This window comes from Sceloporus occidentalis, unplaced genomic scaffold (genome assembly GCF_023333645.1).
Source record: "Sceloporus occidentalis isolate IW3139 unplaced genomic scaffold, rSceOcc1.0.p SCAF_79, whole genome shotgun sequence".
Taxonomy (NCBI): domain Eukaryota; kingdom Metazoa; phylum Chordata; class Lepidosauria; order Squamata; family Phrynosomatidae; genus Sceloporus; species Sceloporus occidentalis.
The window spans coordinates 2,907,375-2,979,463 of record NW_028317059.1 but is presented as its reverse complement, the minus strand read 5'-3'; the positions used below and the strand labels follow the sequence as shown (position 1 = coordinate 2,979,463).

The 72,089-nt window shown below is 38.4% G+C and overlaps 2 protein-coding genes and 1 pseudogene across 2 annotated transcripts; 2 read left to right on the top strand and 1 right to left on the bottom strand.

Annotated features, from left to right (window-relative positions):
* The first annotated feature begins 4,397 nt into the window (after positions 1 to 4,397).
* On the top strand, positions 4,398 to 10,484 carry LOC149285434 (WW domain-binding protein 11-like). The gene is made up of 11 exons (XM_089495430.1): positions 4,398 to 4,461; positions 4,792 to 4,823; positions 5,294 to 5,387; positions 5,722 to 5,918; positions 7,233 to 7,366; positions 7,558 to 7,757; positions 8,352 to 8,546; positions 8,656 to 8,763; positions 8,852 to 9,145; positions 9,620 to 9,793; positions 10,057 to 10,484. Exons 1-11 carry the CDS (start codon positions 4,398 to 4,400, stop codon positions 10,482 to 10,484), a joined length of 1,920 nt encoding a protein of 639 aa, XP_089351556.1.
* A 2,770-nt stretch (positions 10,485 to 13,254) lies between these two features.
* LOC149285433 (uncharacterized) lies at positions 13,255 to 38,305 on the bottom strand (annotated as a pseudogene).
* Positions 38,306 to 67,378: 29,073 nt separating this feature from the next.
* On the top strand, positions 67,379 to 68,323 carry LOC149285432 (olfactory receptor 5V1-like). The gene has a single exon (XM_089495366.1). The coding sequence runs from the start codon at positions 67,379 to 67,381 to the stop codon at positions 68,321 to 68,323; it is 945 nt and encodes a 314-aa protein (XP_089351492.1).
* Positions 68,324 to 72,089: the final 3,766 nt, after the last annotated feature.

Sequence of the window (72,089 nt, the reverse complement as noted above, 5' to 3'; positions counted from 1 at the left end):
TTATGCATGAATCTCTTTAAAAGGGCTCAGTTTCCAAATCTCTGAATATATATCCACTACAAGGCATATTTGAACCTTTGCTTAGACATTAAAAGAGGTCTCTATAGTTATGTTTAGGTGGATAGCTTAAATTATACCTAATGGGGCCATATTTATTTATTTTTTCAAGAAAAGGTTACATTTTTCACAAATGCATAGATTAAAATAAACTGTGCCTGACATTATATGATATAAATTATGTTTAAAAAACAAAATATTTCCCTGTATATGCCAAACAAAAAACAACAGGAAAGACAACACATTTTTTTTTTGAAAACCATAAACCCATTAATATATATATATTTATTTATTTTTTTCCAATGAATGTGGTTGCACATTCATGTAAGATTGCACACAAAGCCAATGTAGTACACAATACATTGCAAGACATGTATGTATAAGGGAGAATTAATTATACTAAATATATAATAGCTACATGATGTCCCCCCCCCCAAATCCTCCATATGCATTTAACTACTTCCCTGCACCATAGCCATGTGCTATGCTTCCCAAAACATTGGCTTAGTGAGTGTTCCAGAGACTAGGGGTATGGATAAAGTAAGTGTTGCGCTGCAGCTCTAGAGTTGCAACTACTTAAGTTGTCATTTTGTAAAGCGTTAATTTTAACACGCATTCTTTGTTTAGTAGGCTATTGTGTGCCTTTAAGAATAACGTACTTGTAAATTAAGGTAGAATGAATTAATTCATGAAAGAATTGAACGTAGTTGGTTCTTTTCCCACTAGATGGTACCCCAGAGTGAAGACCCCACTAGAATTGAAGAAGGAACAGTGTGAAAACTATTTACCCTGTGACCAACTGTCAGAATGGGTTGGCTTTTACCAAGCTTACCGCCTATACTTTGGACCTATTTAAGTGGCTACTATATTAAAGCTTCTTTACACGCGCAACCAAAGTGAAAAAATGCTTACGTGCTTAGCTTGTTATAAATTCAACTACTGTGCATGTGAATCATGATGCTTAATAAATGAGTGTGTGCTTAAAACACAATATTAACCATTATTTGCGGGGTCTGTCTTTATTCACTTATATGTTACAAGATATTCTTATACACTTCTGGTGGTATCGCAAATGCCTAACATATATCCCAACAGCCTTTAAAATCAAGCTTAACATGAAAATGACACCCTTATCTCTTCACTTCCTCTCAACAACTCTCAATGTAGAAGTGCATCAATGGCATGTGAAGGTGTATATCATAAAACCTACAAAGCCTAGATGAGACACAGATCCTATCCTGGGCCTCTTCAGCTCATTCCAAGTGGGGGGAGGGGTTAAACTATAATTAAAAACCCTTGGGGCATTTATATGGGTTAAAGTTCGAAAAACACCCATTCAAGTTGAACTGATCCCATCGTGTAGCTCTCCATTCCTGCCTGTGCTCCTGACCCTTCTAAGTTAGGATGACCAGACTGTGGTGGAGGAATACACGATGAACTTTGTCCCAATTTTGGTTCTCCCAAATCTGCAGGACCACAGTGTTTCCGGAAAAAAACGGTTTCGGCTAAAACCAGGTGCAAGGCCATTTTGGAAGCTACAGCAAGCATCTGTTGCCCATCCTCTCCTCCCTTGCATTTGATAAATATGGGCATACTGCTATTTTATGTGAAATGATTGGATTAGAATAGGGCGTTATTTCAGTTTTTTGTGATAAGCATATATATATATACAGGGCTCGACAAATCCCAGGCGCCAGGTCGCCATGACGACTCAGAATTTTGTCCTTGCGCCTAGGTGTTTGTCAGCTTCTTACATCCACAAACGCGGGGGCGCTGCTGCTGCTGTCTGCCCAGGAGTCTGGGGGAAAAACACAAAAGGGCATCAATGTCTAGGCGGTGCGGAAAATACTTTTTTTTGTTATTGTTGTACCTTAGCCCATCCGGATGTAGGTGTTTGGGTGGTGTTGTGGCAGAGCCGGCCCTGGTGTGTGTGTTGGTGTGGCAGGGTCTGTCCTGGTGTGTGTTTGGGTGTTGGTGTGGCAGAGACCATCCTGGTGTGTGTGTGTTTGGGTGTTGGTGTGGCAGAGCCTGTCCTGGTGCGTGTTTGGGTGTGGCTGAGCCTGTCCTGGTGTGTGTGTGTGTTTTGGTCATGTTTCCTGGCACTTTACAAATAAATAGAACAACTTAATTTTTGTTTATCCAGAGATAAAATGCCCTCTTTAATCTGTAGTCATTTCAGAGGACAAGATGTTCAGTGTGAGGAAAAGTAAAGGTTTTGTTATTTACTCTATTTCAATCTGCATATTTTATTAAAATAAAATAGATGTCACGTGTTTGGTGTACCGATGTCCTCCCTCTCCCATCACATAAGACTCTATCCTTTATTATCTGCCGAGCACTGTCATCTTTCTCCAGTACACATTGATGCAGAGGAGTTAAAATTTTATTTATTTCCATAAAAAGGCCACCAAAATCCCCAGCACCAGGCCTGACCCAAAAGATTCTTATAAGTGCTTTTTTTATCTTATGAACGGAATGTTATAAATAACGTATGTATTATACAATCACTTCATAAGCTCATACCAAATGCGCTGCATATATAGCTTGAAGAAAATATGCTTATAAAACAGTTTTTTACCATTTGCCAATTAGAAAAAATGTCATTGGATTTCATTATAAAAACCTGGTCACCTTATGCTAAGTACTCCAGGCAGGAAAGCCATGGGGGAACAATTCAAAGGGAATTGTATCATAATTATACAAAAAAACATGGCCGGGACATTCCTCTTATGATCTATTCATCAATATGCTTCAATGCGCCCTGGAACCGCCTACAGTAGCAAAGTGCACCACCGAACGACACCACCACACGAATCCTACTCCGTCTTCAAATCGTTAACAAACGGTAATAAGTGCGCATGTGCGAACTAAGATAGCCGCCCCTAGCTTCGAGAAATGGCATAGTAACGTGGCCGTCCCATAACTCCACCCTATTACAGGCGCAATCATTCTACGTAACCAAGCGACTTCGGAAGCGGAACTACGTCTCCATGTTTCTGGATACATGGTGTAGTGAGCGGGCAGCGAAGTGAATTAGTAACCGAAAAGGTGATTGTAAGAGGGGGAAGAGCTTTATTTGCAGACTGTATGCTTTGTTTTATTCTGTCTGTTGAGATGTGTTAGCTGATCGTATTTAGAACCGAAATGATTAGCGTTTTGGTTTGTATTTGTGTGTGGATGTAAGTATGGATGGCGTGGGTTCAGGGAGTAACTGGTTCTGTCTGTGTAAACGTGTGTCTGTGTAAACGTGTGTCTGTGTAAACGTGTGTCTGTGTAAACGTGTGTCTGTGTAAACGTGTGTCTGTGTAAACGTGTGTCTGTGCCCAAAATGCTGCAGTTCAGTCCCAATGACTTGTAATGGAGGTTTGGAGCTTATGTGACTTTGAGATGAAAATTGCTTTGGCTAAACACTATCTACTGGATCAACAGAGCGCTGTCAAAATGTCCAGTTTTTGTTTTTTTTGTTTCGTATTTTTGCTGCATAATTCCAGAAAAAAATAAATGTTTATTGTTATATTTAAACAAAGGCAGTCCTGCTGGCTGTATTCATGTGTTCTATTTACATTGCCTCGATCCATTTGGCTGGGGGGGGTGTGTGCAGTGCAATACCTTTAACTTACGGTCCCCCGCAGCCTTGATGTGTTTGATCCAGTAGCTCAGAAATACTTTTGGTTTGTGACCATAATAATAATGGAATCCCTATAGTGAAACATTATGCACAGTGCAACCTTTTGCCTGCAGTTGGTGTACGTTAGCCACCTGCTGCTAATCTCCCTATTAAATGCTGAAGCCTTTAATTTTACTTCTCTCTACATTTGGCATGATTTTTATGTTTCTCAAAATCTATATCGCCAAGTTACCTTTATTTTATACACATTTACTTTAGCATGGACTAACAATAACGCTTTAAACACTATTTGCTTGCTTATATTCTACTGCTTTTGAATTATTACTAATCAAGTAACATCTACTTTTTTTTGGCTAAAAGCTACATTTAGACTTCCTTTTAAAAAATAAAAAAAATAAAAAAAATGGCTCCATATGACATTTAGATAGTTTAAAATAAATGACATGCTTTTATGAACGGGCTGTCAAACAATACATTACTGTTACAGTTGGTTTGAATGCCCTTCCTGAGCCGAGTTACACTGTTGTCCATACGTCCTCAGATGCTTGGTCTTGTTTTCTCAAGACTCCGTGTTTGAGAATTAAAAGTATAAAGGCTATATGGGACCTTAATATTATAAAGTATATTAACACATGTTTTCCTTATGTTTATATTTTCTTTACAGGTTACATTTTATTTCTCATTGAAGTTGGTGGTGAGGATCCATTTCAAAATGGGGCGAAGATCCACTTCATCCACCAAGAGTGGGAAGTTCATGAACCCCACAGATCAAGCACGTAAGTGATTCATATGTTAACTTTCTTTCTGTTTTTCTATCGGTGAAGCTATAGGTAACCACTGTAGTCAGCTGTGTGATATTTTGTGTAACTTTCCACACAGTGAGCGGATTCCCTAATTCCTTTGTTTATCCTATACCTTCCCCACCTGTATAGACTTCGTCAGATGGTCCCTTTTTGTTGTTTGGTTGTAGTCCACCATTGAATGAATAGCTAATCTTGTGGCAGCTGACTTGCAGCATTTCCCCTCAATACTGATTTGTTTATTAAACCTATATCAAAAATGTCTAAGGAAAATTGTATTCTAAATTCACTGTCTCGCCTCTACAGGAAAGGAGGCAAGGAAGAGGGAACTGAAAAAGGTAAGCTGGTCGCATTCATTTTTGTATGCATATGTATGTATGTATATATGTGTGTATGTATGTATGTATATACACGTGTGTGTGTGTAGTAACACTTGGTTTATACTGGTGCTACCTAACACACAATCTTTATTGTGTAGAAATCTAATGTTCTTTGCCAGTAATAAGGTCTCTTGAAGATTCAACCGTATTTGAAAACATGCTTGGTTAGATCAGATATCACCATAAGGGAGTATTTAAGATGCTGTATAGCGTGAAAATAAAAATTAAGTGAACATGTTGAGCTTGAAACCTAAGTAATGAAAAAACAGAAAAGCCGTTAGCAAGGGTAAGGAGAAAGCTATAGGAAAGGATGAGACCACAGTGTCATAAAGTAAACACTAGAAAGGAATGTCAATAACTTTGAAGGCAAACATGAAGAAAAGGGACATTTTTTTTAGTGACCTGATTGTTTTTTCCTCTGCCTGTAGAACAAAAAACAAAGAATGATGGTGAGGGCTGCTGTGTTGAAAATGAAAGATCCAAAGCAGATAATCAGAGACATGGAGAAACTTGATGAGATGGGTAAGTACACGCTGGAGAGGACATAGGCTTTATTTAACCTTGTTAAAGGACAACCGTGTTGAGAAAAAATGTTTCTTTAAATTCCTTAAACTCTAACATTAACATTAATTGCAGTAAAACCTTAATGAAAGGATACAGGAAATACCATTTTTTCCAGCCCCCCCCCCATCCAAAGAAGAGAAGAGTCCTCCTGAACTTTATAAAAAGTGTCTTCACCATTGGGAATTTTAGTCTGACTGTGGAGATCTAAGGTTCTTTAATTGCAGACAGATTACTTTTCTTTTTTTTTGTTCACCATTTTAAGTATAATGGTTAATACATTTATTATTTCCAGAGTTTAACCCTGTACAGCAGCCTCAACTAAATGAAAAAGTTCTCAAGGACAAACGGAAGAAATTACGAGAGACGTTTGAACGTATTCTACGACTGTATGAGAAAGAAAATCCTGAAACCTACAAAGAGCTCCGGAAAATTGAGCTGGATTATGAACACAAGAGGTCACAGCTTAGCCAGTATTTTGATGCCGTGAAGGTAAGTATCTACTATAGATAAAATGTTTCACTTGGCATGAATACACAGTTTTGTATATTTTATCTTCCCAATGCTTAATTGTGTTCTTTAACATTAGATGGTATATAGTTCCCTAAAGAAAATGTATTGAAATAACCAGATTTAATATATCGGGCAATAACTAAAACTAAGAGACAAATTGTCAGCGTTATATGGGACACACCTGTCTTTTCCTACCACGATAAGGTGCACTGCATCTCATTGTTCAAACTTATTAGGCTAGGTTTCCACTTGGTTTTTTTTTAGATAAAAACGCCCATAAAAACGCCAATAGCGCCACCTGGCGTTTTTTTAGTGAAAAAACGCAGCAGCCAGATGATAGCTGTTCTTCAATAGGAAATCGCAGAATGCCATATCCACTTGGCGTTTTTCTGTCTGGCGTTTTTTCAGTCCTCTTTGGTGTTTTTCTGCTTTTTTGGGCTCTGTGGCAGTTTTTCAAAATCGCAGCATGTTGACACTCTGGCGTTTTTTGCAAGGGAATCTTGGCATTTTTCTCCAATAGAAGTCTATGGGAGAGAAAAAAACGCCATGAAAAAGCCATGTGGGTTTATTGCCTTGGCGTTTTTTATGGCATTTTTTCCACAGTTACAATGCAGAGGATGGACCCAGTATCTGTGTGTCCTACGAGAAATAGGCTGGAAACAAACAGTTTCACACAAAACAAAGTTCATATTGAATTCTACACCATTTGGAACAAACATGCCATTACAAACAAACATACGCGACGCATCAACTGGATCCTGCGTGCCAAAAGCAACAGCAAACAATTTGCACCATCATTTGGGGCCAATCTTCCTAGAGGAGCAGACATTCGGAATAAAGCAGGCCTTACAAACCACAGAAAAGTGACAAAAGGGTCCGCCGGGGCGTTTAAGTAGAACTCTACCAAGTAAATGACATCAGGGGGCAGATACTTGCCATTTATCCTAATCCCTTTTAGCTGGGTGAAACTTCTAACTTGTAAAGGCTGGAAAAACTGCCTAAGGTCAAAAAAAGCAATTTCCACAGAAAGGCTAAAACGCCAGAAAAAACTCCAGAAAAAAACGCCAAAACGCAGGAGAATGCAGTGGCCGTTTTTTTGGCGTTTTTCATCAAGAAAAAAACGCAGGACAAAAACCCAAGTGGAAACCTAGCCTTAATGTAACCTTTTTTTTTTGGGTGGGTAACTTTTAACATTTTACGTTTTGGAATGTTTTCCAATTGAAACCTTTTTGGTAAACATAATTTTTTAGTTTCCATAAAGTCATCTACTGATTTTTGTTTATCTTTGCACAGAATGCCCAGCATGTTGAGGTGGAGAGCATCCCGTTGCCAGACTTGCCACATGCTCCTTCCAATATACTGATCCAGGACATCCCGCTTCCAGGAGCTCAGCCTCCTTCCATCTTAAAGAAGACTTCTGCTTATGGGTAAATGAGAATGGGTTTGTTTTCATGAGATCGCCTATGGAAGGAACGAGGTCTTAGGTGAAAAACAGAAAACAATACAAAAGCATGCTGTATGTAATTTCACTGAGCTATAAACCAATTTCCAAGAACAACAACCCCTAAAAGATTAGTAGTCTACATTAACGTCCAGTAACTGTACTATCTATTCTCAGCCTACCCGGACGAGGTGTCTCCATGCCTTTTCCTCCAGGCCATGGTGTGCCACGCTTACCCCCGGGAAAGAAGCCCCCTGGACCACCACCTGGGCCTCCTCCACCCCAGGTACTCCAAATGTATGGCCGTAAAGTTGGCTTTGCTTTAGACAACATCACAAAACGTCGGGATGAGGAGATGAGGTACAGCCCTGAAGCAGGTGAGGCTTCCACTGAACATTACATTGCTTTTGAAGTTTGTAACTAGTACTCGGTAACCTGTTCTTGGAGTTAAAAAACAAACAAAAAAAAACGGTTCCTGTAAGGTATTGATGGTGCTAATTGTAGGGTGGCAGAATAATGCAAAACTGCAAGTGTCTCCAGAACTCTTAGAAGAAGTTCTGTACTATGTTGCCATTAAACCCGTCTCTGCTGTAAGGCTAATGTTTCTGTTAAAGGGATGAGCAGCCTCGGTTTCACCACAGGGTCACATGACATAACATGACCTCAGTACGCTTGTGTCTCCCCGTGCCGGTTCAAAATAGATTAGGTACCGTCCAGGTAGGAAGGGCTCTTTCTAAACAATTTTGAGTTGGTAAGAGGAGACAGGGACAAGGGGGTCACACCAGCCCCCAAGAGGCACAGGCTCCGTCACAGCTGCGACCTCTGTAGTTATGCTAGTGGCCCATATTGTTTGTTCTCTGGTTAGCCATCATACGTGGTTATTAAATAACAATGTGAATGATGGCTACATTTAAGGAACTGCGCTGTATTCCACATATTTAAATTAGGGGTAACTTACCTATCCCCAGGAGCGCAACGAGGACACCATGATGGTGCAAGCTCAAGTGAAGATGAAGGTTATCCACATGAGATGGAGCAGGACAAAGATGACGGTGGCAGCAGTTTAGATGACAGTGATAGCAATCAATCAGATGACAGGGACACTGATGGTGAAGACTACTCCCAACGTGATGAAGAGAAGAAAAGCAGTGGGGAAAGGAAAGGAAGTAAGTTAAATATTAATATTTCTGCATGACTATTCAAAGAGCTGAGCTCTGTTGGTCTATCGGTAAGTTACCTCCTGTCTTTTGTATAATGGATCTTCACTGTTTTCAGCTCATAGTGTGCGATTTGCTGATGCACCTGAAAAACCTCACAAGAAGAAGAAAAAGAAGAATGTGAAGGATTTGACTCCACTTCAAGCAATGATGTTGCGTATGGCAGGTAATTATTTATGTCTTTGTAGAAAGTAATGAGGTTTTAATTGTACTTCTTGAGTTCACATCCGTAACACAGCCTTATTATCTTTCAGGTCAAGAGCTGGCTGAGGAAGATGACGATCACGATGGTGAAGATTACTCATCTACATCATCTTCAGAGGATGGTTCTGATTCTGAAGACTCCCAGCATCCTGAGGAGTCTAAATCTGAAAGCACTGAAAGTTCTTCAGCACCAATCACAATACCACCACCAGTTACTGTCCCACCTCCACCACTACAGATGCCTCCTTCCATCATGACAGGACCACCACCTCTTGGACCTCCTCCAGGACCACCCCTTAGGCCACCTGGGCCACCAACAGGCATGCCCCCAGGACCACCACCAGGTACTAAAACTTTTTTAAATAAAAAAACTATTTCACGGTAGGATGGCCGTCCTTATTTTAAAGGGGCTCCAGAGCAGACTTGGTGAATGTCGCTCATAAGGGGGTATATTCAGTCCCATATGCACATTCAGAGAAAGAGCTCTCATTGACTGACTGACTGACCGGCTGCTTTAGAGAGCCAATTAGTGGCAAAAATGTGGGCAGCTACAGAGCTGCATTCTGTACCTCAAGTAAGTTCAGAGTACTTCAGTACACTTTCTTATTAAAGAGGGATGCCACGAAAAGTGAACATGGTTTTTTTTTTTTTTTCTTCTTCTAGTCCCTAATTTCCTCTAATTATTCTAGCGCTTCATAGAGGGCGTAGTCTTGGTAGTGAAAGACAATTGGGTTAGACAGCCATTTGAAAAATACAGTTGTGTATAAGTTGTATAAGTTGTGTTGTGGCACTTTTAATTGACCTTAATATTTCTTCAGGTGCTCCTCCATTCATGAGGCCTCCTGGCCTTCGTGGGCCACCTCCTCGCTTATTACCTCCAGGGCCACCACCTGGCCGCCCGCCAGGACCACCACCAGGGCCACCCCCTGGCTTACCTCCGGGTCCACCCCCTCGAGGACCCCCACCTCGTCTTCCACCCCCAACACCTCCAGGTAAGTACCTAGTAATGAGTGATGGGTACTAATTAGTACTGGCTATACTAATTAAGCTGATGATCTTCGACTACTTTTGGACCTTCATGTTATTTTAAGTAATATTAAAGTGTCTTGTTACAAGTCCACTTTAAAATGCCTTTACAGTTTTCAGTGACACTGACCCTGTGTCCATTTTTTTTCTATCTCTCTATGATGTGTGTTTTTTGGGGGTTTTTTGTAGACGTTTTTTATAAGACTTGTCTAATTTCAAATTGATACAGGTATGCCTCCTCCTCGCCCTATGATGCGTCCTCCTATGGTTCCTCCACCTGGCACTGCACCCCCAGGTATCTTCCCTCCAACACCTTTAGTGAATCCTGGTGTTTTAAGTGCGCCACCAAGCTTGATACAGCGTCCAAAGTTAGACGAAGGTGGAGCCACAATTGAGAAGAAGGCCACGGCAACCATCAGCGCTAAACCCCAGATTACAAATCCCAAAGCTGAGGTGACGCGTTTTGTACCAACTGCCCTCCGTGTACGCAGAGAAAACAAGGGATCCGCACCATTCACGGCTCAGAAGAAACCAGAAGAGGAGCTTGCAAGACCAGTTGCTAAACCAAGTCCCAAGGTTGTGGGGGCCCCAGTACCTGTGCAGACCAAGGACGATATGTATGAAGCTTTCATGAAAGAAATGGAAGGGCTTCTCTAAAACCCCGCAAACACATGCTTGCATTGTCCTTCCAGTTTATCTGACATCATCTTCAGAACTATGAAACCTACCTACAAACTGTTATATAGGTGTCGTCTCTATTGTGATCAGTATAAATTGTCTTCAGGCTGGTGTGTTTTATTAGTGTGAAATGTAGTTGGCCTCCTAAATTCTGAAATATTCCCAAAGCTGATGACTTTTCAAGATATTTCTAGTTTTTTCTTCTTTCTTCAGTGACAAAATGGCAAGATTTGTGCTACTGAAATCAGAGACTGAAGAGGGTCAGTAAAATTAATTTGGATTTACCATTTTGGTCTTTGTATTACCACTTATAAAGGAACATGGTCTACAACTGTTGGGTTTTTGATTCTGCACAGCCAAAGACATTGATTTTAGGTACATTTACATGGCCTGTAAGTGTTGTTGCTCTTATCACCTGATCTGTATTTCATGATGTCACTATTTAGCGAAAGGAAGTCCATTGCTCCTTAAAATTAGGGTCATATACTCTGTTTTGAAGATAGTAAACTTCTTTATAATTGTTTGCCATGGAAATCCACCCTGAAGCTACTGATTTAATAAACATACATACTTTTTAATTTGGCATTAAAATTATTTTTTTTCTTTGATCTGCTATGTTGTGGGTTTATAATGTAAAGCTTTCAGTGATACATGGCAGACAGAATACCCTAAGCTCCACTTATGTAATGAATGTTGGTGAAATCTACGTGAAGTATAGCTGTATACTTAAAAAAAAAAAAAAAATTACAGCAAATGTCTTGCTTCAAGTTGACTCATCTGCCAGCTTGCAGAAAGAGAAGAAACTTACCTATTCATAGAAATTCAGTCTAGTAGCAAAAAGTCTTCAGCACAATTTGTATGGAGTTGGTTTGAATCAGAAGTTTAGAAGGGTTGGCATGGCTAACTCTCCCAGCATCTTGACACAAACCTGCTGACAGGCGCTTTAGTTCACAAGGAAACAATACTTATGGAGGTCTGTACAACTGAGTTGGTTTCATGGGACCAGCTGGGGCATTGAGAGCTATAGTGCATTGGGGAGACTGGTTGGGCAAATGGTTAAGATGCCAGAGTATGGCCCTGACGCTCCTAATTCTTTCACCTGTTTCATCGAATGACAAATATACTGCGTTCTGTGATAAAAGATGGTTGTGGCTATTGCATGTGTACATGTTTATGAAGTACCTGTCAGCTACAAAGATGATGCGGTATATTACAGACACATTTAATTTGCAAACATCCCTTTACAGAGTTGCCTCTGAAGAAACGTTTGTGAAAACATACATGTAGAAATAGCGACGTGGTGGAATTGCGGACACTTATGTCCTATTTGAGAATGCTCCCTTGACCTTGCAGTAAATGTCCCCTAAGTAGATTTGTAGAGGGTAGACAGGTTTCCGTTAATGTAAATAGTTACTCTGGTGAGAGTCCATCTTTGGATAGTTAGCTAATCTATTTTCTCCTTAGCGATCAGTAATGGAGAAGTTTGTGTTCTGATAAAATGGTGATCTGGAGCATACTTCCCAAATTTCAACTGGCCAATACATTCTACATGATTTTGTGACCTGTTGATAGTAGTGCTATCTCTTCCTTCTTTAGAAGAATATTGTATTTTATCTACACAATACATTTCGATGCAAATCAATACTGTGATAAACTCACACAAGTAGAGTCAGAGGGATTTGAGTCCCATATCTTTCAAAGATGGACACTTGGGAGCTATAGTTTCCATTTAATTAAACTCACTGTTTAGTTAACTGTTTCCTAGTTTCTTTCATCCCTGTGGTGCTTCTAGGTCAGGAGATTTGGGGGGAATAAGGGACAGATGGCATTGCTTTTGACGAGTATGCTGCTCTGTGCACCACTTTTGGAATGGATGGTATAGCACCTGCTATAATATATCCACAGCAGAGAGCAATGCTAAGTGATGAGGGGGAAGCTGGGGTGCCGACCTGGGTCAGGCCTAGATCGGCTCTGACCAAAATACATAACTGAGCCCAAAAACTTTTTAGAAGAACAGAGACCATACTATTCTCATAATTGAGCCACATTGTCCATTACATAAAGTAGCATTGTTTATTACAGATAACTAGGTGAAAAATTTTACTACCTATATTATTAGTTCAATAACCATAATTGGGCAGTCCCCAGTTTTCCTGGAGACCTCCAGTTAAGTGCTCCTTCTCCAGACCAGTGCGTTAAATCTCTTGGGAGTGGTGTTAAGGCCGACTCCTTGCCCAATTCCCCTCCCACCCAAACAAGATATTTGGGGCTAGCTGTGCCCATATACGTGACTATCCTCGTAGACATACGTCATACGTCCTGCCTGCATACACCATAAATCCCACCCATGTAAATCCTGCAACTCATGAAGCCTCTCCCTCCGAAAAGGGAGGCCTCCAGGAAAACGGAAAATACATTCCCAGGTATGACAACAACAAATTGCCAAACTTTAAATAATCAGAGACACGTACATGGTTTATGGTTTATTAATGTGCATTTTTTTGTAAAAGTATGTTATTTACTTTTTTAATTAGATCACATTTTTATTGTTGTGGTAGCATATTATAAATTTAAGCTACCAGCATAACGTTTAGGTTTCTTATTTCATGCAAAGCATTTATAACTGTTTCAGTGTAGATTCTAAAAATAATCATGTCAACAATGTAACATGCCCCTGAAGCCTGTGTATGAATCATTCATTGCTTGACACTAATCAATGAATGCACAAAAACGTAATTTGATTATATTATTAGACAATTGTTACATTGCCTTTGATCATGTAATTTAGGGATCTCCAATCAAAAACAGTGCCTGCTTGAACTTGTTTATCTTTAAAAACAGACCGAAGGACTCTCAGTGATAGAACTTTGTTCCACATGTTTAGATCCTTGATTTTTCCCACATAACTCTGGGCTGCGTCAAAATTTCCACCCAATGAGTCTTGGTCTTGGCCAAGGAGGACGATTCCCCCTGGACGTATACTGTGGCTCCTGCGGTAAATCTTTGGACCTTTTCTCCTTCCGTTGAGCCAAAGCTCACAACGACCATAGTTGGACTCCCAGGTTAGGCAAAGGTGGGCCCATTCTTTTTTATGATTCAGCGGTGGGAACATAATACCCTCTCCACTCATATACAAACCGATGTTACCACTTGATTCAATCCAAAGATTTAACTCATCATAGTATGTTGTACGGTATGAAAACAGGATTGTTTCCCGATTGTCATTAATATTTGGAGATATCTTCATGCAAAGTGTTAACGCTTTCAGATCCATTGGTATTTTAGGAGACAAATACACATAGCTATTGTCATTTTCTTCTGGGAAGTAGAAATAGTTGCCACCAAGATCTAAAAAAACAGAGTAAACTAATGTAAATGTAAGATTAAACAGATATAATACATCAAATAATATAATTAAATATAGAACCATAAACAGAACGCATATATTATCTAGCTGGTGGTACAGGATTTAGAAGGGCAACAGAATCATCTCTTTCTCAGTGGATTCCCAAACATGGAACACAGAAACTGAATTCATCATTGGTGGTCCACTAAAAACAATATTGTTTCAGGCAGTGACCAAAGACAGACGTTTTCATTGTCATGACCTACAGCAAGAAAATGACTAACCCACAATAATTATTATGATTTGATGCTCCCATAGAGCTATCTTGTAATAGTGTTTTAATTAATTTAGAAATCTATTATCCTTGTATTGTTACTATAGCATGCAATGTGAAAATAGCATTCAATGTCAAAATAACTCCCGAAGAGACGTACTCCCGAAGAGAACCGAGGGACATGGGACAACTGGCATGGACATCACCCTTAGAAGAATGTGATTTGTAGCGGGGGACAGTCATACTGTGTTTTCATTCATTCGTGCAACATTGTCCCTAGAATGGAAATGCTCCTTCTTTTGGGAATTAGATATAATCTGTTTTTTTCATATCTTTACTACTAAACAAGTATGGCACTTGTACTCCCACCCAATGTTATTTGGAATGACCAGCTGAGTCTTCCAATTGGAAGTTACAGGCTAAATTGCTGTCTGATGAGGTCATTATTGTTATAAGCGTGTGAATTAAGAGAATATGGTCTGCTTACCATTGGTTATGTTTAGTTTCAGTGATGACTCTGATATTTCAACTGTAGGAAAGTATATAAAGCACAAGTGAATAATGTTCCCAAACATGAGATTTTCACATTTTGCAGTATTAGTTATTTACCCAGAAGCGGTAGCCTTTATTCAGATAGGGCAAGAGGAGATCTTGCTACTTGGGGTTAGTAAGTTTGGGCAACCAACGGGCTCTAGATGGTTGTCTTTCCCCTCATAGATTCTTAATGACACAGTATATTCTATGACGCTTTCACAAAGCTTATAAAACTTTACCCCATACCTAGACCACTTTGTGGGTATAAACTGTCTGAAGTGCTTTAAAACTTTGTTAAGAAGGGACTCATTGATGCAGACATCTGCTCGGAAGTATATTTCTCAGTGTACTTTGTTTATATAAACGGTCAAAATATGGGTCACCTCTAGGTAGCATTGGGCAATTCCCTTTACCCACCCACCAAACTACCCTAACACTACAAACCAAGGAAAAAAATTTACGTATATTTATTTTAATTTTTTTCCTCTCTAGAACAATAAACCAGATAAACCAACTACACTAACTCCTTTTCCCTCTAACCCCCTACCAAACTAAAACTAAACTAAAGCTATACTTTTTTGGGGTGAGGGGTGTAAGTGTTTAATGGGTTAAATGGGATATTTCAGGGTATAAAGGGTTTTATTGCAAGTTTTACAACACAATGCATGAAACAATCATGTGACTGCTGTGATTGGTCAACACAGCGATCATGTGACTCCTCCATAAACTGCTTGGTTCTGCCACGACTGGCTTGGTTGCGAGGCAGTACCTTGAAGCTAGGAACAACCGGCTGCCATGTGCATTGGAGAGGTACCTCCATAGGGTAGGGAATGGGTTAATACTTACCAGGCTCTGAGGATTTCTCTTCTGAAAATGAAATGGAACAAAAACCACATAATTTAAAATCAAATGTCTTTATTGAACATAAGGTGGCATTGATTATCAATCCCCATTACCTTAGTGCAGCTCATTACTTACATGTATATACTACCATATACATTGGTGCATGAACCTAACAGGGTAAAATTATAACTAAAATAGAATAAAAACAGAATAAATATGATGTTTCTCTAACATTAGCCAGCCGGAAATGCTTGACACTGCTGTAATTCCAGGTGACCAGACAGCAGATGCATTTGGCATTCTCGGTCTGATAAGCAACAGGTTGCGGTTAAAAAGAAACTGCAGCTTAAAGGCAAGAAGTAGGCAAAACTAACATGTCCCATATTAATGAACTAATTTTGTTAAATAACATCTAACACGTTACTGTGAATTATTGAGAAATGGCCTACGTGTCATCCGGAAAACCAGGTGGTTGGGCACCCTTCTATACTCTTTTTGATAATTTTTTTATCATATAAGAATGATTGCATTTATTATAATATTATTATAATGTATTATTATTATAATTTCACAGTGCTACCTTCCCATGAAATGCTTTATTCACGAATCCAACATACCTGCTGTCTCTGTGGGGTCTGCAAACACTTGAACTTCACACAGAGTTAGGAACTCTCTGTTGTCTGGTATAGTTATTGTAACATACTGGCCCTCCATCCCTTTACAGTTAAAGGATAACGTTTCTCCATAGTTCATCTTGTACACCACCCCACATCTGAAAAGCAGATCAAATTCCAAATTCTTAAAGACGGTTAAATCTCCAGCCATAAAACTTATTCTAGGATCTTCTAAGACCCAACAGGCATGATTCTTCTTTTCCAATATTACCTGGGATTCTTAATGCCACCGTCTGCTTCTGAATCCCCTATACGGACTTCCGCACCGTTAATCCTTTCTCGGCAACAGTCACCACGGTTCGTGATAGCAACGGAATGTACACGCATTTTAGATTTTAAGTCCAATCTCCACCATGGGTTAAATTGCTTTAGCGTGTGTGTGCATTCTCCTGCCATGTAATTACTGCTCAAAGACCCATCAATAGCTGTTATAACCTCTGACTTGCGTGAGAAATAGCTGGACTGTGAAGGAATACCTGCTGGAGCCACGTTCTTAGCTGGAAAACAGATCATAAGTTAGCTCCAAACCCAATATATTTTATGTACCTTTAGTTAATTAAAAGTACTATAGATTTTACCTCCATGGTGTTCTTTCTGTAATTCAAGATTTCCGGTCCACTCTGCACCTAGAATAATAAAACACTACAAATTATTTTAGTTTGTTGACGCAGAAAAAACATGAACTGGTTAATTGATGGTTGGTTATCCTACACTTAATTGAAAAATTAAGCTATTTTACATTTTTTTAGATCAAACTCTTACACTGATTTGCGGCACGTCCAATCATTTGTTAAAGATTAAAGGTAAATCTGTGTAACGTGTTAACCTTTCATAAGTCTATTTTTTTGTTTTAATTATTCTCGTTACAGTTAGAGCAGTTAATATTTGGAATTCACCCCATGGCGCATATAGAGTTATAACAATAATATTGAAAAAACATTATCTTATTTCATGATGAGCACCTAGCAATTATATCATGCCAATAAAATGGTACTTTTAAATATAAATCAGTCCAGAAGTAATTGCCCCAATTGTGCTGCCACTGACAATACTCATTGTTGATGTTCTCTATTAGATGTGTTAATATTTTTTTTAAAGTATACTAATAACGTGTTAATGCTATCGAATATTCTAGACTTTTTAGATTTCCCTAAACAAGTATAAACTCACTTATTGCATCTACAGGCACACCAAACACCTGGACTTCACAAAGGGTGAGGGACTTAGCCTTTTGTGGAATAACAATTGTAACGAACCGTCCTTCCATGCCATCACAGTTGAATGAAAAGGTTTCTCCAGGGCCAATAGAGGACACCGTTCCACAACTGTTTTTCGAAAAGAAATATCTTGTAAGCTTTCTTTGTATCTAGATTTCAAAGTTTTTAACACTAACACTCTTTCTAAGATCTATATTTACCATCATCTACCAAGAGTACATAGCTTTCTGTTTACCATCAATTGCCAAGATAGACACTATCTATCCATGTACCATTAACTATCCTTAGAAACGGAGCTTTCAATTGTCCTGGATACATCATGTATAATCTATAAATTGATTACAGATTAAAGCTGTCTCCTTCATTTCAATCTGTGTTTTTGGCCATTTCATATTTGTACATCTCTGTGTTCCTGTATCACACCACCATGACTTATTATTATCCCCATTATGGTTAACATCTGCGATGCATTGTCCCTGCGCTTTAGCTAGACAATGACATTAACTACATATGTTTCTATAAAATGAAAGAGAAAGTAGCACTTTCATGTTTTCACAGGGGTCCTTAGTATTTTCAGTGGGCCAAGATATTCAGGAAGCAATAACATCTGCCTTCAAGGTTATAAATCGGCCTCATTCTGCTGTCAATGTTGGCTTTTGTATATTAAAATCTTTGCTTCTTAGAAATGCCATAAGCTAAAACTACCCCATTTTCCAGACTAAGTGATAATATATGGGTTGTATTAAAATGTAATATATATATACACAGGGTTTTTCTTCCAGCCAGTAGCAGAATTTCCAACATGAATCTCTGCCCCATCAAGGTCATGTTCACAACAGTCTCCTCTGCTGGTCACTGCTATAGAAAACACTTTGTGGTCCGATTTCAAATCGACTGTCCACCATGGATCCACTTCTTCTTTAGTCCTAGCACACTGATCATCTGGAAGCAGGTTTTTTAAGGAACCATCTGCAGCTCTGCGTGAATCACATTCTCCATCAATGCTAGACTGGTATGTTACGCCCTGGAGAGCTACATTTGGCGCTGGAGAAAAAGGGATAGTTGTTACTATCAATGCAATCATACGAGTCCTTAGACTACCACCAACGCTGGTGCACAGTTTAGGTGTCCGTTTAAAATCCTAGCAATTCCAGTTGTTCCATAAATGACGGCCACATTGCTATAATTCCAGCATGCTGTTAAATTTAACTTTAACCCAAAATTATTGCTAAATGCTGAACAGTAAAGGTTAAAATAACTTGCAAATGCATTCTTACACCTACCTGCATTGGAATGCTTCAAGATATTTCTTAATTCAGTAGCCTCTGTGTAAAGAAATGTATACTTTAATCATTTATAAATGTATCATTCAATGATAACAATAAATGTATAGCAATAGCTTTCTAGCCAAACACTGGCATTAAATAACATTACACATGCTATTATTATACATTCAAAATTCTGTGTTATTCTACGTTCAATATGATTATAAAGGTAAAACTGCCAAGTGCCCCTGTTTTGGTGGGACAGTCTCTTTTTTGTTCCTCGTGCCCTGCCTAGAAAAATCTCACTCTAATGTGCATATACACTGTAGTAGATATAGCTGAACAAGATTTTCTTAATATTATATTTTGGTCTTGTTTTTATTTGTTTTACTGAATTACATAAGAAGTTATCAGTAGATAATGTAAAAAGGTCCTTCTGAACTACTACTCCAGCCTCACCTCCCTCCGTTGGCATTTAAAAACTGGATTTTATACTCCCATTTGGTAGACCATACCCATCATAGACATCAAGAAAGGATTGAGTTCCTGAAAGTTAATGAGCCTCTACATTGTACCCCACCAAAAATTGTCTTCTAAATAGAATTACTTATTACTTTCTTTATGTCTCATAATATCAATAAAAGTGAAGAAAACATAAACTGTTGTACAGACAAACCCACATTTTTTAACCACGTTCGCCAAATAGCATGTACTGATCATCTAATAATAAGAAAACATATAAAATATTTACCATGGTGCTCCTCACTGTCATAAGGAAAATGTGGGACTGAAAAAAAAAACCAAAAAAACTAATTTATGCTTTCATGGTTTCAGAATTACATTTAAAGATCGTTTTGGAAAGCAGGAATACAAACACATTTCACACGCATAGACTCATATTTATGACATTGCACCCAGAAGGTATATTTGAAGCTGTAAGTTCAATGGCCAGCCACAGGCACATACCATCGGTGGATAACGGTTCAGCGCCATGGAAGTTGTTCATCCCCATGGCAGCTGTAAACCTTCATGTTGCATACATCCTAAGTTGACCTTTTTTTGATAGACAGTCCTGCCTTCTACCCTAGTAAACCACTTTTCAAGCAGTTAGAAAAATGTTATCAATAATAGTCAGAAATAAACAGTGTGCCTCGATGTTTGGAGCATGGTTCAAAATGGCTGCTGCATGAATACAAGTGGACGGGGTTACTGTAAAGACACATCATTTTGCTTTTTGGGATCCCTTTAAAAAGTGCACTCTCCCATTCTCAGCTGGGTGCTCTATAAATCAATGGGGCCTTAAACAAGCCAGATGCAAGAAGGAAACACAGATCATTCCCTGGACATGTCAAACCAGATGCAAGAAGGAGACACAGATCATTCCCTGGACATGTCAAACCAGATGCAAGAAGGAGACACAGATCTTTCCCTGGACATGTCAAACCAGATGCAAGAAGGAGACACAGATCATTCCTTGGACACTTCAAACCAGATACGAGAAGGAGAAACAGATCTTTCCCTGGACATGTCAACCCAGATACCAGAAGCAAACTCAGATCTTTCTCTGGACTTGTGTGAGCTCACTTACTTGTATAGTTTTCTGATATTTCATCACCATAAATCTTCACCTCACAGAGGGTCAAATAGGCGGCTTTGTCTGGGATGGTGACCGTCACATACCTCCCCACCATCCCACAGATAAACTCTATTTCCTTTCCAAGACCCAAGGATTCAATTGTGGCACATCTGAAAGAAAAATATGTTACAAGTTTATTTGCACCAATAATTTTTGTTGACAACCTCTAGTTTTTTGTCTACGCAAACTGCACTAGAATAAGCAGAACCTTTAACCTAAGAGATAGAGGTGGTGTGATAAATTATTATTCATGGCTTCACAGTAAAACAAATATATCATTAGCATAGCTGCAAGAAGTCCTGATTTTGCCAATGTCCATGTTGCTGGCTGTTCCAGCCTATGCTCTAAAAATTAATTCATTTTTACACTTAACTGTAATTATAGTACAATGCATAGGCGCACCCAATAAGGCAGTTTACCAGGGATGGCTACCAGCGTCTTCGATGGAGATGGGGAAATCTCTTCGATGGAGATTTCCCTAAAGGTGCCATGACTACCACAAGAAACATCAAAGAAATGGGTATGCTTGTTAGGACACTTTGCCTACACATGCAGGTTTCCGAGAGGCAGTGCCATCTTCGATATGGACTGTTCTGAAGACTGCTGTTATAAGTCAATAATGTCTTACTTGGGATTCCTTGTTCCACCTTTCTCTTGAGATAATCCAATTCTTATCTCGGCACCTTTAATCCTCTCATTGCAGCAGTCACCTCTATTCATAATCTTCACTTTGGTAATATTGTACGTATTAGTAAGATCCACTCTCCACCAGGGCTCTATGTCTAAGTCTGTGTGGGAACAATGCCCTGACATATATTTATTGCCCGAGGAACCATCTATGGCGTTCGCAGCTGCGCCAAACTTATCATAGGTGCTGGATTGGGAACTCACTCCTCGGAAAGCAAGATTGATACCTACGAAAAAGACAATATTTAATTAAAGAAACCTAAAACAATTACCTTGCTTATTCTAGCAAGCAATGCCTATGGATATCTGTTTTCTTATTTTTCTTATTTTTAAGTATGCAGACCTGCCATGGCTTGGGTGATAGCAGTAGTATAAAACTGGTTAAAATAGCTTACGTAAGGGGTCCGTAAGTTTGTGTATCATACAGGACTACACAACAAGTGGAAACAAGGAAGTCCTGTTTATTGGGCAGGATACATAAACATAAGGGGTGAAAGCAGAGACAGGGTACCAATAAATCAAAATAGGCCTATGATTAATAACTTTGTATAGCTCAAAACGTGTGAGGCATTTGTTTTGTTGGTTCCAAGGGTGAGCCTACCCAGTTTTATGATATACTAAGCTACTATTGCAGTTACATATCTTCTAGAGTCCAGATGAGTGATTTGGGGTAACCTTAGTGATGGGGTAACCTTACCCAACAAACTGCTCTCCAGCTGTACTACATTTCCAATGACCCCCCCCCCCCCTCAAATCTATGTTGAGTGTCGGATTTAGCCCAGCCAGTAGAAAAAATGCAATGCCATACAGGGTACATCATGGGACCTGCAGGACCATTTTTTCATGACATACCATGTACATCATTGGTCGTTAATGTGTTAATAAGACAAACAGCAGAGTATGTGTGCAGATAACCTGTCCAGCAGTTTTAAAAAAAACTAATTCTAAATATTATGGCTCATACAATATTTAAGCAATAGTAGCTGTTTCAAGTTTACAAAATAGAATTTCAGACTAAGACTCAAAAGACAGAGGCAACCATGCCACATAATGAAAAACGAAGCCAGGGGGATGACAGACACAGATGATTTTACTGTAAGCAGACTGCATTTGTCCTTGTCTGTCCCCATTCCCAGCACTGTTGAAATCTGCGTTTGTTTGACCACTTCTTTCCAAGCATTGCAAAATATCTAAATGTTTGCACATTTTATTTGTGAAACATAACACAAAAATCATTAGACTTCTCTGAAATTACAGACATCTACGGCAAACAAAACAGTTAAAGTAAACATAAAAATGGTTTAAATGTGAGCTGTCCTCATCCATTTTCAAACACTTGATAGGGAAAAATATACAAAGACCCAAATTCAGGATGAAGGCCGTTCTAATCCTCATTCTGGGGCTGTTCTTAATACAAGGTAAGTCCTTTATTATTGTATAATACAAATCATTATTTTGATAAATATGCAGATTTGTGGATCAGTTCTTAAATTCATATTCCATCTAATTATTTCCTGGTTAATTGCATAATTTGTGAATAAAGCTCTCCTCTCTTTTATCGGATCTCGTACCTATTATTGATGTTTAAACAAACTATTATTACATATATTGTATGCCCTACTTTTCTGAATAAATGTTTCATCTATGTTGTGGAATTTAACCCATTTATAATTAAATGCCAAAAAGGAACATTATTCCTAATGATGGGTCCCTGAACCCATTCAAGAAATAATTATTTATATGGAAATTAGCATCTCAATCGTTTGTTCCATTTTTTATTTAATGCTTAAGATACAATCCCACTTGCACAGAACATTACTTTCACTTTTTTGTACGTTAAGATGTCCCGTTTTGTTGCTTCTACTAAAGCTTCTATCATGTAAAAGTAATTCGAAATCATATAAAACAACTCAATTGTATATGTTTTTTCTGTTTGTTTAGAAACAGCATGGTATTTCTTTCTTACATTTACAATAATAATGTAGTAATCATAGCAATATAGTATTAATAGTAATCATTCCTGGCCTCTGTAATACCAAATATTATGTGATATATATATATATATATAGGTTGAATATAATGTTTACGGCCGTCTTTAATGCAAGACAAAAGGGGCAGCTGCCCCAAATCCAGTCATTCATGGGTGGCCCAATTTGGTGGAAGCCACCACATTTTGTAGTGTCCTGCCAGCTGTCTACAGAGGGGGACTTGAGCAGTGCCAGTTGAGGAGATCATGAATCTCCCTCTACCTGGCCAAAAATGAATGTAGGGTGAGGTCTGTTCATACAGACTCGTCCCTCGTGAAACATGCTGGGTATTGATGCCGAGGACTGGGATATGATGTCATATTTCAGCGCTCAGAACTGAAGCAGCATGCAATAAAGCACTGAAACAGGTATGTAGGGACAGACCTCGTTCCCCCCACCAAAGGACTGAAGAAAGTTAAGAGAAGGGGAGACAGGTGAGACCTAGTAAGAAAATGGAGATATAAAAAGAAAGATGTAGGGGAGACATAATGAGAAGGGAAGAGAAAGGGGAGAGATAGAGAGAAGGGGAGATAATGAGAAAGAGGAAAAATAAGTATGCAGGGTAGAGCTAGTGAGAGGGATACGATGGGGAAAAGGGGAGGGATAACGAAAAAGGGAAGATATAATAAGGAAGGGGAGAAATAAGTAGAAAGGGGAGATGTGATGAAAATGAGGGGAGATGGGGACAAAGAGGAGAGATAAAAAGAAAGAAGAGAGAGAGAAACAGGAGAGATGAGATAAAGAGAAAGAAGAGAGAGAAACAGGAGAGAGCAGATAAAGAGAAAGGAGAGAGGTAATGAGAGGAGACAGGAGACAGAGGCGGAGAGATAATAAAAAGGGGGAAAGATAATGAGATGTTGGAGAGATACAGAGAAATTTGCATGACTTTGAGGCATACATATTTACTTTTATTTTTAAAATAGGGAGTAGGGGGGCAGCATTTCATCCTTGGACGGAAGGAGCACAAAGTCTTGGCAGCAGCTGCCCCTTGAGCCCGCAACACCAGAGAGTCTGTTTCAGGTTACTCGCCTGACCAGCTTCATTCATTTACCTTTGTATGGTGTTCATTCCCAGTCCTGCACATGTGGCGTAAGGATGTCATGCTAGGGTCAGAAGGACGGAAGACCTCACTGACTCTCACAATCTTCTCCTAATCTGCAGAGTCTGTGCGGAAAGTACACGTGACTCTTTCTTGAGTGCCTCCAGCCGCATTTATATACAGGGCCCCCCAGCAACATACTTGCCTCTAGAAGTGACATTGGCTGAGCAGTCACCCCCCCCATCAAGCAAACAAGCATGGTCCATCAATGCTTGCCTAGGGTCCCATAAATATTAAAGTCATAGTAATGTTATAACTTTTTTTTTTTAGCTGATGCCTTGAAATGCTGGCAAAGTGACTGCACTGAATTAGAAGACTGTAGCAGCAGCGAAGTCACTTGTGGCTCAGGGGAAGATTCATGTTTTGTAATAATGACAAGCTACCCTAGAGGTAAGTTTCTTCCTTTAAAATGTTGGTGATACTTAATAACAGAGCAATATCTGGGGAAGACAACATACACACAAATTGATCAAAAATTACACTGTATTTCCAATGTTTTGCATATTAAAGATGCATACTTTGCACGCATGATCCCAAAATGAGACTGTTGTCTGTACAGGACCAGGCGGATGGAAATACACAACCCATGTGGCTATACACTGAAATCTTATTGGAGATGGGGATTGATTAAAAAGTCCCCATCGCAGGCAAACAGAATGGACAAATCATCTTGGATCTATGTATCAGTATCTGCCAAATAGACTGTTATTATGTTAATATTTTTCAAGAAATAATAAGGGAAACTTTATTTTTTTTCACAGTTGAGATGAGACGTGGATGCATCCCACAGAAGATCTGTGATGGTGTTAAACGCTACTATCATTCAGCTTATTGCTGTACAACTGACCTCTGCAATAAGCCTTACCATCGTTACTAGACAAGACAATAAAACATACAAATGACAACTGCTTGATTGTCTTCTATAAACAAACTGGAAGTGTCAAATATTGCCAAAAACACCTACGAACATAAGGTGCTCTGTTTTAACAAGGAACCTTTCTACCCCTCTTCAAACGATGACAGCTAGGTAAATAAACCTTATATCTGCAAATTTAGGCAGTACATGAATGGAATTATTCGGAAACAAAAAATAGAATGTTTTACTTATTAAGTTTCTAATAAATGTATTATGGATTTTAGGTTACTTTAAAAAAAAAAAAATTAGAACATAAAACAGGTAATAAATGCCACCGAAACTAAAATGTAAAAAAGTGTAGTCCTAATAATAGAAAATAACCAGGAACTTGAAGTACCTGAGATAATGAAGCATTAATGAAGAACTGAAAAAAGACGCAAACACATTCCAATCAAATTATCAATTTAACAAAGTACCACAAAAGCAAACAGCCATCACCAAATGCCAGTGTAAACCTGTCACGGAGCTGGATAGTCCGACCAACTACCTCCTTTAGCCTGGGACGACTGACTTATACAACATATTAGTGCACCGTGGGGTGGGGGGGTCTGACATTAAACTAAAACAATGGCGGTCACTCCATGGTTGCATATCCTATCTGTCTGCCGGAGATAATCCCCTCAACAAGTAATGGGATGATATACTGCTGGGGGTAGATACAGAAGTCTTTACAAACCCAGGACCCATGGTCAATAGGGAGGAGGCTGGCTGTCAGGCCTCTCCAGTGGCCCTGGTGATGGAGGGTTTCGTCACAAAAACCATTTGTTTTTTCTCCACAGCACGGTTATATGTGTGTACTTTGTTACGTTTTTTGGAAAAAAAAATATTTACCCTGTTCTTCTTCTTCTTGTTGTTCATCTGGAATGTCTTCTTTACTGGCTAAAATATGGGGGAAAAAATGAGTCGATAAAATGGCGTGAATGAAGTACTTACAGAGGATTTGGTGCAAGATGTGTGTGTTTAGTAGAGGAATAGAATACAAATGAGTATTTTTGTTAGTAAAACGACAATAATACTTTCTTGCTCTATTTTATTTCTCCCTAATCTGCAAGTAGAGTAAAAGTTGCAACTGCTGTGCATAGCAAAATCTAATAGAGGATATAAGAACCAGGATATAAGGATATAAGGATTTAAGCATTTGACCTTTGCAGGCATTCTTGATAACTCTGATCATTATTATTTTTCCTTTTGGAATATGTACACATCATCTACCCCTCACAAACAGCTATTTGGTCATTTTCTTATCATCTGTCTCTGTTTCTTATCAGCTGATCTGCAGGGTACTAGTTTTTGCCATCACCATCATCTAGTATATTGACTTTATACAAAGCTTAGATAGTTCTATTGAGTTAGTTTACACATCAGTAAAGTTTCCACAACATTAGAGAAGTGGCTCAAATATAATTTGTTTATTACTTTTCTATATATTAATCACATGATAAATAGTGCAGGCAGTCTGGTAGTTGTCCCTCAAGAAGGAAGCCCCAAAAAATGTTTACTAGTTACTTTAGGAGGAGAATTCCGAACTGTACTGTAATTATTGTACTGATTTTTTTTCTGAATGGAGGTACATCGGAAGCCTTTGTGGTCTAAGGTGACATGTTTTCCTCACCAAGTAGTCCCTTCAAATATTTTAGACACTAGACTCTGATGACAATTCTCACCAATGTTCATCTGGAGTCTAGTTTACTCCTAGTGACCTTATAATGCTTAACAATCCGAAAATGCTTCACCATCCGTGGAATACTTACAATAGTCAAAGTAGTCATCCAAGCGGCCAAAAAAATCTGTAAATGATAAAAGAGCATAATGTCAGCTAGTGGAGAAGATAAAAGATGAAGTTAAAATACAGAGTCCACACCTCCATTGCACATCCTCGATGGGTTGAACTTTAAGAGGCTTTGCTTGGCCAGGATTCACTCTGTAAGATTCTTGCGTACCTATATGCTTTGAAATACTTGTTAACTACGACCAACTCCCATCTTATGCCACAATAAGCTCTTCAATCCTGGTGTGGAACCAAATGCTTTCCACAACTATATTCGAGTCAACCTCACTACAGTAGGGGATCTGTTTCAGAACAATAAATCGAGGACCTTCGATTATACATTTTCCCTGAAGACATCTGATTTATTTTGCTATATACAACTACGTGCCTTTGTGTCATCTTCTGAGATAGCAGCCTGCGGACCTTTAAAGATCGCTGTCTAGAGGCAAAGTTATCCCAAGATTTGCTCTCCTAAATATACCGTTCAGTTATATCTGGCAGTAGAATGGCCCTTCAATACATCAATAGAGGAGTCTCTGGAAGGCGAGAAGTGGATGTACATCTGGGAGACAGAGGTCTCAATTGGCACCTCTCAAAAGGAACAAGCCTACAAGATGATGATGTGGTGGTACATCACCCCGACTAAACTCTACTATATGGGGTTTTCTTCCTCCCCTGTCTGCTGGAAGGGCTGTGGCTTTCCCGGATCCTTCTACGATATCTGTGTTCTTGCCCAATAATTCATATTTTCTAGAATTAGATCAAAACTCTTATTACACAAGTTCTACTCAAGCCAATAATGTCTAAGCCACAAGACACCAGAAACCAGAAAATACCTCGTCTCTAGGATTGCACTCACAGCACAAAGAGCCTAAGGTGTGAAACCAACCTGACAACATCTCCCTGTAAATAGTTAGAAACCTGATCTCAGAGGTGGTTGATATGGATTGTCTAACAGACTCCTTAAAATAATTAAAATATCTGATGGCAATCTTGGAGAGTGCATAACTGGCATTCAATGTGTTCTCTTAATATATCTCACTACTCTGTCAAATTACCTGTAAAATCCAACAAATAAACTTATTTTTTTTAAAAAAAATATATATATATAGCAGAATGTAGTAGAAATTAGGACATTAATGTGTAAAAAAAAACAACTATATTTGTATTAACTACAATTATTTTTCTAAACGTAACACTACATCTAAGGTTTCTATATCACTGGGAGTTATTTATAAAGAGCTGGTGGAAAGGATTTAACCCCTTAATGACAAAGCCCGTACATGTATGGGCTCAAAATGCATTGTTTTCAATGGGTTTAGGGACCGCCCATTGTCCTTAAGGGTTTAAAATGTGGTCCTGCTGATTGGACCAACACATCCGTTGCTATGGTAATAAGAGCACTTTTAAAACAATACACCAGAATTCCATTTTATAGAGAACTTTTACTGTTCCTTTAACGAGAATTTAACGAGAATTTAACATATTCCAGACATATCCTCACACCACTGGTAAAATAAAACATACTGAGTACAGGAGGGTTTTACAACTTCATCAAATGAAGCTTAATTTGCTAGAAACCTCCTGACTACAGATTTTATTTTGATATGGATGTGATTTTAGGCCTAGAATAAACAAATCATTAAAATAATAATAAATAAATAATAATAAATAGTAACACAAGCAGCAGAAGTTTTTCTGCTCTAGATTCAATAATGGTTTTATTGTGGTTTAAAACATTTTCTCTTTGAAAGCTACCTTTATAATAAAAATTACTACAACATTAACTAAAAAATATATATATTTTTGTCAATTGCTAGAATAACCTACCTGATTTTTACCTCTTTTTATCAAAGGCTTTTAGAAATGGACAGGGAAACGCAGGGAAGATTCATACTGTGTTTGAGTAAAATTTAGAACAAAAAATAATATTATCTTACTTACCTAACCATGAGAAATCTATTCCGGCTGTTTAAAAAAAAACAGAAAAAAGTTCATGCAATACATGTCACAGAATATTATAAACCTCTTAGCGCCTTCTGTCACACCGCTCAACTCCTTTGCATTTTTTCTACTCTTTAACATTTTTTTGTCCACCTATTTTGCTGATTTCAAGACTTTTGTTGCCAAACATTCCGTAGTACTATTTAATGCCCAAAACCTTGCATGAGGAAAAAAACAACTGTATTCATGGAAAATGTTGTATGGTTCTTAATATTTGTCAGATACACTTAATTGCCATGTAACACAGAAGCATGTACTAATAGGTTGTTGCCATAGAAAGTGACATATATGTTGGATCTGAGAATGGTACAAACAACAAGAGAACAAGAGGAGAACAGGTTACATGCCATTTCACCTGGGTGCCCCTAGACCAATCAGGCTTTCTCTGGTTGGCTACCGAAAGATCAAACCCAGCTGGAGATAGGGTTCTTCCCTAAACTAGCCAGGGAAGACCTCTCTCTCCAGATGCTTTACAGGGAATATAGAAGCATATACCTCCTTCAGCCCACATACTATGTATCTCCATTCCCAGAAGGTGCCTTGTCTTATTGATGTAGAGTGCATGGATATGACATTATAGCCAGGCTCTGTTCATTAGCAGAAGTGTGACCCATGCATTGGTAGAGACTTTGGGTGAGTTATGACATTATCAACTGATGCTCACTGTGAGTCTCCCTATGCCGACTGAGCAGTGGAAGGAGAAGAGTTATCTGTGCTGCCTGGAATCAGCCATCGCTTCTGTCATGGGAACTGTACACAAATATACACCCTGCCAGTCTAGGAGTCCAAAACTATGATAAACACACATAGCTACACACTGTTGATTCATCTCTGAAATCAGAAGTGAAAAAACTAGCTGAACTAGACATGTTAGCTGTATGTGAAACCACATGGAGGACCAAGAGCCTGAAACCTTAAAATCAGAGGTCCCCCCACCTCCACCACTCCTATTCATCTAGCCAACCCTAGCCATCTCTCTATAGCCAACTGAAAAAATTATTAGAGCATACACAAGTTTACTGGCGGAAAAAAAAGCTATAGTACTTTACTGCGAAAATAAAGATTTTGTTAAAGCATGTATCATTTCATAACACTTCACTTACTATTTTTTGTAGAAGGCACTTGTTCCTCTGTTAAAAAAAAAGAGAACAGATAATTAAATAAATTAGAATTTAACTACATAGACTGTATCCACATGTTAGTCCCTCCACGTGAAATCAGCAGCTACTGTGATATTACCAGCCCTGGATTAATGAAAAGTGTGTTTTCAACCATTGCATTATGTTCAACTTTTTTTCCATTTTTGTAGCAAATATGTAGCATAGACTTTTTTTTAAGATCATTGCTGCTGAACTGCATACATTTTTTGTATGATGTAGAAGAGGACTGGCAAATAAGTCCTAGAAATGTAGCCTAGAAATGGCCTAGAAATGTAGCAATCTAAACACATTTCACGGCTCAAACACTTCCATGCCAAACACATATGCAAAAAAAAATGCAAAAAAACTCAATACAGTAAATGACAGCTTACATGGTAGGTATGATAACTAAATATCATACCAAATAAACAAAAATTATATTACACCCCGAATTCTACAAATTAGAGGTGCTTAGTGGACAATGGTCCCACCGTTCTATTTACCAACCCAGTTAATGGATCTATGTGGTCACCATAGTAGAACATATTGCTTGGATCATGAGAGTCCGAAGATTTCCTTACCAGTAACTTCAGTTGGTACACCAAATACTTGGACTTCACAAATGAAAAGAGATTGATTACTTGCAGGCAGATTGACAGTCACATACTGTCCCTCCATCCCTGCACATTCGAAGGCAAGGGTTTGCCCGTGATCCATCTTCTCGATAACACCACATCTACAACAAACAGGAGACACGTCTCAAAATCCTACACTTGGCAGCACACATGGCCCTGTGTTCTATGGTTTTCTACCAGTCTAAAAACGGTAGAGTATATTTAAAGGACCAGACTGGCCTTCAGATGATATGTGTGTAACACAATGAGAAGACCCCTCTACTCCTGCCAGTGCACAGATTAAAAAAACACTTCTCAGTGTAGCTAATAAGATGTTTGACTTCTACTGCTCATTAATGAGAGCTGTATAGAAATTAGACTTGTGCATTCGTCTTTAGGCGAACATGAAAACGAACACAAAGAGTGCGTTTTCGTGTTCGTTCCGAAGACATGAAGAAGAGAATATAGCGGAGGTAAAACGTAGATGTCTTCGTCTACTAATCTCCCCGGTCCCTTCCCCATCTAGCCTACCTAAAAGTTACTGCATTAGGATTTTAAAAGTCTGTACTAGCGACTCTAGCGACTTGGCCGGGAGAGACCACTTGTTTCCCTGCTGCAACAGTTAAAAGTCCGTACAAACCAATAAAGTCGCTTGTACGGACATTTAACTGATTTCTGCTGGTCAAGTTATGGCACCAGGATTTTAAAAGTCTGTACGAGCAACTCTATTGGTCAGCAGCAGGGGGCTCGTCTGCCATCAACCATTGGTTGATGGCAGACGAGCCCCCTGCTGGCGACCAATAGAGTTGCTCATACAGACATTTAAACTCCTGGTGCCAGAGCTGCTGCGTAGTCTGTACGGCATTAACCCTGTATTAACCCCTTCTACAAAACCGGAAAAAACAAAGAAAAAACGAACACGAAGAACGCCCACGAATATTCGCCCAAAGAGAAGACAGGAACGGGCGAATATTCACAGAATACGAGCACAAAGACGAACACGAAGACCTCCCTGGTGCCCAGGTCTAATAGAAATGTATAAATATAAATTTGAGGTTATTGTTTCCACAACCTACTGCAAAGATACACAGTTATTATACAGGCATTTACATTGTGTTGTCAGCGCCTCCATTTTCTGCTGAGTTTCCAATTCTTATCTGAGCCCCATTAATGTGGTCGGCACAACAGTCGCCTCGGTTGGTGACAGCTACAGTAGAAATCTTGTGTTGTACTTTAAGATCAACCATCCACCAAGGATTGTCTTGTTCTGCAGTGCCGGTGCATTCAATAAACAGGTAATTACTGGAGAGCGATCCGTCGATGGCATTCTTTGACACTCCATACATGTTATAGAGACTGGATTGTGAGGAGATACCATGAACAGCCACATTTGGTGCTGTAAGACATGTAATAGACATATGTCATACATGGATATCAGGATCCCATCTAAGGCATGTAACTTTGCTTCTCCTGTGAAACTGCTATGCTTGTCGGACACAAATCAGAAAAGTAAGAGGGCACTTTTACTTATCAAAGCACACTATAGAGGGTTTCTATATTTGAAAATTAAAATATCGCTCATTTAAAGAACAGAAATCCTGCTGCTTAACCCAATAAGGACAATGGGTGGTCCCTAAACCCATTGAAAACAATGCATTTTGAGCCCGTACATGTACGGACTTTGTCATTAAGGGGTTAATGCTTTTGCAATATGTAGGGAAAAGGAAACTGTTTAATGCAGAGAAAAAAATTAAAACTCCTATTTTTTGGGTACTTTTAAGTTTTCTGCTTCTGGGAATTAGCTCATTTGGTTATCTTATAAAAAACATATGTGAACTATCAAACCCTTCCTATTTTTTATACTTCTCACTGATATTTTTAATCAAATTTTTATCTAATTTTTATTATTGCAGTCTATTCCAGCACTGCTACTAATGGAGCTTGGTGTTAGGCACGATGGAATATAAAATGTATACATTTGTACATGTTATACTTATGTCTATAGCACACTAATCTAGTACCTCCATTAAGAGTTGTCTTGAGTTCTTCTTCACTCGGTTGAACGTCTGTAAATTTAAAATGTAAAAGAACATTTTAACAAATGTTTCACAGTAGATGCTTTAGGAGGACTGGCTAATGTCCTCACCAAAAAAGAATGCATATTAAAGTACTTTATGATAACTTAACATACATTCATTTTAAAAAAAGAATATATAAATTATTTTTTTCTTATCATGCTGCATGTTTGTTAAATAAAGTATTATTTGGAGACCCGTGAGTACAAATCTCCATTTCTGCATTTATATACATGCAGCTCCCCTCCTCCGGTGTGGTCCAACGATTCCCAATACTGGTTTGGTGCTCCCATTAAAGTCAATAGGTTAAACACATCTCCTGCATGGTGGGAGAGTGGCAAATGCATTTGCATGTGGGACCCCACAATAATTTAAAGAGACCTCTCAGCTAGTATATGCATGAAAGTGAAGTGAAACCGTAATTGCCATTTTCTGGTTTTGTACCTGAAGGCGTGGCAAGAACACCAAAAACTTGAACTTCACAAAGGACCAGGTGCTCTTCACGTCCAGGTATTGTAACTGTAACATATTTTCCAATCATTCCATGACATGAGAATGAAATTGTTTCTCCAGATTCAATAGTTGAGATGACACCACACCTATAACACATTTCACAGGGATTCGACCGATTACTTGCGTTCATACTGTTCTATTATCTAATGCAAGATCCATTAACCAGCTTCAATTTCTCTAAGAAACAAATATGAGTGAAATCACTTGGACCTACTTGGTGCTGAATAATATGTGGTCTACTGTAGCCAGGATTTATATTCCAGGCAGCTCTAAGCATGCAATTTACTGGTTCCCCTGGATCAGACCACTAGGTAGATGAGTTCCTATGGCTTTGCCTAGTCCATTTGCTCTTGGGCCTGGTATCAGATGCGTATTCATAAGTTATATAGTTTTACTATACTCATTTGAGGAGAAGACAGTTTTGGTAGAGGCTCAGTAGGCACATGCTTAAATGGGCTAAACATGGTCAAATGGACCTTAGCTGCTTTGTAACAATAGCTTTGATTTTTTTTAATTTTATTTTTTACAGATATTCGTTTCTAAAAGCAATTTGGTCTCTGAAGTAACAAATCCCATTGTTTTTACATTTAGGGCCAGACCTACAATATAGATATACATGAACATGGGTGTGTATGGCGCTAGGTGGATGGGAGGCATCACCATCAGATTGCCTCCCCTGTTAGTAAACAATTGTATGCTGATGAAGAAAACCACTTTCACCTAAATTACCTGGGATTTAATCTTCCTCCTTGCGTTGGGTCATTTCCAATTCGTATTTCAGCCCCATAAAGCCTTTCTTTGCAACATTCCAACACTCTATTGGTAATGGCAACCGAGAAGATTTTGTAACTTTTCCTAAGATCCACCATCCACCAAGGATCCAATTCTTTCTCAGTGTAAGAGCATTGAGACCTCAAGTAATTATTGGCTGTAGATCCATCATTGGCATTTCTAGGCCTCCCATAATAGGCTTGAGTGCTGGATTGTGTAGAAATTCCGTTAAGAGCTATGTTGGGGGCTGAAAGATAAGATTTATGCTCAGTAGTGTAGACTACAAAAACAGAACATTGTTTCATTAAAATAACCCAAACATGAAAGTGGAGAGTATTTTAGTCATCTTGGTCATTCCTTCCTTCTTACCGGAGCTATGCCAGGCCTCCTCCCCACGAAACTTCAGTTCTGCAGGCTGCTTATCCTGACAATCTACAATTCTGCTCAAAGTGCTGTAAATGTTATATTACATTTATTTGTGTTTTAGAATGTATCCTGTACTGTGTACACTTAGCTCAGGGATGGTGATTTTCATGAAGAAGATTAATACAAAAACTTTTACAGAAATAAAATTGATTTTGACGGAATATAGCATTAACACTTTATCTTCAAGTAAGTCTATATTAATTACTAGGTATTCTATGATACAGGGATCATAACAGGAAAGTTATGATTATGCGTGTGACCTGGGTTTACCCAAATGTGGTGTTTCCGGAGTAGCTTTTACAAAACTATAATTGACATTGACATGGTACCATTTTTTTATCCTCAAGCAAGACCATATTCATTAATAGGTGCTGTACGGTACTCTAACGAGCATGGAGACACTAAGGGCAGTGAATGTTAAATGAAGGCAAAAACTATTTTCTGAAATTTGACAGTTAAGGTAGTTCAATAAGCACCATAACTGCTCTGTGATCAAAGATATTATTAACTTCTATAGTTTTTAGAACATAGGTGGCCATTCATTGTGATTGGGGGCACAATTATAGAAAATCCTATGGGCATCCATGCTAAGAGCACATACTGCAAAAAGTTGGAATGCACACTCCCCATACTATTACTTAGGATACTTACTTGGTTGTGCCAAACTGAATTATTGGGGTTATTTAAACAATTCTAGAAAAATGTAATGTAATATGTAATACTGCTGAAAACAAATGCCCATATCATTTTAACCACCTTTCACCATTTGGTTATGTATTTTTAGCATTAATTCTTACCTGGAACAGCAGGTTTTCCAACTTCAGGAGAACTTGAAGCATCTGCAAGAAATGTCATTACAAAATGTTAGTATCACGAGCCACTGACACTGTTTTTTCTTACTGCACAAACATTCATATTTTTGTCAAATTGTATATTTTATAATGGACAAACATATTGGTATGTGTGCTCACCTGCTCTAAGGTGCACCTGAAAAATAATATTTAAAACCAAGAACAGACTGATCATTGAAAAACCCATTTCACAGATCTTTCTGTTCTACTGGAAACTAGATGACTGGTCAAGAGAGCCACTGAGCTTTATAGAAAATGTTTCATAATACGGTGAGGCGTGGATTTAACAAGGGCAAAGGTAACATCTTATCTGTTGAAATATTTAATGTGGCCTAAAAAGTCATGTTAAACATCCAAGTCAAATACAAAACCAAAATTGTGAACAAATTGTATCTGATTCCAATTTTGATTGCATCTGCTACCTTTCCTGCAAAAATGGGAGAAATTCGTCACATAAGTTCTGAGTCACATTAAAGGGTAATCTTGATTGACTTAACTAAACACCATGCAGTTGAATGCTAAAACATGACAAGCAACCCCTACTATGTTTGAATGGAGCTGAAAATTGCCCAATTAATATTAGGATTATGATTCTGTGGGGGCCATACCACCAACACAATTCTTTCATTCTTCTTTATGCTGAAGATAGTTCTTAATTACTTTGGCTGTATGTTTAGGGTCGTTGTTTGGGGTATTGCATGATGGATAAGTGTTAGTCTTTACTACTCGGCATTGAGGAGACTATTCATTCTGACCAAATCCCCAACTCCATTTGGCAAAAATGCAGACCAAGACTTGCAAGGAACCTCCACCATGCTTTACTGTTGATTGAAAAACACTCATTCTTGTACCGCTCTCCAGCCCTTTGGCAAACAAATTCCCTTCTGCTACGGCCAAATATTTCAAATTTGACTCATCAGTCAAGAGCATTTGCTGTTTCTGCACCCCAGCTCCTGTGTTTTTGTGAACAGTTGAGCCATGGTGCCACCTCCCTCCATTCCCTATACTTCCCCCACACTCACACATGGCCCTTGTCCTACATGCTCAGTTTTATTTAATTGTTTTGCATTGATGTCCTACACTGTTATTTACACCATCATCACGTGCTTTTACTCTACAACAAGCTGGGAACAAGTCTTCCCTGTTTGTGTATTCCAATCCCCAGCCAGTATCATTAACTGAGCTTGCTCTTAAGCATGTGCATAAATCTACTTTCAGAGCAACTGGATATAATGGGAAAGAGGTTCTATTGTGTTTGTATACAGCTGTCACCGCCTACGTTAAATCATCTGATATAATGTTGAAATATGCATGTTAGGTTAAGAGAGTATTACAAGATTGAGGTCCAAGTAGGTTGTTTGTTAAACACACATGCAAACATGTATTGGTAAGGCTTCAGCTTAATATTAACTTGGCCAAATCTGTTAATATATAACTGTAAAAAGTGCAAGGAGCCACTGTGTGTAGTTACCAACACTTTTCTAGAGCTGAAGTGCCTGTGCATGTGTATTGTTAGAATAGTAGGGGCAGGGCCGCCATTAGGGGAGTACAACTGATACTAGTGTACCAGGCCCAGTCGCACTGCTCTCTCACCTGAATGTCCAGCAGGGTCATGTAACATGCATTAGGTAAGCCTGCGGTAGCCAAGACCCTGGTGTAATGGAGGGCCCTCCATGGGACACTAACTCCACCAGCCCCCCCATTCTGACATACTTCTCGGCCAGGGCTGTGGGCTGCTCTTCCTCAGGCCCAACATGAGAGACAGAATATGACGTCATAACTCATGACATTGAGGGAGCAGAAGATGTGGCACTGCCCAACCCCCTCCTGAACCAACAAAGGTAGGTTGTGCATGTGTACGTGTAAATAAAAATGTTAATGTGTGCAAGTATGTTGCTGTTTGTGTGTATGATATGTGTGTGTACATAAAGATGGGGCCAATTCAGTAGCATGAAACGTAGGCTCATGGTGAGTGAAGCAGCTGCATCTGTAGTGCTGCAGTTTCTACCTTGGGTATGTATTTTTGTTCCCATTTTTTAAGAATGTACATTAAAGTTCTCATGGAGTATTTTTATTATGCATTCTCCTTAGGTGGGGATGTCAGGAAAAGTAAACTGTCCCTTTAATTGTATATGAACAGTTTCACAATATAGTCAGGCGTGGGTTGAATAGAGGCAAGGGCATGTTTGACCTGTTGAAATTTTAGATGAAGTCCAGCACAATGATCAGTGTTAACCCTAACAGTGTAAGGTTGATAAAGATATATAACATGATTTACACTGTCTACCTATATCTTCACTGCAAAACACAGAACTGTTTACATTTATATTTTTTTAAATACATTTTAAAATAGTAAAATGTTGCGTAATAGAGTGGAAAGCCCCCAAAGATAATAGTTGTGCACTATGGTGCTTTGTTATCACTTTTATATGCATTCTTAACAGGGCTGCCATCAGAAATTTTAGGGCCCCTTACAGAACAAATGGTCTGGGTCCCCTCCCCAAATGACCCCCTCCACACCAAGCAAGCTGTTTGAGGAGCTGACAAGCTTTTCGTTTGCAAAAGATGGACAATCTGGGGCACAGATGGGGACACAGACAAGCTGTTTGAGTACGAAGATGGCACTGACATGCTGTTTGGGGGCACTGACAAGCTGTTTGGGGGGTACTGACAAGCTCTTTGGAATCAAAGACAAGCTATTTGGGGGTAAAGTTTGCACAGACAAGCCTACTGTGTCAGAATGAATACTGGATAGTAGTGCCACAGGCTATGTAATATTTACCAATATTTAAATATATTGGTGTCAAGTGTCATGCCGGCAGTGGCCAAATGAGCACTCACCTATTACCTAGCATGGAGTTGAGCCCCAAGCTAGGAGGACAGGGACTTAGACAAAGTCAAAGGTGATAAGGCCACTTGTGTGGAAATAAAACTGCACTGATTTACTCACATTGCTGAGCACCTAGTGACTCTTTATTACATTTGAGGGTGCTCATGCAATGAAGGTGCTGTCTGACCGTCTCCTAAGTATTGAAGGCTCAGGTGTAGGCACATAATTTTTGGTACCGAGTGTAGCAGGCAAAGCATGCACTGATCCAGATACCTCTATAGTAGGGTGCATTGTCCCGGAATCAGTGGCCTCCCCAACTTAAAAGTCGTCTTTTTTTTTTGAGGAGGAGAAAGAGGGGTGCCAAGCGGTTGCTCATGAATACGTTTTCAGCAACCGCTCGGCGCCCCTCACTCTCCTCCGTGAGTCCTCTAGCTTGGTAGTGGTGCCAGCATTTGATGCAGAGTGTCGGAATATGACATCATATTCCAGCGCTCAGCCGTGAAGCAGCGTGCGCCATGGCAGAGCAGCTAGACAGAGGCCTCACGCTGCCACCGCAGGACCTCTGCCAGGTAAGTGAACTACAAAGGGGGGTACAGGCCGGGCTGTTTGGGGACAAACATGGCAAGTCCTATGTGTGTTATCTCGGTGCTGGTCAGGTTCTATGTGGGCAGTGTGGACGCCAGGGCTGGCTTTGGGGTGTGCAACCTGTGATCTATGCCTGTAATGTAGGGGTTTTATCTATACCATTAATGCTGAGTTTTTATGTAAATTCCAATTGATCTATACCTGCAAAGCTGAGTTTGTGTGTTATTCTGTTGTTCCATATCTGCAATGCTATGTTTCCATACATTATTGTATACCTGAAAATACAGGATTTGTATGTCTGATTCTGTTTATTTTCTATGCCTTCAGTGATCTATGCCTGTAATTTAGGGGTTTTATCTATACCATTAATGCTGAGTTTTTATGTAAATTCCAATTGATCTATATATGCGAAGCTGGGTTTGTGTGTTAATGTGTTGATCTATACCTGCTATGCTATGTTTCCATACATTATTTATGTATACCTGCAAATACAAGGTTTTTATGTCTTATTCAGTTGCATGTGCTGTTTCCATGTGTTCTTTATTTGATCTATAACTGAACTACAAGGAGTAAGTAAAAGAGAGATGTGGTTTAGTGAATGAGGAGACAAAGGGACCCTGGGGATGATTATGGGGAGAGGATCTCTCAATGTCACGGTAGGGTCAGAAGGAGGGAAGACTGACTCTCACAGTCTTCCCCTAATCTGCAGTCAGTGTGGCAAATATATTTTTTGGTGTGGGAGCGGAGGGAGTGATTGCATGCTAGGGAGTGTGGAGCGGGGCCCAAGGAAATGCTTACACAGGTCGGGCAATACAGGAACAGAATCACAAGACCCAGCGGCCCCATTAACACTCCGAGGTCCCACGACACTTGCAGTGGCTCCCACTTTAACTTCTGGCAGTTTTGTGTATTTAAGGCAGGAGCAGACACTGTTCCAGTGCATTTGGCTGTGTCCTGTGTATTGTGACTACAAATCCGTTAGCTTCTTGACCTTCCTCTCTGTCTCCTGTTTGTGACTCAGCTAGTTTATTGGTTATTGTCACGGTAACCCTCTGAGGCTGAGGACACATGGGGTAAGTTAGAGTTTTGGAGGGGGGACTGGTGGATTCCTTACATGCCTGCCCTGTCCCCTCTTATGTCTTAAGTCACCCTTTGCTCATTGGGGAGCACAAGGTGAACGTGAAACCCCATCTGGCCTACCCTTACCACACTTATACAGAGGCATTCATGCTCACACACTTATACAGAGGCATTCATGATTAAATGCAAATTAATGCTCACATACATTCAAACATACATGCACTCTAACATACAAACTCCCTCTCGTACCCTCCGCACTTCCTTACCGCTCCTGCAGCTTTAGGTCTGGGATTCAACACGGGATCACGTGACGTAACATGACCCCAAAATGTTCCTGTCGCCCCGTTCCGATAACGGGCCCTTCCAACCTGGGCTGACCCACTCTAGGCCGGAAAGGCTGTTTTTGAACAATTTCAAACGGACACGTGGAGGCAGTAACACTGCTGTTTGGGCTGGTTAGGGGGAGATCTGTCTGTGCCCGAGTGCCCAATGGGTCAGTCCGCCCCTGGTAATGTTGGAACAAGAGGCCATAGTATAAACCTAGTCTAATGATCCTGGGTCACACACCGAGAGTAACCCTTCAAAGATTGTCCAGGAAATGGCTTTGTAAAACGTAGCAACCAACATGAATCCTTAAATCCCTGTAGCATACTAGCCTCTTCCAATAACATTACATAATACACAGCAAAAGTGTTAATTTTCTTTATTTTAATGAATGCCAAAAATAGGGAAAAAGGTACATCAGCAATTATTCATATCCCTTAGAAATACATCCACTGGCACTGGAAATAGAAAAAAATGCAATTCGGTTATGGTATGCTGAAAATTTTCCGAGGACAGACACATCCAATGACGAATGTGTAAACAGGAAATGTTCTGATACAAGGATAGTTGCTGCTTTGTGTAAAACTCTCTATTCTTCCTCCAAGAGGGATCAACGCTCCCTATAATTCCACAGCTAGAAGAATGAGTCCATCTATGAAATGGGAAGACTTTTTTTTGTCTAATTTTGATATTATTGGAAACCTTATCCTGGTTTTACTACTCATTGGTTTAGATGCTTTCTTTCATATGATATATCAGTGCCCCAGATATTATAAAGAGGGAGTGGTATACAGCAGTATGTTTTTGATTCTGCCAGTTGTGGTGCTTTTCATCCTGAGCTTAATGTTCAAAAGAAGATGTTCACGTCGTACCACCAGGTCCTCTAAATATTTTTGCTTCGAAGTTTTGGAAGCTGGAAAAGCCCCTCTACTCTGGATCTTAATACTAATAATTGACGGAAAGCCTTTTACCTGCTTAATGCAAGCAGCATTCCCGGATGCTTATTATTATGGTAATTTGGAGAACTTCAAACCGTACAGTCAGGTAAGATGTTCTTCTGTCCCATTGTATGTTTTTCTAGGTTTTGCTTGCAAAAGAAGAGGTGATGTAAATTGTATCACATACTTTTCTAAGGACCTTGAAAAATCTTGGGGATTTTCTTTTATTCTACAAAGCTGATTCTCTGGATCATTTTAAGCTACCCAGCCGCTAATTTTCTTATATGTATTGATAATAAAAAGAAAATGTTTGCTCATAAAACTTAACCTTTAATATTGGTGTCTTAAAAGTAACCATTTAAAGTAATAAAAACCCTCACTGGTTTCCTTAAAACTAAAATAAATCAAAGGTGTTGCTGAATACACATAATGCTCAACCACTACAAGTGTCCTCCGGTTGTCGACAGGCAGAGGACAATCTCAAACACTGTAGCTTGAGCGCCCAAATCTACTATCATTCTAGACTTTCCCTAAACGAAAGGATATAATTCTATGCTGACCCTCCTAAAGAAACAGCATTCCCAAGCATGTCTAATATGGACTGTCCCAGTTAAAATGTCGGATGGAATACAAATTGACCCTTTCATGACCAGTTTGAATGTGTTTTTGCAGTGTCTTTTTTGAACTGTGATTGCCCATGAACTCATTTAGTGCACCCCCACAATATATATATTTATTTATTTTCAGGACAACTAGGGCTTTCTTTTGAGATAATAATTATACATATAAACCATCATCTAGTATGAAAAATATCAAAGAAATTGGGAAAATTAGGGAAAAAAGTCAGTTTTCACAATGTAAACTGGCAATTGGGGGAAGAGCTTCTGTGATTGCTCCTGTAGGAGTGATCAAAGGGCTGGTGGGGGCTCTTTTTTTGCTGTCGCTGGTCTGCCTGGGCTTTCACGATCGTGGCATTGAAGGGGTTAACACTGCACTGTCACTCTCATGGAGCGATCGGGCAAAAGGGGAATGTTGTGGCTGGTCCCCATACTTGTGTGGGGATCCAAGCAACAAACAGCCCCCTTCCCTGAAGCTGCCCATGGCAGCTGGGAACGCGATCGCCGGTTTACCTGCATGTTGACCCTGTAAAATCGCTCCTGTAGGCTCAGGGCAGAGCAGACAGCAACAGAAGCGCCCCCACGATCACCACAATTGTCGCAACATGGGGGCATTTTTTTTTATTCACCAAGAATAATTTAAAAATGGGGTGTGTAGTCTGTGGCCAGGATCTGAAGACAACATCCTACACAGAAGATAAGCAGGAAATGATGAGCTTTAAGGAAAAGCACAACTTTGTGTAACATTCTCAGTTCTCACATAGTTTCACAACGGAAGCATCAGCTCTGCAGCAACAGGGAAAAAATGAACACAATCCGAAAATGCGAAGAATTTATCTATTCTAATTTCACTATCATGCAAAAATTACTTCTGATTACATTGCTTTTCTTGCTAGAATCATTTCTGGACGCCATATTTGATTGCCCTGGCAATTATGATGTGGGAAGGGTTTACAGTCATGTTTTTATAATTCTCCCAATTGTGATATTTACCCTTCTGAGTCTGACATTCAGGAAAAGGTCAATAAGTAAAAGACGCCTCTTCTTTAATCACTATATGCTAGCGACGCTGGAATGCGGCGAAGTCCCTCTGCTTTGGATTTTTGTCTTACTAATTGATGGGCAGTATTTTGACTGCTATGTGAGAATGACATTCAGTGGATCTACCCTTTACTATTTCAGAAGCTATAGTCAGGTAAGAGGTCATATGTTTACATACAAGTACTGCTTTACTAAGTTTTAACCATCTAAAGAAGTATTTTGTATAGAGTAAATATGGCTAAACAGATATTGCATATAATATTGATCTGATTTGATATTAGATATTAAAATTAATGGTATAGATATATAAAAATTGGATGTTTAGAGAGTGATGAATAAAATATTGGAAAGAAGAGAAAAATAGGCATTTGATCATTGTAATTTGCTGATCTAGTGGTTGATTGGAATTTAAGTTTTGTAAATGAAAGAAAAAAATTATTCATATATTTTAGTATAGTGTTAATAATTTAATGCGGTATTTTCCAATTTATTGCGACAATTCACAAATAAAGCAGATATTCAAAACTTTTAAAACATTAGGAAATATGTAATATTATTGCAAATCTAGCACATAGAAACATATTTTAAATTTGGTCCATTTAGCATTTTTCTGGATGTTCAGACTCAGACCTTAACTAGTCCTTGGTGTTTTAGTAGATTCAGTATATATTTATATCTATCCCAGTTCTGATGGGAGGCTGTTTCATGAATTCACCACACTGTAAAATAAAATGTATTTTTGTTAATTCATTGATTGAAAATACACATTGGAGAGATTACGTTTAAAAGAGGCAGCCTGTGAAAACTGGCAGATATGCTTTGAATTAGCAGTAAAGCAATTTTATTGGGTTTGCAATAATGTCTGGTTTGGTAAATAACAGTGAAAAAAATGCTTTTAATCTTATTTGCAGAAGTTGTACAAAGAGATTTAGAAAGGTGTAAATTCTTCCTGTGCAATAATTGCTGCAGAAATATATGTTCCTGTAACAGTTGACAGATGAGGAATAAGAGGTCACAGGCAGAATATGTTATAACGCATTTCGCAAGTCAGCAACACTTAACTGCTTCAGCACATTTCGAGGAACCTACAAGAATCTGTTGAGTTACGCAATTTCACGGTAAATCATGGTAAATATATAAGCTCTTCTGTTTACATTCATGACTAAATTTCTTTCTTTTTTTTGAATGCAGGTTGCAGGGCTTTTTGGCTTTACTCTATACTTCCTTGTCATTTATTTCATGACACAACACAGTTGCAAGAGTTCATTTTTATCGTTTTGGTATCGCAAGAGACACGAGGAGCACCTGCTAATGGATATTGAGCAAATCCTTCACAACAAGTTAGTGGAAAAAAGGAAGAACTTAGTTGAAGAATTGGTGAGCAAAGATTTTGATAAAGTAAACCCTAAAGAAGGAGGCTCGCTGGAGAAACTGGCAGAGATGATAAGGAGCTACAAAGATGATATTGAGAAACTGCTTACAGAGGCATCTGATGAGAAGGACATTGAGTTAGTTGTACAGGATTCATGATTTGAGTACGAGAAAACTAACCAATAACTAGCTCATGGATGAAATTTCAAAATGAAAAAATATAGCATCTATTTTTACTTTTTTCTATTTGAAGAGGAAACAGTAAAGTGGCTATTTTTGTAATGTAGGGTGCATATACCTCCCAACAGGCCTGATTTTTAAGAACTGCATACGTATCCCACCTTCATGATTTTGAAGGTGCCTCTGGCACACCCTACAACAAGGTTGTCCCCGTTTGGACACCTGAATATGGTATTACCGTATTTGCTCGATTATAAGACGAGGTTTTTTTCAGAGCAAATGCTCTGAAAAATACCCCTCGTCTTCTAATCGGGGTCGTCTTCTAATCAGACCTCAAATAGAGTCTGATTAGGAGACTAAGATCCAGATCCCCCGCACCGCTGCAGGGGACCTGGATCCTCCTGTCTCACCCCCCCCCCCATCATACACACTTACCGGTGCTTCCTGCTGTATTGCCGGGGCAGCGGGTTGACGTCTACGCGATCCGCGTAGACAACGTCCGCTGCAGCCGGAAGGAGGTGTGGCTAGCAGCGGGGGTTGTCTGCGTCCGTCGCGTAGACCTTCCCCGACTGTCAGAGATCTCTGATCTCTGACAGCCGGGGAAAGTATACGCGACGGACGCATACAAACCCCCGCTGCCAACTCCACCTCCTTCCGGCTGCAGCAGAAGGCGACGTCAACCCGCTGCCCCGGCTGGAAGCACCGGTAAGAGAGGGCTGAGAGGGGAGAGAGGAGAGAGGAGGGGGGGGGGAGAGAGTGTGTGTGTGTGTGTTAGTTAAATGGGGGCATAGGGCATTTCTGGAGTGGCGTTAAGGGGGCATTTAATAGAGCACTCTGCCTCCTGAAATGCCTTATACCTCCCTATATGCCACTCTGCCCCATAATATGCCTTTTAACCCCCTAAATGCCAGAGTGGCATATAGGGGTATAAGGCATTTCTGGAGGCAGAGTGCTCTATACAATGCCTTTTAACTCCCTTAATGCCACTCTGCCTCCTGAAATGCCTTATACCTCCCTATATGCCACTCTGCCCCATAATATGCATTTTAACCCCCTAAATGCCAGAATGGGATATAGGGGTATAAGGCATTTCTGGAGGCAGAGTGGCATATAGGGGGTCAAAAGGCATACCATGGGGCACAGTGGCATATAGAGGGTTAAAAGGCATATCATGGGCCACAGTGCCATATTGGTGTGGCAAGCCTGGGGGCAGATGTGCGTAACGGGGACAGGCTGGAAAATACAAGAAATAAAAACAAAAAAAATATTTTTCTCAATCATAGCTTTTATTAAAAAAAATAGTTTACATGAATTAACATTTACTGGTAAAACTTTTTTCCTTTAGGGTCGTCTTATATTCAGGCTTTTTCTTTTTTCCTAAGTTAATATTCAGATTTTGGGGGGTCGTCTTATAATCAGGGTCGTCTTATAATCGAGCAAATACGGTATGTGCTAGTGACAACAAGTTCTCCATAATTAAGGCAGCAGAAGCTTAGATGAAGTTTTATCTTCTATACATTAGCTTTAAAACGATCAGACAAAAAGTGAATGTAAAATTGTGTGGCCAATTATTTAAATGGGAGAAATAGACATCTCATTAATGTTATCGTCTACTGTTTACTCTTTTATAGTCAACTAACTTCTATATAAATTATCAAATCTTTTGCTTTATTCCTATCATTTTACGCAGCTGAATTGCCTTCTGGGCAATATAAAAAAGTATTTAGAATAGAAAACGTATTGTATTAAAGTTGTTTTGCATGGCTTCAATTAAAGATATATAAAACATTCTCTTAGATGTTGATCTCTTATTTCAGTTAATTGTTAATGTTAATTATATTTACAAATTCCCTGGGATGAAAAAATGTACTCTGTGTTCTGGGTTACCCAGTATGGAGCTATTTTTTCATATAAAGCTGTAGTGGTTGTTAAACTTATCAAAAATGCTACTTTAATAGGCATGTTATAGTAGAAACAACTACTTGACTACAGTTAAGCAAATATTTATGCACAAGGACTAGTAAACAAGGCGTACAAATAATACATTAGTTTCATAGAGAATATCCAAGTTTACTCAGCCACCAAGATCGGCTGTACTTGGTAGTACTTAGGAAAACAAGGTCCCAAGTCCTGATGTCCCAGATTATCAAAAAGCACACATGTAAATATTGAGCACATCTGATACTCTAGAACAATAGTACACATGGAAGGGTCTATGTTGAAAAAAGAACAATTACACAATGTGAATAGTGAAATCAGAAGGGAACAGTTTCTTAACTGTAGGCTGTTAACTTAAGCTAGAGGCAGAGAGGCCATCAGCTAAGCCATCTCAAGGAGCCAGTCAAGATGACTCACATTTGATAGATCGATTGGCTGAGGTCTTAAGGTAACACTGGCCAAGGCAGTCATGGTTATTATTCCTTACTAAGTTGTATAGGTAGCTTTCATAAAGTCACATTAAAAATCCTAGACCCTCTGGCTATCTCAGTTGGGTGGTGCAAATAATTACCAGGTCTCTTGAGAATGTGATCTCCATTTTGGTACCTCCACACAAGGTTGCAACTATTGATGACTAGCACCATACTTAAGGAGCGGAATGGGGGATCTCCTCCAAGAGAGCAGACATTTGAGATCCCTGGCTGTGTGTGTGTGCAATGCATTGCTTTGACCTTTTAATACATATACTGTATTTATCTTAAGAGAAGATAGGAACTAACATATGCCAAATATGCCTACCACAGAAAATCAGCAAATTTAGGTATGCAGTGTGGATTTTCCCCAGATGTCTTCAGTTGACAAGTGTGTCGCCCTTTGGTTTTATCAATGTATGTGATTTGCATTGCCAGGATCTCTGCAGGGTGGACCCCGGAGTCTCTGGATGAAGTTGTGCATTCATGGGTTTCTGGGTAACTATACTTTTTCTTCAGGTAGGGGAGTGGAGTTCAACCATGCCTAGACCCCATCCTCTTCCCCTACTACTGAAGACTGTCTTGGACTAGCCACTCACATTACTGGTTAGCTGGGCTTACACAGTCAGCTTTCCCCACCCCTCATGAAGCCACTCCCACAGAAGAGGGAGAACTCTGGGTAGCCTAGCTTGAGAAATCCCCAGGTATGGAGACTGGCAAAGCCAAATTTCAAAGAAAAAAAAGGAAAGTGCTTGGCGTGCAGGAACAGATGAGATTTGAAGACCATAGATACAAATTAGTTGAATAAGGACTTGAGTGAACAGTGCTATAATCTGAAGTAAACTGTTGGTTCAACAAAAGATGGCCCTTGTTTATCACGAGGTAGAAATTAAGGTGAGTTGTGCAGACATACTGCCTTATTGCCTTATTTTGATCTTTATTATGTAGCTCTTAGCAGATTCAACAGTTACATGCACTTCACAGAACAAATTTAGGACTAGCATTCATCTTGGCCCTTGGAAACTATTTATGTCTCTTCCTCCGGTGAAAACAGGGGGCCTTTGGCTGGCACAGGTAATATCAGCATCCCACCAATTCTCAAAAAGTGTTTTCTCCTTTCTTCTGTTTCATCCTTTTCCTTCTCAGTTTTCTCTTGTTGAGACTCTTCAGATTCCTGTTTTAGCACATCTGAACAAAACATCTTAAAGGGAGATAATCATGTGAATGTCAGAAAAAGTATAGGTTTCTGCATGACCTAAACTTTTTTAATGATACTTTGTATCAACTATTTCTGGTTTTTTCCCTTTTCTTTATGCCTGCATACAAGTATGGAAAAATCTGGTATAATTAGTCTAGAACTGTACCATGTTAAAGCATTAACAGAATAACTAGTTAGATTATTATTGCAGTTATTATTGTTGAAGGTTGTTTTCTGTATTTCCAACACCCATACACGTGATATTCATGACTTACCTGCTTATCAATCAGTGGAAGTAGCTTCTCAGGTTTGTATTTCTTATTTGGCATTGATGGTTTCTTAAACCTCATATTAGGTTTAATGAGTGATGCTGGAGGTATAGGACCAAAAATCATATCTAGAACTAAAACAAAAAGAATTATAATTTTTAATGATGCTCAATGCAAGCAAGCACCTCTCCTCGTTTTGAACAATTTGGGCAATTTGATTTTTAAAAATTTCTTTCAAATATTGACATTCATCGCATATAAAATGTACGCTGGGCGTATCAAAATCATATTTCATTTTAATAGTATTTTCCAGTAACTAGATCTCTTTCGTACTTTGTCCATTGGGTTTGTTTGCTACCCTCCAAAGTGAGTATGTTTTGGACAGGAGTACTAGACATGGTAATTGTATCTTTGTTGTAGTCTTAATGCTAAACTTGTTGCGCCAATACTGTGGCATCTGGTCGTGTTTACCCCTATGCTTAAACTTACAATAATTCCCTAGGATCATATATCATAATAAAGGTAATATAAAGTGTTTTATGTAATTTTGAATTGACATTTATTTTCAGTTCCCCCTATTGTAGCAACCTTACGAAATCTGCTGTAGCTATATAAATAAATGTAATGTAATAAATGTAAAAACTGGTAATTTGCACTATTGCACTGATATATATAGATATATATATATATATATTCTATAATTTCCCCTTCCCTTGCAAGCTTCTTATACATGCATCTCACCAATGTCAGGGATGGTATTTAAGGATGCTAGACAAGGATATATATTTTGGCCCCTTCTTTAACAAAAAATAGTTACCTAGTTTAAACTAATGAACATCGTACCTATATTAAAATTATGAAAAATCAATGTACATGTAATACAATGATATAGCCATATGAAGAATTAGAGCCCAATTCGTTTATTTGGCCTACAAAAGCAGCTGTTTTTTTTCATGCCATTTTAACCAGTATAATTTATCGATTTAATGGTAAGAAGGTTAGTAGCATACGTTTTGTTTCTGTCATCTCCTCTTTACCAGGGTAAAGTACATCCAGATCATCACGCATATCCAAAAAGTCTTCTTCCTCTATGGTATTGTGCTTTAAATATGTCTTCAGTTTAGAGGCAGACATCGTGTTGATCAGTTAAGTTTCGTTGTTTGAAACTGGAAAACTGAATTTACATCAACTCAGTGGTCATCACAAATGGGTGTATTAAAGAGGTTTTGTTCAGTAAACCCCGGGCATTAGGCAAGCTAAGATATGTCATCTTACTTATTTTACTATTCATAAGAGAGGGCCATATTTAAACATAATGTGGTCCAGGGCAAGCTTACCTCAGTCTAATCATACCTTAGCATGAGGAAGGTCTGTACAGCAACTGACACAGACTTCTGCCCTAGTCCTTCCTCCCCGTTCTGCATGTCACCTGCTGCTGGGGGGTAGGATATGACATCATATGCTAGCGCCCTCCAATAGCAGATAGTGTGAAGTGTTCATAGGGAGGTACCTGCCAATGGCTGCACAGACCTCCACTTCCCATCTGTGGTAGCTGGGGAGGGACCCAATAAACAACAGTTGTTGGCCTCTGCTTTACGCATAGGCCAAGATCAGCTGATACCTTTTGTATGGGTTAAAATGATTATGAGGGACTAATCTCAGCAAGTTTCTGTTGCAGGAAAGGCAGAGATGGGCGCCCGTAAAGCATAATTAAATCTAAGAGACAGATTTAATTATGCTGTCCATATATAGAAATGTGTATGATGGTGTAATATGGATTTCTTTCTATACATGGTCTGTTTCTGTCACGCAATGAGGTGCAGTATGTTGACCTCTATGTATAAAAACCTTTTACCTGAAGCAAAGGCGAAGACTTTGGTTTAAAATTATCATGTTTAACAGAGATGAATTGCTTTCAAATGTCATTTGATTGTTCTCATGGCTAACTGCTGATGTAAGAAAATAATGGTGATGCCATTTAACAAGAGAATCACATAAGAATCGTGACATAATTCTCCTCTGAAAAAGATGGAAAGCTGAATATGCATTTTCATGCTGAATGTACCTAGTTAGGACTAGGTACAAGGACTTGGAAAATTCCCATCACGTTCATTAAATGTAGTCAGGTGTTTTGTTGACAGCATGTGACTTCATATTTAAGCGGAGACACACACTTGTGTTCTTGTGATCTGTATTGCCCACCACAACTAAAATCCCTTGACTGAGGAATCGTCGATTTCGTGGCCCCCGGATACCCAATACCCTAACCCCCAATTATCAACACAATCAAGTCATTGTCAGAATTAACACCACAAGTAATACACCATATTGTATTGGTACCACAATTTGTCTATAATAGTGTTGTATATCAACAGTTAAAAATATATGAAAAAACATTGTTTTGATCAATCTTCTGCTTAGTTTATTTGTGTACAATATCCTTTCAGTCTGTTTTGTGACCGTTGATGTAAATTCTTTGATTGATTTTGAGATTAATGCCAATTTATGGAGAAAGAATTTAAATAGGATTTTCTCTGATCTGCCGGGGCTACCATGGCTCCTATGATACCCAAATAAGATGGACTCATGGAAATAAACTCAAAGATGTTGCTGAGCCTACCCAGTATAGTTGTCAGGTATCCATATTGGATGGTTCATTGTTTGGGCTGTGTGTCCAAAATAAAATTATATATACATTTAAATCGGTATCTGTAGTATGTGGGCAATCTTGCTTTTTATAATTAGTATGTTGGCATCCTTTCGTCATGGGCCCAAGAAAGCCTACCACCAACGTGCAATGGGTTTGACCATTTTTTATTGGGAAGAATTGTATGGCTATAAAGGTATAAGGTAGACCATCGTCTTGTACGTCATGTACGTTTATCCGCCCCATATTTGTTTGTTTGTTATCGGTTTGAACAACAAAAATGCAACATTCGTGTTCAGTTTCATGTTCTCCCCAATCACCCATGCCCTAGTCCCCCTCTGCATGTTATGGACACTTTGTACCAGTGCAATTATTTTACTTTCACCAGTAATCATTCTGCTTATGGCCTATGCTCTGTAAATGCAGTTCTGAAAAGCTCTGTAATTGCATATACTTGCACCTATCGTATTCCATAACTTCAGGGAAAATGAGTTTTAGGTGAATTTCTCTAGTTTTAAATGGAGTTTAGCATAGGTTCATAAAAGATCTTCTACATTGCTATGCTAATCCTGATCACAAAACTTTTTGGCCAAACTATCACGCAACACGTAATAGACTGAATTTCTTTGTTCAGGTTTTCTTTTAATGACTTTAGGGACTGAGTTACCATTATTCCCAAATGACAGTGGCTTTAAGTATTCACTTTGAGCCCTATTGTTTATGTTCAGAATTTTTATATGTCAGTAGGGATCATGTGTTTTCAAATGTTGGCATCCATTGCTATAACTCCATAGGGGCAAAATTAACTACAGTATCTTTTCTCTTGATAGAACAATTGTACAACATTTTGTATCTTCATATTAACCCCATATCTACTTTTGTGCAGTATTATAAATAATAAACATTATATATAGTATAAACGTAAAATAATAGCATGTTGATTTGTTTTGAATTATAAGGATTTGGGAAACTAAATAATGTATATATGTATATAAATAAAGTATATATCATGCTATCAGAATTTAAAAGTAAATATATCCAGAATAGGTGAATAGAGTGGTTTTAAAAAGATAAGCTATTTCTAATTCAGCTAAAAACCATAAATAAAAAATGTTTATGCACTGGGAATATAGAGGAAATTTTTATGTGAAACAATTTTTTTTTTAAATGTTCTTAAAATGTTCTATGAAACAATTACAGTATAGTGTTGTTTAAAACTTGCATGGAAGGACTATTGCATTTTTCTTTCTTTTTTTCCTCCAATCTACTTTTGGAGAATTAAAATGTAATGAAAATTGAATTTTAACTGTTCTATTTTTGGCAAGGTAATGTATGATGCGAGTCCCAGGCCCCCCTTTACCTTTTCACAATTGGCATTTTAGCAGCTTAGTTAAATCCACCTGCGCTGAATGGAAGTGTATTTAGTGTGTCCAGATGACTCCTTAAATCATGGATATATAATAAATTTATCATGTAGGGTGCTCAACTCTGTCTTTATAGAGAACACTTTCAATTTAAACAATTATATACATTTACTCTTTGTTTGCATTCATTTAATATGTTCAATAGCCAGACTGTGTTTTATTTTGGATTATTAGTAAACTAAAAAGGATAAAAAGTGCTAGTCCCAACACTATTGGCCAATACCATAAAAAATATGTATATTTTAAAATTGTAAAACCCATTCTGAACTGGAATTATGGATACCTCCCACCAACTCGTTGCCTTTAGGTCGAACAGAAGTCGTACTTGTCCGCATATACATGCAAGTTAGAATACCGGAAGAATCTGCCTCAACCATGAAAATTGTGAATGCCAAAAATACTTTAATAACTCAAAGTCTCACAGCAGGTAATATTATGTATACAGATGTTAAACTACACAGGAGAAAATGAACAGAGAAAAGATGACACAATCCACTGTTATATTAACAAACACATTCTGTGTGGAAATTTCCAATGGAGAAACCCAGCATTAGTGACCTTTGTGTTTACAAGTAAGGGTTCAGGAGGTTGAAGCTAAATCCGGGGGTGGGAGCCAAGCAGGTCCAGTTGAGATGAGTGACCTCCATGTGGCACCCAGCCACTGGCATGTCCTCCAGTGAAAGGGGGTGCCTGTAATGCAGCTCTGGATCTGTTCCATTACTGTGATCTATGGCTGGCCCATCAATACTTTTCATAATTGAATTCGATAGGACCATAGAAAATAACCATTTAGGCCATTAAGTCCGATGTTTTGTATTCACCCTTTTGTCTTATCACATTTTTAGGATAGTTTTATGCACATCCCAAGCTTTTGTGAATTCATTAGTACTGGACTTGGAGCAGTAAAGTATTGCAACAAAAAAGTACCTGTAGCTGTAGAGGGGATCCTCAGTGTAGTTATTTGAAAGATGGTATGAGACTTTAGAAACAATGTTATATAATACAAAGTTCACAGCGGCAGTAAGGATCCAGATATGAAAATGCAAATACTGATGAGGATAATGTTAAATTAGCATAGTCTATCTACAAGATGATAATGAGATAATGACTTTGTGCATCTGAGAAATAGAAGATATTACTCAATAAGAGAAGGGGGCTAAAACGGTATAATAGTACTTTAATGTTGCATACTAAACTAAATGACATGGTCTTGAAAGACTGTATTTCTTGTGGGTGACATAAGACTGGCTGGTGGGGAGAATTGGGTAGATGTGGCTTTAGTAACATTGGCATTCAACCTGCAATGCTGGTTGAACAAAATCCAAAAAAGAATAGTAAAGCAACTGTGATCATGGCAACTGGACTGGACAAATATCAGTATAAACAGTAATCCTACTTAAACTTCAAACCCTACTGGCACCACCCTCGAAAGGGAGAGGGATAAGGGGAAGAAGAATCTGCTTCAAACAGAAGTGGGAGAGATGAGACCATCCAGAAAATAGGACCAAACAGGTTTTTAGATTGTATAGATAGGAAGATGTTCTTATACTATAAGAATTTTTCTTTTACAGCACATATATCTTTATGCTTTAACTGGTGGGTTCCCTTACTGTCTCTTGTATGCTCCTTCTTTGTGCAGATACAACACTTCAAACTAGGCACAAGTTTTAGCCTTCAAGCCAAACCAGTAATATCACAGGGTATCAAAAGAGGAACAAGGTTTAAGGTACATATCAATGGCTTGTAGGGTCCTTGTCAATAGAATGCTAGAAAATATATGGGTATGGAAATGTATTTCCCTATTTTCCCTATCTTTTATCTACGCTCTCGGAAGCCTTTAAAACGTTAAATATCTAATATTTTCTTTAATTAACTTAAGTTACCTTTCAGACAAGTATCTTAATCTAAATCTCTAAATATTTTGATAGTATAGGGACAATGTTAGAATAATAGAATTCAGGCAAATCCTCACTTAAATCTATTTGTTTTTCATTCCCACTATTCTCATCAAAGCATGTTTTACCTCTTTATTCCTTAGACTATATATAAGGGGGTTTAACATGGGTGCCACAGCAGCGTACAGCACTGAGAACACCTGGTCCAGTTCGTCAGAGTACTGTGAAGTCGGTCTCATGTACATGAACAAAATGGTTCCATAGAAAATGATAAGAACCATGAGGTGAGACGTGCAGGTTGAGAAGGCTTTTCTTCTTCCATTGGTAGTCTTAATAGATAGGATAATTTTAATTATTTTTGTATAGGAGGCGAAGCTAATTAATAGTGGAAAAAGCCCAAGTATCAATATTTCTACGTAGATCATCACATCAAATCCTACGTTGGCACAAGCTATTTGTGCCAGTGCTTTAACATTACAAAAGAAGTGCTGAATTTTATTGGAATGACACAAAGATAATTTTGAAGCAAAGAACGTGACGATGCAAGAATTAAAACATCCTGGTATCCAGATACCAATCAAAATGAGTGCACATTTTTTTTTGTTCATAATAAGATAATATTGTAAGGGGTTACAGATCGCAACGTAACGATCATACGCCATGGATGACAACAGAACAACTTCAATGCTACCTACAAAAATGAAGAAGAACATCTGTGTAAAACATTGGACAAAAGATATGAGATTATTTCCTGTTAATAAAATGTCCATGAGTTTAGGAATAGTCACTGTGGTGTAACATATGTCTATGAATGACAGATTGCAAAGGAAGAAGTACATGGGGGTATGTAGCCGAGTATCCTTACATGTCACTGTAATTATAATTAAATTCCCTAGAAGGCCAATTAAGTATATCGATAAAAAGACCACAAAGAGATACAGCTGAATATCTTCGTTACAGGAAAAGGCTACTATGTGGAAGTCCTTTGTGGTGCTTTGGTTTTCCATGGTAGCATTCTGCAAAAAATAAAATAAAATTAAATATGGATTAAATTAAGGCACTTTTGAGAACAGCACCCATAGAATCAACTTCCATATAGAACCATTTTTGATCTGTTTTGATCCCAAACCCAACTTTTTCCATGTCTATACTTTAAATACATTTATGGGATTAGGTTTAAGATTTAAAATAAGAAATATCTATTTTATTCACTAAGTGGAGAGTCATCGGGAGAGTTTACAGGAGTGCCAACACTAGCAATATTCTTCGGCATGAAGGGCTGAGTTGGTCCCGAATAATCCATAATTCATTGGGAGAGGACACTAGAGAAATCTTGCTAATTTAACTATGCATTATACAACCAAGCTTTTTTTGCAGCAGAAGCTCACTGGAGTTGAACCATTATAGTGAATATTGAAGACCACTCTCTTTTAAACACTCCTGTCAACTGTTTCTTTAGTGGAAAAAAACCCCCAAATGTATAAATGATGAATAAAAATATATTTTTTTGTTGTTAGAATGTAAAGTTACTGACTGTTATTGATTGGCTCAGATAGCTTTTCTAAGGTTGTTTGGGAGGAAAGGAAAGGATATTGAGGCAGTTAATTGGTTAACGCAGGCACTGCCACTACTGACAATCTCCGCTTCTATCAGGTTAACTTTAAATTAACAACCTCCAAAGCTATTACACTGATAGAGAAACAAAGAGTGTTAGGGCTATACCAACTAAATAACTCAATGAATAGATTTAAGTAATCTATTACTGAAGAAATCTCTCCATTTTCAAATGCTTCATGGATATATTCTGGGTCTAAACAGCTGTTTCGTTTAGAAATATGCTAGCATTATCTACTATATACATTAAGAACATTTCAAAATATTTCCACGATAGAAATATAGAGCCATTATTTTCGTAAATTCCATTCTTGAATCCCCCAATTTTATTGCTTCAATGCATTTATTAATATAATGAGCAGAATATGTTTTAACATTAAATAATTATTCATGTAATAATAATAACTTGTGTTATATTATAATTATATTATAATTATATTATAATTAATAATAACTTGTGCAAATGTTCACCTTGTTTCTATATCGTCCATTTCACACTCGCTTATACCTTACCTTTGTAGCAATACGCAGTTCATTTACTAGAGCATCACTCACTTCAGGATCATCAGAGACAAAATCAGGCGCAGGTTTTATACTTTTCGCCACCTCGTCTTGTGCTGATTAAAAAAGGTGCTGTCTACAGGGACAAATTAATTGTTAATGAACCGGACCAATTATATTTTTCCATCCTGGAACTTCCAAATACCAGCAAATGTCTCGTGACGATGCAATGCACCTGTCTGTGTTTATGGTAAACTGGAAGCTATCAGGAAATTGCTGAGATTATATGTTTAATATCTTATAATGTATCACAGATAATATTTTAGGTTGACCTTGGTTAATTATTAGGTGCATACCTGGGAACTCTCCGCGTTTGACTTGGAGATGGCCTGGTGAAGCATCACTTCTCTGGTTCTCCGGGTCAAGACCTGAATCCTCTGGGTCGCGGGAGCGGGGCCTTGACACGCCCGGCTACCCGCCCATTTTCCCTTTAAATGGGGGTGTTTCCCTGCTGCTGTCAGCGGGAACGCCTCTGACGTCAGCGGGAACTCCCATTAAATGGGCAGTCCTGGCCATGTCCTGGCTGCGTCCCACTCCTGGTAGTCGGAGCCCAGAAGTTCCAAGGTATGATTAGGTGATAATAAGCAAATCATTATTTTACTTCTAGTGAGTTGTTTAAAGTGCTCTCCCCAGGATTTTAAATGTCGAGCAACTGTACTGGTTGATGCCAGATGAGCCCCCTGCTGGCGACCAATAGAGTCGGTCGTACAGATTTTTTAAATCCTGGTGCAGCAACTTGGCCGGCAGAGACCACTGGTCTTCCTGCTCCAACAGTTAAAGGTCCGTGCAAGCGACTTTATTGGTCGTTCTTCTCACTTCTCACCACAGTGGCCAAATTTTTGGTCGTGCTCACTGCACATATGTCATGTTGCCCATTTCACCACAATACCTCCAAAAATTAGCCCCAACTCAGGAAATGTTTTGGATAGACACTGTGGGGTAAGATACCATTTTTTTAGTAATAGTGTTTTTTATTGTGCCATTTACTTCAAAAAATGTTTAACATTCAACAAAGTAGTAGTATTATAGTATTGAACTCGACGTTTAGTTTAGTCTAGAAGGAACCAATGTATGCATATACAGTATACGTTCTCACCTGGATCTCCAGGTCACTCATCTTGTTCTCCAGGACAGGAGCTACATTTGGCAATTTTCCACCCAATTCTCTTCCCACTCCTGATTTTACTGGGTCTTGGAGATAGCCCTATCCTTGTCTTTAGCTAGCCCTTCCCCTCCTACTGCTAGCCAGGCCCTTCAAATGACTAGCCAAATGTGTGGCTAGCTCCAGCCACTCATGAAACCACTCCCTCAGAACAGAGAGCGGTCCAGGTAGCATACACTATGAAGTTTCCGGGTATGCTCATACTGTTTCTAATGAGCCACTGGGTGTAATCCTTTGCAAAAGGTCCTAATGAACCTTATGTACCTAGTATTACTTATGTGTAAAAGAAGTACTTCTTTATATGTGGTTATATTATGAAACAAACATTTGTGCCGGGATATGGCGTCATCTCCCGGTGCTCCTGTGGTACCAGGTGGAAGTAAGCTATGGAAGCTCCGCCGCATTGTCCTCCATAGTGTTAATGAGATCCGTGATTTCCTGCACATTGCAAAATGGGGCCACAGGGAGCCTGGTTGCCAAAAAGGCCAGAATATGCAACTGCTGATAAAACAAAGTAGTTCTGCCCTAGATTTTGACAAATTACCAAAACTCATTTTCACCATTCCCTACCAACAGTGCCTGTTATACCCATTCTATTTTTGGTTCATGGGACATTTGAAGCCTGGTGCAAAAAAAAACCAACGATTCAGCTCTAGAAGGAATTCTGAACCAACAAATTCTCCAGGGATAATTCCTCAGTAGAATCTTAACTTAAAAGACTTAAAATAGGGAAGCAACTGATTTAGTGTGTCCCTGAATGGCAGAAATAAAATGTGGTCACCCCAACACCAGCAGAGTGCTTGATTTTAGCTTTTTTTAATTAATACATTGCTCTGTGTATAAAGGCTCAGATCACATTTCATAGTCATCTGATAAAAAAATAAGCAAAAAAATCAGCATTGTTTAAGGGCCAGGGAAATTATTTTCAAAATCATAATCAATTAAATCAAGGCATCTTTAATTGCACATCTATTTTTTCTATTGTATAGTCTATTTATCAACTCATGTAAAATCCACTGTCTCAATATAGTTACTATATTTGATTTATAAATATGTTTTATGAATCCCTACTGTGTTCTAAATTGTAGATTATAATCCAGACAACCATTTTCAACACTATATGATTTACATTTATCAAGTGTTGTTGAAACAGAGCAGCCAGAAAATCCTACATTGCCTTACTGATGTTTATCATTGACTTGGTAGAATTTGCTTTGTAGCTATAAATTATTAATAAAGAGATTTTTATAGAATATCCCATTCAATTAATGGTGGGCTAAAGGATAGCAGGATCAACATTTCTTTAACATTGCAAAATGGGGCCACAGGGAGCCTGGTTGCCAAAAAGACCAGAATATGCAACTGCTGATAAAACAAAGTAGTTCTGCCCTAGATTTTGACAAATTACCAAAACTCATTTTCACCATTCCCTACCAACAGTGCCTGTTATACCCATTCTATTTTTGGTTCATGGGACATTTGAAGCCTGGTGCAAAAAAAAAACTGAGATTCAGCTCTAGAAGGAATTCTGAACCAACAAATTCTCCAGGGATAATTCCTCAGTAGAATCTTAACAGACTTAAAATAGGGAAGCAACTGATTTGTAATATTAATGAAGAATCTGCAAAGACATGTCTTGATATTATATTGTAATAAATCTGAATATCAGCATTTGAAGTACAATGGGCTAGAGACAGAGGTGGGGACATCTAGGTATTCAATATTATTTTATCATATGTTTTGTGTAAATGCAAGTAGATACAAGGTAAATAGCCAGTATAAACATAGAATCTATTTGTTATATACCTAGCTTTTAGTAAATGGTGTATATGCTATTTATTATATTGTCTGTTATCTAGAAATGTTCCTTTTCATAATTTTCCTAAGAAATCAAATTTTATTTAACTTATTGCAATTCAATGCTCTTCTCATTTCTATAAATTTATGCATTTTACCAGCATAGGGGAATTTCCTACTGATTCATCACAGTATTTTGTTTTTCAGTTATTCAAAAAAAAAATTTATCATTAAAACCTAACAAATGTTCTAAAGTCAATGTCATAGGTTGCAAGCAGCATGAATTATACTGTATATTGAATCATAAAGTTAGTCATTTATTCTTAAAGTTTTTAATAAAAAAAACAAATCCAACAAAATATCTGTAGTTTAAAAGTTGCTAAATTACAGAACTATTCATATTGTCCCCATAATAAATGTATTTCCCTTTTTAACTTTTATTATTGCCTTTTATTGAATATTAGTGATGTCCTGCTGTATAAAAATGTTGAATTTTCTACCAATATGCTTTAGTCTTTGTGATACCAAAAATTCTTTTTAAATGGTGTTGCTGTAGAGATCAGTTCCAAAGTATTTAGGACCCATACATTGTTGACCAAGTCAAGTTTGGGGTACATTTGTTAGATATAGGTGAGTTGAGGGGATATTTGCCTCACTCATGCAGGGTGGACTGTTAATGCGTAGTTAAATTAATCAATTCAAATGTTTAATCTCAACTCACAAGCAGCTCACGGTTAAAGACTAAAACCATCCATCTTTCTTCTTATTCATTTCCACAGTTATGACTGCTATTCCACAAGAACGATTAGCCTGGGTGACAATCTAATATTTTAAAGGGGAAATCTCAGGAAAAAAACATCTCCTTGAACATAAAATACAGGGCTGGATGTAGTAATGTAGGTCAGCATTGGAAAAATGTTTTTTTCACATTTTGTTCCAATTAACTCCATTTTTCTTTAGGTGTGGAGGCTGCCATTGTTGGTCAGGTGATATTTTGGGTGACTCTCCCTTCTCAAACAGCACACTAAGCCGATGCTTTATGGTAATACTAATCAAATACATTCCTGTCTAGACTTTCATTAGTAAGACTGTCCAGCTTTGAGACTGAGCTATTCTATTGCTTACCACATCCAGTATGATAAGAAGTCAGGATGTTTGAACTTTACTAATTAAAATGGCACAGTAATTTTGAAAATATTTAATATGACACTAGTAATAAAATAATTTGGTTGCAGGTAATAAAATGTGAATGGAATAATTTGATATTTTTTGCATACAGAAAGCTATGTCTACAATCAATGTACTAATCTATTCTGATGCATTAATGTGCCAGCAAATGTGATAAAACAGGGATTTTTGTGAAAAAAAAAATTAAACTATTTTCTTAGAACATAGATACAAGGTACTATATTTATAGCGATAAGATGGAAGAATCTTTGAAGAACTGTACAACGCACAGCTTCCACCTGATGGCGTTTTCTCAATATGTAAAACTGAAAATGGTGGTTTTTTTAGGAATTTTGTTGTTGTATCTGTTGGCTGTTCTTGGAAATGTCATTATTGCTCTACTAATATGCCTGGTGCCCCAGCTTCACACCCCAATGTATACCTTCCTATGTAATCTGTCTGTTCAGGATACAATTTATGTCTCTGCAACTCTTCCAAAGTTTTTGTCTATCGCAATAACAGGAGACAACAGCATTTCTTTCCAGGGTTGTATCACTCAGATGTTTCTGTTCACATTTTGTGTTGGAACAGATTTTTTTCTGCTGACGTCTATGGCCTATGACCGCTATGTGGCCATCTGTTCACCTCTTCACTATTCACTTATTATTAACAAAAGTGTGTGTGTTACTATGATCGCCGCTTCCTGGATTATAGGCATTTTGAATTCCTTGACCCACTCTTTGCTGATATCTAATTTATCCTTCTGTGTTTCCCAAGACATGGATCATTTCTACTGTGATTTAAAAACGATGATTAAGCTCTCTAGCAGCAACACTACAAAAATTAAAATGTTGCTTTCTGTAGAATGCATATTTTTAGGGTTTCTTCCTTTTATGCTGACATTGACTTCTTATGTGTATATCATATCTACTATATTAAAGATTCGTACTTCAAAGGGACGGATGAAGGCCTTCTCTAGCTGTTCTTCCCACCTCACTGTTGTGTTTCTCTTCTATGGAACATCTCTTAGTTTTTATGTGAAACCAGAATCTGAGGACTCTCAAGAAGAAGACACACTGCTCTCCTTGTTATACACTGCTGTGGTTCCAATGCTAAATCCTCTAGTTTATAGTCTGAGAAACCAAGATGTTTGGAAAGCTATAAAGAACACAGCAGGGAAATGTTTGAAGCCTATGAAACCAACAACAAACAGTTTGCCTGAAAGGTATTAAGGTGGGTACAAGTGAGATGGGAGCATGGGTAAGCACACAAAGAAAAAGAAGTGGATAATGGCATGGACTTTTTCTAAGGTGCTCCCTGAATTCATTGATCTTGATGAAGGCAAACAAAATGTATCTCAAGGTAGTGCCACTTTTACCCATACAAGTGGAGGAATTATTGCATGACTCCAAAGACAAAAGGGTAATATCTGGATTAACCTTTTTTTTTGCATTGGGTTCCCATAAATGCTACTCCTTGCAAGTCCACTGTTAACGGTCTCCAAAGAATCCAAAGTCACAAGTACATTCTGAAACTTTGTGAAAAGGGATGCAAAAAAATCAATAAATAAAATTAATCCACGATGTACCCAATGGCAGTGAATTGTGAAATAGCTACTGGTTCTGCACATATACTGCTGTGAAACAGCCCTCTCCCCAGTATTTGGAGGATACATTGCAACTTCCATTGACTTAAATCAACACTCAACTTTACAAGCACCATTCAAATCTGTTTGAGCCACTTCTAAAATTGTATTTATTTCCTCGCCTGCACTCCGGACTGGGACAAAAAATAGGCCCGGCCATTTAAGACTGAGCAGGCCATTTTTATTTATTTATTTATTTTTAAAGCCCACCCTTTATGTACCATCTTTGCATTTCCCCAAATCACTTAAACATTCATGATAGACACAAACACTTACTCATTCACACAAATCAATAACACATATTCATTAATGCAGTCTCACAAATCATTCAAGCAATTTATCCACACATGAATTGATTAATTCTCATACGCATTCACACAATTCATCCACACATTTATTCATTCATTCTTGTACGCATTCATACTACCCCCTCTCCCCATCCCCTTCTTATCTGCCCCTTCTAACTATGTTCCCCCTTATCACTATGTACCCCCTTCCCCATTTCTCAATATGTACCCCCTCTCACTATCTATCCCCTCCATCTACCCCTTTCTATCTAACCCCTCTCCCCCCTCTCACTGCACCCCCTTCCTTACCCTACTTACCTTGTTGCCGGAGTAAGCAGCAACTGCGACCGGGTCCGCCACTCTAGGAGGCCGGGCAGCCCCCACCAGGGCCGGCCTTAGCGGTGCCCGGCCGCACAGGGCTTAAATTAAAACATCGGGGGGGGGGGTTTTAAACTTTATTTAACATCCTCCATGTTAAATAAAGTTAAACAAACTTTATTTAACATGAAGGATGTTAAATAAAGTAAACAAAAAAACCCCCGATGTTTTAACTTAAGCCCTGTGCGGCAGCGCACCCCTAAGGCCGGTCCTGACTGAGCCTATTTTAAGGTAGGTGCCTGGAGCTGCAGCTCGATCAGCCCCTACGTCAATCCGGCCCTGGGCTGCCCGGAAAATGCCCAGTGTGCCCGATGGCCAGTCCGGGCCTGCCTGAGAGTGTTGGCAGGCATTCAACCTTGGACATGTATGGTCAGTTGAGTTAAAGATTACCACTTAGTGAATAGACTCAATTGTCTGATCTTACTGGGTTTTGAGGCCATTACTGCTATAGATAGACTGGAACTTGCTTACTCGCTTTTGAGAATTTTTCACATCTGTATTGCAAATTTGTGGGGGAATGCCATTTTTTGCATGTTTTCTCTACTATTCTTTGGCACCCTCTTAGGTGAAAGACATGTAAGAAGTAAAAAAAAATCTGAAAACACGTATGATGTGTTTTACTACACAAATACGTTACCTTGCTTTTATCAATGTTGAATTTCATTGTGCATTAATATGTACACTGTAAATACACTGATCAGCCATAACATTATGACCACTGACTCATGGCACCTGTCAGAGGATGGGATACATTGAGCCACATGTGAACATTTCGTCCTCAAAGTTGATGTGTTAGAAGCTGGAAAAATAGGCGAGCGTAAGGATCTGAGCTCTTGTGGGGCGTTCATTGTCTGCAGTGGTCCTTACCTATCAAAAGTATTTCAAGAAAGGAAAAGCAGTGTACCAACCACAGGGTCATAGGCGGCCAAGGCTCATTGATGCGCGTGGGGGTCAAAGGCTGGCTCGTGTGGCCAAATCCAACAGTTGATCTACTGTAGCTAATATTGCTGCAAACGTTACTGATAGTTCTAATAGGAAGGTGTCAGTGCATAGCAGTTTGTTGCTTATGGACCAGTCAGGGTGCTCATGCTGAACATCCTCAAATCTCAATCCAATTGAGCATCTGAGGGATGTGCTGGACAAACAAGTCCGATCCACCACAGCACACCTTCAGAGGTCTAGTGGAGTCCATTTCTCCAAGGGTTAGGGCTGTTTTGGTGGCAAAAGGGGGACCTACACAATATTAGGCAGGTGCTCATAAAGTTATGGCTGATCGGCGTATATATAACTATATGTAAAAATGATGTCATTTTGTCATATATGGCATTTAAAGATAGTTGAAGTATTCATTTAAATCTGTAGGAAAAAGGGTCAATAGAGACCTTTGTGCACATGGACATCTGACACTCTCATTGAGTTCAACGGAAGCAGTTTTCTGCTAGTGATTGGCTACATCTAAAAAATGTGTGCCAATGAACGTTAATATCCATTTATATTTAGTGAAGATGTTTGGGGAAGTAATCTTTCTATTTAAAGCTTGATAATTTAATGTTTCAGGATATTTCAGGTAAAATAGTTATCATTATTAACCTCCAGATCTGTTAGTTATGGTTAACCCTGTGCATGTTATTTAGCAATACATTTTAATAAATGAATAAATAGATGTTTCACAGTCTATGCTGTATTGCGCACAACAAAGCCCTGAGGGACTTTACTATAAAGTCAAGACTGCCACCTGTCATTACTTTTTAAATGCATATCTGGGAACCATCAAGAGAAGGTTACTTGGAGCTCTCCCACTTATGAGGGAATATCTTTGTGAGGGGCATGGCTAGCAATACACAAAGGTGGGGCTAGCTGTGCATAGGGTGGGAACTAGCCATGCAGAGGGTGTGGCTAGCTGCGCAGCCTTAAATAGATGAGGACAAGGCGGAGAAGTAGGCAGGTAATAGGCGTAGCCAAACTCCACACCTCTGCCCCGAGACAGAGGAAACTTGACCGGAAGAAGGAGCACTAGCAGAATACGATAATGATTTTCCAATGGAGTGCATCGTATAACTAGTAAAGAAGCAATTATTTCAAAACACTTTTTGGCAGTCTACTCCATTATACTGTAGAAACACCACAGACTCACATCAAATTCTGGGGCTCATATCCAAATAACGCTTCTCTGTAGGACAGCTCGGTATATGGCTTGATGTAAGTTGAAAAAAGGAGACTAGTATATATTTTTTTATATATATAGATATTTATTTAATATATTGTACGAACAATAAATATTGCAATACATTAACATGAAAAAAAATTGTCTACAATAGATCATATGTAGCATCCATATATAAAGAAGAAAAGAAAGAGAAAAGAGAAGAAAAAAAAAAAAGTATTTAACATGTTCATTAATTTAAGTACCCCCCAATCCTACTATGAACAGGGTAGGTAACGAGTTGGTTAATTATCACCCCTTCCCTTTATTAACCCCTTAAGGATATGGGCAGTCTCAAAACCCATTGAAAACATGTACATGTACGGGCTTTGTCATTAAGGGGTTAATAGGGGTACTAGGGACCTCTATTTATTTCTTTATTTTTAATAATTAATATGTTTTTGTTCTAAGTTAACTTGCTTGCCTGATAACAAAGTGACAGGCAGCAGAGCCGGCCCTTACGCGGGTTCCAGTAGGTCCATGGGACCCAGGCGGTACTTTGACAGCCTCAAGCATGGGTGAATCCTCAGGGATCCAAAAAGCCTACAGCATGCTTTCTGGGTCCAGGGCTTACCCCTCTATGCCCCTAGTTTCAAGAAGGAGGTGGGGTAGAGGTGGGTCACTTTGCTGTGCATGACCCCACAAGAGTAACGCAGCAACGAGCTACAAGGAAGCCAAGCTAAAGACGAGGTAAGTGAGTTGCATTTCTCTTTCTGGATTTGTGTGTCTGCTTGGATTTGTGTGTATGGGTATGTTAGCATGTGTGTCTGGGTTTGTGTGTTTGTCTGGGTTTGTGTATGTGTCTGGGTTAGCATGTTTGGTTATATGTCAGGGTATGTGTGCGTCTCTCTGGAGTTGTGTGTCTGCCTGCATTTGTGTGTGCCTGGGTATGATAATGTGTGTGTGTCTTTCTGGGTTTGTGTATGTGGGGGGTATAATACTATGTATGTGTTTCTGGCTATGTAAATGTCACTTTTAGGGATATTGAGCACTTAAGATCTTCTAGGGTAATAAGGTCCAGGAACCCCAATTTTGTGAAAATTGTGCGATTTATTTGCAAGTGCACAAATCAAACACCACAAAATATAATCGCAAAAATAAAGCCGAGCTCATATTGGAAGCCTCTCTGATTTGCTGGCCCAGACTGAGCAGCCTGGCTACTTAACTTCCTTGCCAGACCCAGTTAAGCCACGCTGTGGAAACCTCCCTCAGACAGCACACAGGTTTGCCACACTTGGCTCTGGGATCTTCCTCTTAGGGTTGGGTTCCTAAGTTTTGATTTTTAATATAAAATGTATGAAGATGTGTTAAGTAACCATTTCATTGTGTGCACATTTTTTTTTTATTTTCTTTATCAAAACAGAAATAATATATTTGAAAATGTAATGATCAAATATTCCAAGCATGGAAAAAAAAGTTTTGCAGACACTTTTTATATATTGAGTTCAGAACAAACTTGTGCAGAAGGCACCCCCTTAAGGGATTATTTCTCAGAGGCATCCTTCAGATGTAATAAATGGGGACAATTTAAAGACATTTCAAAGAATGCAACTGAGTACAGAAGCACAGCTGATATAACAGGTGAGCAAAATGTATGATTACGGTATGAATAGTTTATTTACAACAACAAAGAATCTAATGGCATTTTAGGCTTAGCGTATTGAGTGGATCTGCGCTGTCGATATTTATTTTAGCTTTAGCTTTTGCTTACAACCGTTAATTTGTATTGTAAAACCATCTGCACAAATATTTTGTTAGCACATTTTAAATGGTTCAGCATTTCTTATTTTACTAACAGAATAAAATGTTCTGCTGTCTCTTTCCAATGTCTTGAGTCAAGTTTTTTTAAATTTTATTATTACTATATGTTCTTTCTTTCTTTCTTTCTTTCTTTCGAACACACAAGTCAACATACACAATCATGGCATTATTCCAGTAATACCATTTCTACAGTTCATGTTGGTATATGTAATTGTTATCCCTAAATATCTTATTTTTTTCTATTTTTTAATTTTAAAAGGGTTGCTAAAAAAAAGTTTACAGTTCCAAAACTTTCCTTTTTTTCATTGCTCGATAACACAATTTCTAAAAGTTATAAAGTAATACTTGTTCGAAATATATGAGTTTGGAAAAAGTCAGTAAAGGTTTAAGTAAATCAAAATGGATAAGAAAACATTTGAAATCAGCATCGTCAAAACATTTTTTAAATACATAATTGAACAATCCAGGAAAATAAAATGTTGTTTTCTGGTACTGTCTTTAAATGGCTTTTTACTGAGCAAAGGTCATCCTTAGATTTGGTCATCTTTATAATGCTAGAAATTAAACATTTTGTTTTCTCTGACCAGATTTCACCATGCAAATGTGTATATGAGAATATGAGAATATGTATTGACTTGTTGTTCATCAACTATACAGCAAAGATGGAATGGTTCTGCGACTGCATCCTCGAGTAGTTTAAATGTTAATCATTTTCTGGAACAGTTCCATAAAGGAAATAAATACAAAAAGTCAGTACCACAACTGTTATATTTTCCTTTTATATGATTGATACAAGTATTTCTATAGGTGAAATGCTTATATATAGAAGGAATTGCACAGAGCAGAAGGAATTCCATCTCCTGGCCTTTTCAGAGTCAGCTAAAGTGCAACTTGTGCTCTTCACTGGGATTTTGTTGATGTTCCTCTTGGCTGTGTTTGGGAACTTACTTATTATGATCCTCATATGTCTCGTTCCTCAGCTTCACACTGCCATGTACTTTTTTTTATGTAACCTCTCTATTCAGGATATCATCTATGTGTCTGCCATACTTCCAAAATTCTTGGTCGTAACCATGACAGGAGATACAGGTATTTCCTTCCCAGGTTGTATGACTCAGATGTTCTTGTTTACATTCTGTGTCGGAACAGAATTTTTTCTGTTGACCTCGATGGCCTATGACCGCTATGTGGCCATATGTGTTCCTCTGCGCTACTCCATCATTATGAACAACAATGTTTGCATAATATTGGCCATTGTATCATGGATGATGAGTATTTTTAATTCTTTGACATACTGTTTATTGATTTCAAAACTAACATTTTGTTCTCGTGGCGTGAATCATTTCTATTGTGACCTAAAGACTATCTTGAAACTTTCCACCAGTGACACCATGAACATCCACATTGCTGTGCTGGTAGTTTGTGTAGTTTTAGGGTTCTTTCCATTTATGATGATAATAATGTCCTATATTTGCATTATATCTACCATCTTAAACATCCAGACTTCAGCAGGACGAACCAAGGCCTTCTCCAGCTGCTCCTCACATCTGACTGTTGTCTTTCTCTTTTATGGAACATCTCTTACTTTCTATTTGAAACCACAGTCGGTACATGCTCAAGAGCAAGATAAACTACTTTCCCTGTTATACACCGCTGTGGTTCCAATGCTAAATCCTTTAGTTTATAGTCTAAGAAACAAAGAGGTTTTGAGAGCTCTGAGGATCTTAACTGAAAAATACTCGACAGGTAAGATATAGGATGAGTTTATGTAACAGGTTGTACCTTCCTTCCACATTATGTCTTAAGGTAAAGTTATTCCCTCTTCTAACATACTTAAAAATCACTAAATGTTCAAATATATTTAATAATAAATGCGTTATAGATCTATTAACAAAACAATTAATATAATTAAGCAGAGTATATTAAATAAATGCTCGCTAAAATCATAGTAACATACCAGTTCGTCTTGAATATCCTCTGTTCCACTACAGTAAATCACTCCAATCGTTAGTTACCTCATCACTAACCTAATAAAAATAATTTCTTAAAATCCATAAAAAAGGGAAATACAACATTACAAAGATCCCAAAAGTCTATAAATGTGAAAATGCGGAAATGTAGACATTTTAAAATCTGAAAATATATAACGATACAAACAATTGAAAATCTAAACAAGATTGTAACTCAATCTTATTTTGTATGTAGAGAAAAGTCATATAGTTTAGGGAAATGTACAAAAACATGATGTGTGTATGACAAGATAAAATCAGAAAAAAAAGTTTTTCAACAATCTTGCATATTTACATATCTTTACATATGAGTGAGGCCTGGTACACATTCAATATAGATTTTTGGGTGAGTTAAGCAGAGATGTTGTTCCACCTAGCCTGGGCAATATAACATTTTTCTCTAACCAGGAAGATTGCAGGGAGGGGGGGGTCTCAACATTTTGCATTATGTCACTTTGAAGAGACGTGGAGTGGAAATAAAATATTTAAATGTCATTTTGTGGTGTCATATTTAGGGTGCACAGTAAATCATGCACTGTAATACTCTATTTTATTAGTTCAGTGCATGGAGATATATATATATTGTCCAGGCTATCACTATATGTACTGTAGTTTAATAATAATACCATGGAGATGGGTGACTGATTACAGTTGCTGAAACGTTCTTTAAAAAGGCAGGTACCCTTCAGACACAGTTTACATCTTTGCCAGCTGGTTTTGAACATCTTAAAAACTCCCATCAGCTTTGCCAAAGATTTTTTAATAAAAAAAGTATGTACGCAGGGCATACTGAATGGTTTACCACCTTTTAAATTGTTAATTTTACTTACCTTGGTACTAATACTCACCTACCCATGATCTTCCGGAACTCTCTACTTCTGTCCTCATGACCTTGAAGTTTCCTGGAGATAGAGATCCTCATTTAGCCATGATGTTGCATGAAATGTAAGGTGTATAGATTGTGTAAGTATGTAAGCCGCAAATATCACCCGACATCCCATACAGAAGCAGTGTGTTTCACTCAAGATGCATTTGACATCATTAGAAGATGTCATCACCCTGTTTGCGCTGTAGTCTAGATAGGAGAGACAACGCTAGAGAGCTGTGAAGACTGACTTAATGGCACCATTTGTACATAAAGGGAACCAGTAGGCAAGGACACCTACAGAAACCTCATGCCACCAACTACAAAAACCGAGTGAGAGCTTCCCCTTAACCATATTTCCGAAATCATCAGACATCCTAGTAGAACATCTCATCGAGGCATGACATAGGGGATGCCGTGTATTGTAAGTTGCCCAACCATAAATTTGCTGTGTATGTTACTTTATCTTTACTTCTGCATCTCTGTTACTGTAACTCTGTGTCATTGTTTTGTATCTATTTAAAAAAGAACAAAATGAGCCATATGCAGTTATAAGGTTGCATGTAAAGTATTTACATTTAAGGTTAAAATCAAGTAGGTACCATATGTGATCTCATACTATGCATCTCATGGTAATTCAACATTTGGGCTCTATTGTGAATAAGTTACAGTTCTTCATAAAATGTTGTAAAAGTATTGGCTGAGGGTTTTTAATATGACATTTACTCCATTATTTGGAGGTGGCTGTATTTTTTTGGTTGATCGATAACTGACCTTGGAACTCATGGATGTGATCTTCTGTTTTGAGTATTCATCATTTAATGCCAGAAAGAAAATGTTGGCTTTACATCTAGATATATTTATATATATTTGTTCTTTTTATTTACCATAATTTTTATTCCATTTACACAAAATTAGGAATTTCAGTTTATTTACTTATTTTGACTATAATGACTGGGTATGCCTCCTTTTTGCAAGCTGGCATGTATATAGTCAAAAGAACAACATTTGGATCCATCTATCAACACATGAGTGTGTGTCTTGATGAACAATATTTCCCATCAATCCTCATGCTCCTATATATGTGTTAAAGGCTAAATTATTTCAGTAGTGGCTCCAAAGTCTAGTTAGATCTCTACTGGTTGATGATACAGGCCCCAATAATTTATAAGTCTGGCTACCTATACGTGGTGTGATGATCTCCTTTGAATTTGTAATTTAATATGAATTATTGGCAGCCTTGATGAGCTTCTCTGTATATCTCTCACTTCTATATGGGTACTGAGGTCATGTATCCCATGATGCCCTGTGGAGACATGTATGGAGGCTTTCTTGGACAGATGCCTTTCTGCTATTGGTAAGGAAAGAGGAACTGGACAGGACCAGGCTTGAGGAGGACTTCAGAAGATGAACCAAGTTGAATTTGTCATTCACAGGTAGATGCTATCCATATACAATGGTTAGCTTCCTTAATCTGTTGTATACAAAACAAACAATAGTAACAATTTATGTGGCAAACCAAAAAGAGTAAAGTGTCATTGTTTAAGATGCAGCAGCCTTACACACACAATGGGCTTAATCTGCCGGAACTACTAGACTATAACTTGGCTGCCAATTACAGAATGGCCTTGGACTGGATATTAGACATACCAAACATGACCCAAACTAGAGCATCAGCTTTCCCTGGGTATTCATTTGACCTTCCTATAGCGCCTGCCCAAAATCTCTTGGCCTAGTGAGCAGTGCTCAAATCCACTGCTACTCCCTCAAGATTTATCTAATTAACTCATTAACACAACTTACATTCTAGAATCTTATAATGAAATGTACTTGGAAATATTACATAGTGCTCCTATGACCCCCAAACTGAGATCTTAAACTGGCCTGAACACCAGCTCGGATTGCCCTAAACGCTGAGTATCCAATGCCAACCTGATGTACTGATTTTAGTTGTGCCAGGATATTAGATCCTTCTGGAGGGGGGTTTGCAGATTCATAATGCACACTCTGAAGCTGGAGTTCTGAATTTCACCAACCTTGATTTTGTTTTCGGAATGTTATCTTCAGATATGAATAGTAGAATGTCAGCAAGAAGAAAAACACTATAACTAGTCATCTAAGTGGAGAAAAATGATTTTGTCACAATGCCACCAGCAGCCTCCAACATTCCCAGATGTACAAAAAGTGTGACTGTATATCTTGCTGGTCCCAGTTACCGGACTATTCAAACAAAAACATTTGGCATAATCTAAACTAGTATCTTCTTTTAATATTGTATAATACCTGGAGTTTCATACAAACCCATATCCAAAAAGGGAACGTAAACGCGTCGTAGATAAATGTGTTAAATGAAACAGTCCCATCAAAAGTGGTACAGGGCAAAATACAGTGAAATAATTTAAACATGCATAGGGTAGTCAATTTATACATTTCAGGTAGAAAATACACCTTATATTACAAAAAATGTTATAAAAAGTCACCACACTTTGACTTTTGTAAGAAGGAGAAAACTGTGTGGCCTCTGAAATCAAGTCTGAAACACAATCAATATCAATCAATGACCATCATTTTCTCTATGTATCAACAACAAAAACAGTGAAAAGGGCCAGATTGGCCCTGAATAATGCATAATTAAATATGAGAGGTAAC

Bases quoted from the DNA above. Each gene is read 5' to 3' on its own strand.
- LOC149285432 (XM_089495366.1), top strand. From the start codon at position 67,379: ATGCTTATATATAGAAGGAATTGCACAGAGCAGAAGGAATTCCATCTC.
- LOC149285434 (XM_089495430.1), top strand. From the start codon at position 4,398: ATGGGGCGAAGATCCACTTCATCCACCAAGAGTGGGAAGTTCATGAAC. The intron at 5,388-5,721 runs GTAAGTACACGC...TATTATTTCCAG, and splicing joins GGAGAAACTTGATGAGATGG to AGTTTAACCCTGTACAGCAG. The intron at 9,146-9,619 runs GTACTAAAACTT...ATATTTCTTCAG, and splicing joins GCCCCCAGGACCACCACCAG to GTGCTCCTCCATTCATGAGG.